This window comes from Macadamia integrifolia, chromosome 14 (genome assembly GCF_013358625.1).
Source record: "Macadamia integrifolia cultivar HAES 741 chromosome 14, SCU_Mint_v3, whole genome shotgun sequence".
NCBI classification, from domain to species: Eukaryota; Viridiplantae; Streptophyta; class Magnoliopsida; order Proteales; family Proteaceae; genus Macadamia; species Macadamia integrifolia.
In genome coordinates this window covers 15,507,557-15,579,645 of record NC_056570.1, presented here as the reverse complement: position 1 = coordinate 15,579,645, position 72,089 = coordinate 15,507,557, and the positions used below count along the sequence as shown (strand labels likewise).

General features: G+C 42.5%; 1 protein-coding gene and 1 pseudogene across 2 annotated transcripts; both read left to right on the top strand.

Moving 5' to 3' along the window:
- Positions 1–50,088: 50,088 nt before the first annotated feature.
- LOC122061974 (probable glucan endo-1,3-beta-glucosidase BG4) lies at positions 50,089–53,322 on the top strand. 2 transcript variants are annotated; one of them, XM_042625574.1, is made up of 3 exons: positions 50,090–50,307; positions 51,567–51,664; positions 52,252–53,322. In XM_042625574.1, the coding sequence occupies exons 2-3, from the start codon at positions 51,595–51,597 to the stop codon at positions 53,202–53,204; spliced, it is 1,023 nt and encodes a 340-aa protein (XP_042481508.1). In that variant the 5' UTR covers positions 50,090–50,307; positions 51,567–51,594; the 3' UTR covers positions 53,205–53,322. The 2 variants fall into 2 exon arrangements, with proteins under 2 accessions (XP_042481510.1, XP_042481508.1); XM_042625576.1 differs by lacking the exon at positions 51,567–51,664 and having other exon boundaries at positions 50,089–50,307.
- A 6,624-nt stretch (positions 53,323–59,946) lies between these two features.
- On the top strand, positions 59,947–60,398 carry LOC122060899 (annotated as a pseudogene).
- Positions 60,399–72,089: the final 11,691 nt, after the last annotated feature.

Sequence of the window (72,089 nt, the reverse complement as noted above, 5' to 3'; positions counted from 1 at the left end):
CTTCATTATTGAAGCATTAGAAACACAAGTCATCAATAGAGATGAGAGATATAGAATCCTTGAAGAGATAGTCACCGTGTTGAGAGCACAATTGTCAGAGCTTGATGCTTCTTGTATCTCACAGATGATGGAGTCCAGAAATGACCCTCAAGTTATAAAATCTCTTGAAGATCAACTGGGAAAGCAAAGTGAGGTGTGTACTACGCTTGAGTCAGAGAGACCTTAGCCTTGAGAGAGAAAATAGATGTGTAATCTCGAGTGATTAAAAGAGGTAATGAAATTTCAAATGATATTAAGAAGTTAAATAAAGAATTAGAAGCAGAGATCATTTCACTACAAAACACAGTTGGCTGAGTTGCAGAGGAGACATTCACCCACTCTGCCTATGGTTGCAGAGATGGATAGACATCTAGCTCAGTCTGCAGAATGTCAAAGACTACCCATCATCAGCTCTGGTTCTATAATAGAGCAGGGTGAGTCATCAGGGAAAGCTATAGAGACAATTGAGATTAGACCACAGAGACAGACTATAGGAAAAACATAGAAGAGAGCTCAAAGGTGACAGAGGAAGAGAGAGAAGAGACACAATAGTGAGATGAGATCTCCTACACATCAGGCACAATGTGGAGGCAGTCCACAAGATACAAAGAGTAGAGGTAAAGGTGAATAAACAATCCAAACAGGGAACACAATCAGATTTGGTGGTTATGACAGAGTTTACCAGCAGAGACCAGTTGAGCATGGCAAGTTCAACAAGTTCAATTATCAGAGGCCTATGCAGATGATTCCTAGGGAGAGTTAGATGGCTCCCACCAACAGACATAATGCTTCACCCAGCTTGCATAGGCAGTTACCAATGATACATTCATATTTTCATGGGTATTACCACAGGTGCAGTGGGTATTGGCATAGGAGAGCAGAGTGTATATCTAGATTAGATTCTAGCTATGGAGGGAGGATTCCCATAGCTTCATTGGATAGACAACTAGTAGAATGTCTTAAATGCCACCATCATGGACATTAGGCCAAACGTTACAAGGTAGTGCTCTCCCCTCAGCTTGTACAAGAGGAGGGAGACTATCAGATCTCTAGAACCAGAAAGTTAAAAAGTAGTTGTAGAAGGCAAGTCAATGAAAGGCAGTCTAAGAAGCATCAGTCATAATCTAGTGGTGAGTCTCAGGTGGCTTTGTATAGTGTATGGAAAGTGAAAGATATACAAAAGGCCAAGACAACAGTAAATAGAATCTAGAAAATAAATGGAGATGTCAGTTCTATAGTCGTACAGTTGTGAGTTTCAATTGGAAAGGTAATAGAGAGATCTACAATTGAGTTGGTTGGACAGAGGCAGCGACTGAAGAAGATAGTAAGTGAGCAGAAAGGAAAACAGAGTAGTAGGAAAGTTTTTGGTGAAAAGTAAATGCATAGGACCAAGGCAAGTGGTCATTTAGTTTGGAGAGAGAAGCACATAGAGTTGTGTGCAGTCACAGTCACCACCCTCACACCACCTAGACAAGGTATAGGAGTAGGCACACCTCCCAGGCACTAAGTGTACTTAGGTACACAAGAATGGGGGAGCTCACTAGATGGATATTAGTGCCCCCAGTAGGACTCAGATTATGACAGTAAAGTTCCTGCAATAGTGCTTGGATTAGAGACATCAGTTGAAACTTAGTGTAGTTCTCTTGAGTATTTACATCTTGATGGAGCAATCACCAGATGAGCAGTTCAGTGTCAGTCAGAGGGAAAAATAGTTGAGGTTGTCAGTGATGGTCAGAGGTATGCAGTTGTGACTATGGCAGCCAACGATTCGCTTTTGTATGCATCAATATGGGTCAGAGATTTAGTTGGTATCAATATCAGTGGTAGTTGTCAGAGTGCAATTTTGTGTGATCATGGTGATTGTTTGACTTTGACAAAGTTAAATATTTCAGCATTAGTGACAGAGAGAATGATATGTTGACTGGATGCAGAGATTTATGACAGGAAGCTCAGGAAGCTAGTGAGTTGAGCGGTTGTGTACTGTAATTTGTAGTTCATGATGTATATCCAGTCGAGGCAACACTTATCTGATGAGCAGTGTTGAAGCAGATATGAGGTCAGTTGAGTAATTGAGATTTCAACTCATAGGATAGGGAAGATGCACATATAGGCACTCCTATGTAGTTTAAACTCTCACATCTGTAGGATTGGAAAGATGCATATGGGCACTCCTATAGATACTTGTATCCAACACTGGGAGAGATTGCTTTAGAGAGAGATGTTATAGTTCTTTGATACTGAAGTCAAAGAGGGAGAGTGCTCAAGTGGAAGGCATTGATTTTGAGAAAATTTTTGCTCCAGTGACAAGACTTGAGGCTATCAGATTGTTCTTGGCTTTGTTAGTGTACAAGGGGTTCAAGGTCTATTAGATGGATGTCAAATCAGCTTTTCTAAATGGAAACTTGAAAGAGGAGGTTTATATAGAGAAGTCTATCTATGAATAAGACAACTGACCTCATATGCAAAAATGAATAAGACAAGTAAAAATGAATAATAATGAAAGGAGAAGGAAAAGACTTACCCATTGGCCCCACACCGCATTACATATGTGGTCTCGGGTCCTAAGGAGTGTTCGCCCAATGTACCAATCTGCGGGATTATCTTCCCCCTGGGAAGATGTGCTACATCTCTTTCCACCGGCCAGTCGGATCTCTCCTGGAGTCCTTCTCTTTCTCCTTTCGGCCATATTTATCCAAAATTGCAAAGAACTCTAAGAAGTTTCATGATTTGCAAAGAACCCCAAGAAGTTTCACAATTTGCAAAGAACCCCAAGAAGCCTCACAAATTACAAAAAGCCTAGAGAGACTTCAAATTCTCCAAATGGCATACTCCTCAAGAACTATGAAGATCTTCAAGGAGAAGATAAAGAACTTCAAGAAAAACTCGAAGATCTTCGAAGAAATTCAAGAAAACCCGAAGAAATGCGAAAAACTTTGAATCTTCAAATAAACTCAAAAACCCTCGCTCACTTGCTCATGAATCGTTCCGAACTCAAGGAAATCGGATTGGTGAGTGAACAGGAAGGGGGGGACCATTTTATGGTTAGAAAATTCGTTCTCCCAAAAAAAATCATATGGGAAGTGAAATCTACTTGGTAGATAAAATCACATGCAAATGGGAAAGTGAAATCTACTTGGTAGATAAAAACACATGAAAGTGGAAGGTAAAATTGGTAGAAGGTGAAATCTAAGTCAAAATTTGTGAGATAGATGGAAATTATCACACAAAGTTCAAAGATTCTGAATGAAAAGCCAAAAATCAAAAGTCAAGTTTCAAACCAAAAGTCAAAATTCAAAGATTCCAAATCAAAAACCAAAATTCAAAGTTCAAGATCCCAAATCAAGAATCAAAAGTTTAAGAGCTAAAAAGAAAAGAATCAAGATTCCAAATCAAAAGTCAAAATTCAAAGTTCAAATCAAGAATCAAAGATCAAGATCAATATCAAAAGCTAAATTTTTTAAGAACCAAGGGCTTAAATCCAGGGGCCCAATTTCATTGACCAGGCCCCAGGTGGCCCAATCTCATTGACTTGGCTCTAGGTGGCCCAATCTTATTAACCCAGCCCTAGGTGGCCCAATCCCATTGAATCGACCCCAGGAGGCCCAGTCTCCTTGAATCGGCTCAGAGTGACCCGATCACATAGACCAAATTCCCTAAATTGGCACATGAAAAGCCCAGCTAAGGAAAATCCAAGACTCAAATATTTTTATCTATTGTAAGATTGGAAGAGCAGTGAATTTCTCTCTTGTAACCAATGGTCCCAGATAGTCCAAATTGATTCGAAAGGCCCAGCCTGGAGACCAAGTTCCCTAAACTAGCACATGTAAAGCCCAGCTAAGGAAAATACAAGAATCAAATGTTTTTATCTATTGCAAGATTGGAAGAGCAGCGAATTTCTCTTTTATAACCAATGGTCCCAGATAGTCCAGATTGGTCTGAAAGACCCAGCCTGGAGACCAAGTTCCCTAAACTGGCACATGTAAAGCCCAGCTAAGGAAAATCCAAGAATCAAATGTTTTTTCCTGCTGTAAGATTGGAAGAGCAAAGAATTTCTCTTTTGTAACCAGTGGTCCCAGATAGTCCAGACTGGTTCGAAAGATCCAGCCTGGAGACCAAACTTCCTAAACTAGCACATGGAAAGCCCAGCTAAGGAAAATCTAAGAATCAAATGTTTTTTCCTGTTGTAAGATTGGAAGAGCAACGAATTTCTTTCTTGTAACTGATGGTCCCAGATAGTCCAGATCAGATCGAAAGACCCAGCCTAGAGAAAAAATTTCCTAAACCAGCACGTGTAAAGCCCGACCAAGGAAAATACAAAGACCAAAGTACTAACATCCTTTGCAGAATTGGAAAAGAAGCAAATTTCTTTCCTACAATCGATGGCCTAGGTAAGTCCTAAACTTCAAAGTAGTTAAGAGATATTACCTATTGCATTTTTAACTCCATCATTGATGAGCAAGATGACGGCATACATGCTCCGGGTGACAAAATGTGGTAGTTCTTTTCTTTGCCCTTTGACTGTTGGCACAGGCCTCAGCCAAAGAGGGCCATTCTGTAGACACCCAATCTTATCACCCTCCCTCGGCTATGATGACTTATAGATCTTGGACGTGACCTCTCACTTCCGATCGATAGAGATGACAATCGATAGATATGACAATCGATAGAGGTAACCCAACTCAGCAGCATCGTATACTTACCCAAAATTCCCAGAAAACCTGTGTGAGAGAAAAGAAGGGTCCAATTATGACATTTCATATACAAAAGAATCCGGTCAAAGTGACTGCACAGATGTATAGTACTTGGAATTATGATTCCAACGATATATGGTACGTCAAAATTGGACCATCGGATCTTCCGCAATCACTCCCAGAAATTATCCCTTCAGTGCCCAAACCCCGCCCATGCGAGCCCCGTGCGCACTGGGCCAAGCGCCATGTGCACCCAACCAAGCCCCACGTGCACACGGCCAAGCCTCGTGTGTGCCCAACCAAGCCCTGCGTGCACCCCACCAAGCCCACGTACACTCAGTCAAACCCCGTATGTACCCAACCAAGCCCCACGAATACCCGACCAAGCCCCGTGCATACTCGATCGAGTCCTGGCACCCATATCAAAGTCCTAGCACCCATGTCGGAGTACTGGCACCCATGTCAAAGTTCTGGCACCCATCTCAAAGTCCCAGTACCTATATCGAAACCTAGCACCCGTGCAAGAGTTCCAGCACCACTGTTGGAGCTCCGGTGCCCCTACTGGAGCTCCAATGCCCCTGTTGGATCTCCAGCATCCCTGCTGGACCTCCAATAGCCCTACTGGACCTCCAACAGACTTGTTGGACCTCCAGCACCTCTGTTGGACCTCTTGCACCCTTGCCAAAACCTCTGACACTCCCGTCGATGATCAAAATCCCTCTTCCGGTGACCGAATCAGAGAAGGAATTCCCTCTTTACTAGTCTGTGTACCCTACATCGCGACCTCCCATTGGTCCAAAAATGAATCTTTTCACATGATTGGTCCAAAAAAAATTATCTTTCACCCCATTGGCTATAGAAAATTACCCTCCACCCCATTGGTCCAAAATTTCTTACTTTCACCCCACTAGTTTAGAAAAATTATTTTTTACTACCACTAGTTAAGGAATTTTCTCTCTCTTCCCTATTGGTCCAAAAATTCTATAAATACCCCTCCTTTGATTTTTCACACCAAAATACCCCACAACAACCCATAGTGGAGAAGCTCTACCCTCTCTCCTCCCCTCCCCCTTTGAGGTTTTCCAACTTTTCGTAGAGATCTTCATAAGATCCGAAGTGTTCTTTGGATCTTTGAAGTGTTCTTTGGATCTTTAGAGTGTTCTTCGGGCCTTCAAGACTCTTCAATCCATTGCTTTCTTTGATTGAGATTATTAGGAAAAGTTTCCTCCTAGCCCTCCCATAGCCTATCCCTAGCGGAAGCTCTGTCTGAGTGCCACCTCAACCTAGCCCTCCCATAGCCTATCCCCAGTGGATGCTTTTGTCCGAGTGCCACCTCAGCCAAACTTGGAAGTAGCCCATCCCCAGCGGAAGCTCTGTCCAAGTGCCACCTTAGCCTAGCCCTCCCATAGCCTATCCCAAGTGGAAGCTCTGTCCGAGTGCCACCTCAGCCAAAACCCGAGAGTTGCCCATCCCCAGTGGAAGCTCTGTTCGAGTGCCACCTCAGCCAAAACCCAGATGTAGCTCATCCCTAGCAGAAGCTCTATCTGAATACCACATCACTCTAAGTCCAGAAATAGCCTTCCCTAGCCAAAGTTCTGTCCAAATTTAAAACTGAAAGTAACCATTCCTACCCAAAACTCTACCTGAATATTATCACAGTCAGTATCTCTCGAGACAGGAAGTTAAAGGTTAAGACCATCTTCCCTTGAGCCGGGAGAATCCACAGGGAAGTTCGTACTAGAATCAACCAGGGGTTCCACCCCTCCTGACCCGAAACAGGGGTCAAGCTCAAATATAATTTCTTAACAAAATTAGCACAATGTAGACTTTATATAGACTTTGTTTTACTGTACATAGTTTTTTAAATTCAGTTAATGTATATATGTGTGATAACTTAGCCATGCATACGGAATAGGAATAATTGTGGAAAATGTTCGTTCTTAAGCATCTAGAAGGAAGACCGGTTGAACTGGGTAGATTGGGTGTCAACACCTTCCCAATTCTACAATCTAACACTTACCCTAAATCTCTGGATCAAACCAACTTTGGGCTCTTTTCTCAGGAATCGGGTCCACCACGGGTCCTAGGCCCATACTCCTAATTGGTGACTCCAAACCCTTTTGCATGATCCTAATCCGGATCCCTATATTGGACCATCATTAAATCTCCATCTCGAATGATGAACTTTGCACTCCTACGAAATAGGCCTCGACGTATCTCTGAGCGGTGATACGGTAGTGCGGGGACCGTGGACAAGCACACATGACACACCCCTCCCTCATGAAAGAGACAGAGAGGAGAGAGGAAAGAATTAATGCAAGTCTTTCCCCCCAAGGGGGAAGAGAGGTCTCTCATCATTTTTCCGGCCACTACCCTGACATAAATCTAGCTTGCATATTAACAGTTGAGTATGGACTATGCAACACCGGCATGTCCATCCACCATGAATAGTATCTATTTCCAAATGTAGTCCCGGAGTACACGATACCGGTAGCACATCAGCTATAAAGTGTAATCCATGACTACAACTAACTCTAATGCACAGAATCAATGCATGAATGCAACAGGCATACGGCAATCATGGTACCGGTACCACCTGGGCCACACCAGATTCCATCTCATACATACAACAAACACACGATGATCACGGTACCGGTACCACCTCGGCCACACCGGATCCCACCATACATATCCATAAACATTTCATATCATATTCATAAAATGTAACATATGATAGAACATCGTCATCATGTGAACAATATAATTAAATATGTAAATCTTCACATATGAGTAAATTCTAAATAAATAAACATTCCCAAAATAAAAGCAACCATCCCTCACCTTGATTAAGCTCGTGTGTACTAGGGTTCGAGTATGGCCACCGATCGTCGGGTTCAATTTTGGCCTTGGGGTACGTGCGTATCACTACCCTAGGCACAAAGGTAACCGAAAGTCAATATGTGTCGGGAACATCTGAAGGGGCCCATATGGGTCACCCCCAAAGGGGATAAGCAAAGTCCCACAGTGACAGTAATGTCACTGGAAACACCCACCAGAAACAGACACTGTCCACCAGAAATATCAGTGTTGTTTTCGATGGACATCACAAAGAGCACCTAAGGCTCAGGTGGTCACCGAAAACAGCCCACCGAAAGTAGACCCAGTGTTTCCGGTGGCTTAATTCTGGTGGGAGTATAGAACTACCCAGGTGAATTGGGGCTTTTCCGCTCAAGCCCGATCATCGGGATTTGTTCCATGGAGTTTGTGGGGGATGCTCCTAGCATCACTATGAGGTAATAAAATCCTGATTCCACTAAGCCATTTGGGAGATATGTCGATTGAACTATCAAAACCCTAGGTGGTCATATGGTCAATCTTGTTGCCGGAGCTCACCTGACTCGATTTGAACTTGGCAATGGCACTAGGGAGGTGAAACAAGCAATCCCCAAGCTCAACATGGTTTGTGGTCCAAGATTACTCTTATACCTAGCTTGCCCTTAGTCAAAAGGAAGAGAGAGAGTAGTAGAAGAGGTTGCACTAACCTCCGGCAGGGATTCCGATAACTAAGCAGGCAGCCGACACCAAGGTGAGTCCTTCCCTTCCTCTTCTTCCTCTTCTTCCTCTTCTTTTCTCCTCTCCCACATTTTTGCATGAGAAATGAGGAAATGAATCCTCATTTCCACTTATATGGTAAAATAGGCCTTAGAATGTTTGGTCCATAGAATGTTTATGTCAAGAGGAATGTATGGGGGAGGATTTGGGATCATTCGGGGCTGTCTATGATGCGGGTGGTGGGACCCATAGGCATCAAAACCCAACCAGCAACCTAATTGGTTACCAAGAATAGTCATCGGATTCAGGCCCAGGCTGTTTCCGGTGGCATATTTCTGGTGGTCAAGACAGTCTGCTATCTTGACTACTTGCTATCCACTAGCTGGTTTTGCACGAGTAGTTACCCTCGGCCGTGCTCATGGTCTTTCGATAATTTTGATACGTGCTGGGATTTAGGTGTAAGGTGTCAGATCACTTACCATCTGGGGTTAGAAGGTACGAATCCCCACTATTTGGACTGGTAAGCAATGCACGAATATGTGGAGTCATCCCTTCCCCTTTAGCAATGGGAGGTCACGACCCAAAACCCAACTATACTTCTTAACTCTAGTCCGAGACCTATCATAACAGTTCAAATTAGATCAGGTCAGGGAACGGGTGTAACATTCCCCCCACCTTATAAGAATTTTGTCCTCGAAATTGAACATATCTGGTAGATCAAACAATCCAAGATACTACTTCATCATCTCATCTTCCCGCTCCCAGGATGCTTCCTGTTCTATGTGGTTCATCCATTTCACTTTGACGAAGGAAACAGTTCGGTTGTGGAGAACATGGTCTGTTCAGTCAATAATTTTCTCTGGATAATCCACATAGGCAAGGTCCTCATCCAACTCGCGGGGTATTTAAGTCAAGATGTGAGTGGGTCTGGAATGTACTTCCTCAACTTGGATACATGGAAGACATCATGTGTACCCTCCAACTCTGGTGGTAGATCTATCCTATAAGCTACAAGTCCAATCCTTTCTAGCACATCATACGGTCCCATAAACCTCGGACTAAGCTTTTCCTCCAACTCCAAATTCCAGATGCCTTCTCCTGACATCTACATAGCTCTTCTGCCTAGACTGAGCTGCCTTAATCCTCTCTCTGATCACATTCACCTTCTCACTAGTAGTCTGTATTAAGTCTGGACCTAGAATTTGCCGCTCACCAATCTCATCCCAATAGAGTGGAGTTTGGCACTTTCTGCCATACTGTGTTTTAAATGGGGACATTTCGATGGTGCCTGGTAACTGTTGTTGTAAGAAAACTCAATAAGGGAAATGTGCTCATCCCAAATGTAACTTATATCCAAGGCACATGCTCGAAGTAGGTCCTCCAATGTCTAGATAGTCTTTTTCGACTGACCATTGGTCTATGGGTGAAATGCATTGCTAAAGTTCAGTTGTGTGCCCATAGCCTTCTGCACATATGTTCAGAACTTGGAAGTGAATCTTGGAGAAATGATGCTAACTGGTACACCATACAACCAGATGATGTTGTCAATATACAACTTGGCTAACTTGTCCATAGAAAATGTGACCTTGATTAGGATAAAGTGAGTTACGTTGGTTAAGCAGTCCACAACTACCCAAATGGCATCGATACCCTTCTATGTGCGGGGGAGGCCTATGACAAAGTCCATGACAATATTTTTCCATTTCTACACTGGAATAGGTAGTGACTGCAATAAACCATGGGGCCTTTGTCTTTCAGCCTTGACTTGCTGGCATTTGAGGAATCTAGACACCTGTGTGGCCACATCATTCTTCATTCCCTTCCACCAGTAGGAACCCTTGAGGTCCTTATACATTTTGGTACTGCTGAGGTGAATGGAGTACGAAGAGTTGTGTGCCTCTCTCAAAACTGTCTCTCAAATCACCATCACTAGGCACCCATAACCTCCCTTTGAACTTGAGAATCCCGCCTTCAATTACTGAGAAATACAGGTCCTTCTGGGTTCCTTCCTTGCATTTTATTATCATTTTCTGCAGCTCTGCATTAGTACCCTGAGCTGTAGTGATCCTATCCCCCAGACTAGGTTGTACCACCAATGTCGATAGTAACAAGGTGACACCTTCCATTAGTAGCTCCAAATCCAGCTTCTTGGCCTCCTCTATAAGATGCTCATTGGTGGTTAGTCATGCAAGGGTCAGTGATTGGGACTTTCGACTAAGTGCATCAGCTACCACATTGGCCTTTCCTAGGTGACAGTGGATAGTATAGTCATAGTCCTTCATCAACTCCAACCAATTCCTCTGTCTCATGTTAAGCTCCCTTTGGGTGAAGAAGTACTTGAGGCTCTTATGGTCACGGTAAATCTCACTCTCCTCACCATACAAGTAGTGTCTCCAAATTTTTAGTGCAAAAATCACTGTTGCCAACTCCAAATCATGGGTGGGGTCTTCTCATAATCCTTCAACTGGGATGAATAAGTAATGAATTTCTCATGCTGCATCAATACACAACCCAATCCCAGCTTGGAGGCTTCACTATACACAACCATACCACTTGTACCAATCGAAATAGTTAAAACTAGAGCTAATACCAAATCTTTGCCTTAGCTCCTTGAAGCTCTTTTCACAAGCATCAGACCACTCAAATTTCAGACCCTTCCATGTGAGTCGGGTCGTTAGGGTACCAATACGGGAGAAGTTTTCAATAAACCTCCTATAGTATCCGACCAATCCCAGAAAAATAAATATGTCTGGCACACTCTTAGAAATCTTCCATTCTAGGACTATCTTCACCTTGCCTAGGTCAACCTCTATGCCCTTGTCTGAAATAATGTGGCCTAGGAATGCCACCTATGACAACCAGAACTCGCATTTGCTAAACTTAGCATAGAGTTGCTTCTCTCTCAAACGTTCAGTAGTAACCTCAGTTGAACATCATGTTCCTCTGCACTCTTAGAGTAAATCAAGATGTCATCAATTAATACAATCAAAAACTTGTCTAAGACATCCTAGAATACCCGGTTCATCAAATCCATAAATGCAGCTGATGCATTGGTCAACCCAAATGACATCACCAAGAACTCCTAATGTCCATATCTCGATCTAAAGGCCATCTTGCTGACATCATTATCCTTGATCCTGAGCTGGTGGTAGCCCGATCTAAGGTCAATCTTGGAGAATACCTCGGCACCTTGCAACTGATCAAACAAGTCATCTATTCTTGGAAAAGGATACCAGTTCTTGATAGTTAGCTTGTTAAGCTCCCGGTAATCAATGCACAGCCTCATACTTTTGTCTTTCTTCTTGACGAACAGTACCGGTGCTCCCCATAGAGACACACTAGGTCCAATGAATCCCTTCTTTAGAAGATCTTAAATTTTCACCTGTAATTCTTTCGACTCTGTGGGGGCCATACGGTAAGAGGCTTTTGACACTGGTGCCAAGCTGGGGAGCAGATCTATAGCAAACTTTGTCTCTCAGTCCGGGGTAAATCTGTCAAGTCATCCAGAAATATATTGGAAAATTCTCTCACCATATCTAGCTCAGTTAATGGCCTAATCTCTATCTCAGTATCCATCACAGATGCTAAATAGCCTTAACATCCTTTATCTAGTAGTTTCTTCATCTAGAGTGCTGATATGATAACCTTCTTGGATTTCTTGGGCTTATCCCCTCAGAAGACAAACTCATCCTCATCACGAGGTCTGAAAATGATCACCTTTTTGGCACATAGCACACTGGCTCTGTATGTGGACAACCAATCTATCACTAGAATCATGTCAAAGTTGATCATATCCAACTTGATCAAGTGAGCATTCAACTCATGTCCACCTATGGTCACTGAACAAGGCTCATGTACATAGTTCAGACCTATTATAATTCTTGTAGGGGTACTCACTGCCAAATACTGAGTCAATCTTTTCGGTGGAATCTCCATTTTCTTTGCAAATACCAGTGACACAAATGAATGCGAGGCTCCTGAGTCAAATAACACATGTGCAAGCAATAATGATAGCAATAAAGTACCTGTCACTATACCAGGTGCAGCCTTTGCATCTTTAGCGGTCATGGCAAACACACTTCCCTATGGTCTTTGGCCCTATGGGGGCTATACTGGTCTGGTGGCTGTGTAGATCTGTTGGTGCCTAGGTGGAAAAGTGTAGGGTGCATCACCCGGCCTCCTGTGGGGGCAAGTCCTTGCTAGGTGGCCTGGCTGATCACAATGGAGACACATCGGGCTCGACCCTACAGACTGAGAGATGGCACTTGAATGGGAGGACTGAGAAGTCTAGCTAGCCTCAGGCTTCCTGAACTATATTGGAGTTGGGTTGATATAAGCCACTCGAAAGGGTTTGTTATCTCCCCTGGAGTCAGTAGAGCCTATAGGCCTCTTTCTCGTTCCCTGCTGGGTCGAGAAGTTATCTCTATGCCGATCTTCAATAGATTTGGCTACTTGGATCACCTCGGCATAAGTCTGTAGTTTCAACCCAACTATGGTTGACCCAATACCTGGCCTCAACCCTTTCTCAAACTTCTTGGCCTTAGCCCCATCACCTCAGAGATGCTCATGAGCAAAATGGAATAGCTTCTCAAAGAGTTGCTGATACTCAAGCATAGACTGGGACCTTTGCACCAATTGGGAGAAATCACTCTCTCCTATCCCAGAAGCTTTTTGGAAAATAGTTCTCAAGGAATGCCCTTTTGAAGTCTACACAAGTGGGGTTTTGGTTATTGGCCCTCAGAATGGGTTCAGTGGTACTCCACCAATCATCAACGTCATTTTACAGTTGGTAACCCGCACATAGAATCTTCTGCTCATCGATGCAGCCCATTAGCCTAAACACCATTTCCATGCCACCAATCCATCTTGATGGATACAATGGATCTTGGCCCACCTTGGAGAAATATGGGGGCCTAAGCCTCTAAAATTTCCCCATCATCTTTGTTAGGTCCGTCCAACCCTCTACGTGTGCCTAAGCTTGTTCTGGTGCCTGGTCTTGTACATGCCCATGTACATTCTGTTGCCCTTGCCCATGCACTTGCCCTTGTGCCCCACCGAATGTTTGAAGAGTGGCCAAGCCAGTGGGTACTGGGATGGGTGCCGATAGAGTAGGGGGTGCGGGCGGTGCATTACACTCTTCCATTACCTTTTAGTTCCGATTATCGATCCCAACCATGAATTGGTTTTGTCTTTCCTCAACTTCCTACATCATATTATTCATGATCGAGGAAAAATCATAAGCGGTAAGCACCGACAGAGCCAAGGTGCATTTCGAGGTCTACCCAGATTCCGCATTGGGGAAGTGGGAGGTGATGCACGTAACTGAGATCGGGCCGGGTGTTCCGACATGACATGACTCCTGTGGAGGAATTTGATTAGTTCACATGCATAGACAAGGTTGCATATAATAGGAACACATGCATACATTGTGGGTCCCACATATATACACAAAAGCAAATTTAGGGTTAAAGCATGCATAAGTTGGATCCACCAAATATCGGGATCCGATCGCACGTATATCAAGAAGAGTTCCTTAAATCCGAAACAATTAAATAATAAAGACCTGGAAATAAGAAGAAAAAAAATTATTCCCAAAAATGTGTTCACTAGAAACAGGGGTGTTTTCCACTGGAAATAGGGCCGTTCCACCAGAAATATCAGTGTTGTTTCTGATAGGACTGGAAGAGGCTGATTTTGGGATTTTTAGCTCACCAGAAACAATCATTGGATCCAGGTCCCGTGTTTGCAGTGGGTTGTTTCTGGTGGACCTAACATCTCTATTTAAGACTCGGGTTTGGGGTTTCTTTTGCAAAACCCTATTCCAACTTGTGGAGAAGAAGAGGAAATAGCAAAAGAAGGTTCCCCAACCCATTCTCCACCTTTCACTTGCGATCTCACGACCGATTTGCACTGCCTATGCATCTAAGATGTGATTTTCTCCTTCTCTGACCTAGATTTAGAGATTCTTCTCTGTGGAACTTGCTTTTCCTCTCTAACTTAGGCTTTGCTCTCTTAATCCTTAGGAATACTATTGAAACCATGACTGGTTGTCGTGTTCATACCATTTACATTATTGCACAAGAGGAACAAGTCGTTCCCAAAGAGGCACAGTACAACCCATTATTGTTTTGCTCTGTGGCCTAACAAGACCATTGGGAGAACTTTGAATACCGTAATGTGGATCCAGGAACGTACATGAGGATGAGAGACTTTCAACAGTTCTACCATCGCCAACACTTCAAGGCGATTCGATGGTATTGTATCTTGAAATCCAACAAGAGTTACTACCCACGACTAGTGAGGTTGTTCTACTCCAACCTCCATTGCGTGAACCAAGGCACTGAAGAGATGTGGATCACCTCTTATGTGAAGGGGGTCAATATTTCCTTCGACATGAGGCAACTGGCTAACATCCTAATGGTTGACAACATAGGAGAACTGGTATACTGTCCTCCTCGGACTCTAGCCTATGAGTTCCAAAATCCTGATGTTCTTCAAGAGATAAACAACATGCTTACCAAGGCTGCCTTTGGATAGGATCGCATCGCCAACTACTGAGCTACCCCAAAATTTGTTTCTAGGGTAGTTCAGCTGAACATCCACCCCACATGTGGACACTATGATGAGGTGTCTTGTAAGCCTACGTGACATACTGCAAGTACATGGTGGTGCAGGTTCACCTTCCCAACCTACTAATGTGGACCATGGTGACTCGGTCCGAGGGAGGGGCACGCAGAGCTAGGAACTTATGCTACAGAAGGATTTTAACTGATGTGTTCTTTCACATTGGGGTAGACCTAGAAGGTGAGGGATAACTGATGTGTTCTTTCACATTGGGGTAGACCTAGAAGGTGAGGGATACTTGGGAGATGACGTCATAGACTTCAACCAAGACTCCATGAGAAAGATGACCCTAGACATAAGTGAGGTATCACCTATTGAGGCTGAGGATGATTAGCCAATGGAGGTAGAGGGTCAGCTAGGTGTCGAAGCTGCAGTTATTGGAGGAGGTGCAGTGGGGGATGCTGGTGGAGTTGGTGGTGGTGTTGGTGATGTTGGTGATGTTGAAAGAGGGGTTGATGGGGTTGGTGGTGTTCCACCACTTAACCCACGGACTATGGGTTCCACAGTTGCTTCCACTTCTCATGGCACCAGAGGTGCGAGGCCTTATGGTCTCAATGATGTGATGGCCCGCCTGGTCACCTCCACAGAATTGCTAGGGAGGATGGACAACCAGCTTGAGGGCATAGACAGAAATTATTGTCTTATGGACAATAGGGTGGCCTCTCTTGAGGCACAGATGCAGGCGATGGTCTTCCACCTTGCCATATCGGTGCCACCTCCAAGAGTACATGGCCAAAACCAAAGCCAATCTCAAGGCCAAGGACAGCACCAGTAGCAGTAGGATCAGTAGGAGTAGTGGCTTGTTTTGCCACTGTAGCCTTCTGATTTCCTTCAATTTATGCTTTCTTTTGAGATTTTATGTTCTAGTTGTTTGTTGGATTTTACTTTCTGTCACTTGCTTATGTTGTTTGAATTTCCTAGGCTTAGGCTAGTTAGGATTTTCAGCTTTCTGCCTTTTATTTTTATGAAAATGGTATAAGCTCAGGTAATTAAGCTCTTTATTTAATGAAACGGTTTTAACACCTATGCTTGTCCCCTAGTTGTGTAAATTCTATTATTGTTGCCTTTAATATTTTTATTTAAATCTTAATTTCCCCAAGTCATGGTTTGGTTGAGATTGTGAGTTAAGGCAGAGCATTGTGCTCTGATACTAAGCTGTCACACCCCACTTCCAATAGACCCAACTTACCGTATAGGACTACTAGTGGTGTGAGTTAGACACGTACCTGTCTTACGAACACACCAAGATCTCTGATCATAGTACCTTAACATTTCACAATCTCACATCACAAACCAACCAAAAGCAGCGGAGTTAAAGTATAATAACGGAGTCATCAATAAAATGGGGAAAAAATCTAATGGTAATATAATATCCATAACCAAGTTAGTTTGTTACAATTTATCCAAGACTTATAAACATTAATTCCAAAATATACCATCCACAGTCTATGTCAAAAAGATCAAAAGTATGTTGCACATCTCACGGTGCAACATAAGCACGGTCCTGATCATGCTCCTTTGCTTCTGGTGTCCACCAGTTTCTCACAACGTACTCCAACCTGGAGGATAATGGGTCGCACGCCATCGGCACAATGGTACCTACATCATCATCTAAAAAGGAGTGTATACGTGGGGTGAGCTTTCCAACTTGCTCAGTGAGGGGTGTGGTTCATGTACATCCAAGCATTGCAATCACATAAGTAATTTATGATGCATGATTACAGAAATTAAACACATAGTCCATGATACTCGGGATGAAATTCATTTATTTTATTATTCTCCTAACAATACAAACTAAGTCTGGTAAATGCTACTACGGCACAGTAGGTTGTATCCCTCGTCTCAAAACTACCATCAACTATGCAGGGGCATAAACCTAAGCCATGATTAGAAGCCTTTCGGTCCCCGTATGTCACGGCATCGGTACCAATCATCGGCCATACCAGATAAGTTCTCGCCTCCGATAACAATCACATCATACCGTGGGTGTGGCATTCCAGAAAGGCACATCAAACATACCACAAATGGGTTATCCAACACCCCCTGTTGGCAAGGGTTCAAAGCATCGGGAGTGATACCTAACCATAAATAATGTACCTACCTTCATACTGATGCAGTTAGTATGAATTACACGATATCGGGAATATATCGGCCACAAAGTGTAATCCACCTCCAAGTATAGTCCCGGGGTACACGATACCGATAACACCTCGGCCACAAAGTGTAACCCGTGACTGTTTATCTAATCTGGCATGCATAATAACAGTTGAGTATGGACTATGCAACATCGGTATGTCCATCGACCACGAAGCGTATCATTTCCAAATGTAGTTCTGGAGTACACAATAACAGTAAACATCGGCCACAAAGTGTAATCCATGACTATAACTAATTCTAATGCACATAATCAATGCATGAATGCAATAGGCATATGGAAATTATGGTTCCGGTACCACCTCGGCCACATCGGATCCCGCCATACATATCTATAAACATTTCATATCATATTCATAAAAAGTAACATATGATAGAACATCGTCATCATGTGAACAATATAATTAAACATGTAAATCTAAACATGGGAGAAAATTCTAAATAAATAAGCATTCCCAAAATAAAAGCAACTATCCCTCACCTTGATTAGGCTCGTGCAGACTAGGGTTCAAGCATAGCATGGCCATCGATCGCCCGATTTAATTTTGGCCTTGGGGTATATGCGCATCACTGCCCTAGGCACAAAGGTAACCAAACATCAATACATGTTGGTAATATCAAGAGGGGCCCATATGGGTCACCCCAAAAGGGTATAGGCAAAGTCCCACAGTGACAGTAACGTTACCGGAAACACCCACCGAAAACAGACACTGTCCACCAAAAATATCAATGCTATTTTCGGTGGACATCACAGAGAGCACCGAAGGCTTGGGTGGTTACTAGAAGCAGCCCACTAGAAGCAAACCCAGTGTTTTTGATGGCTTATTTTCGTTAGCAGTACAAAACTATCCAAGTGAATTACGGCTTTCTGGCTCAGGCCCGATCATCAGGATTTGTTCCGTGGAGTTTGTAGGGGATGCACCTAGCATCACTATGAGCTGATAAAATCCTAATTCCACTGAGCCATTTTGGAGACACATTGATTGAACAATTGACACCCTAGGTGGTCATATAGTCAATCTTGTTGCCAAAGCTCATCGAACTTGTTTTGAGCTCGGCAATGGCACCGGGGAGGTGAAACACACAATCCATGAGCTCAACATGGTTTGTGGCCCAATATTACTCCTATACCTAGCTTTACTTAGGTCAAAATGAAGAGAGAGAGTAGTAGAAGAGGATGCACTAACCTCCGGTAGAGATTCCAAAAACTAGGCAGGCAGCCGGCACCAAGGTGAGTCCTTCCCTTCCTCTTCTTCTACTTCTTCCTCATCCTTCCTCTTCTTTTCTCCTCTCCCACATTTTTGCACAAGTGAGAAATAATGAAATGAATCCTCATTTCCACTTATAAGGTAAAACATGCCTTAGGGTCTATTTTCGTTTGGCTCTAATCGAGTCCGAATGGGTTAATCCAACTTTGGGGATTGTGGACCCGACTACTTCGGTCCATAGATTGTTCATGTTAAGAGGAAGGTATGGGGGAGGATTTGGGATCATTCAGGGCTATCCACAATGTAGGTGGTGGGACCCATGGGCTTTGAAACCCAACCAGTAGCCTGATTGGTCACTGAAAATAGTCATCGGATTCAGGCCTTGGCTGTTTCTGTTGGCATTTTTCCTGTGGTCAAGACAGTCTGCTATCTTGATTGCTTGCTATCTACCAACTGGTTTCACACGGATACTTACCCTTGGTCATGCTCATTGTCTTTTGGAAATTTGGATGCGTTATAGGATTTAGATGTAGGGTGTCGGGTCACTTACTGTCTGGGGTCGGAAGGTAAGAATTCCCTCCCGTTGGACTGGCAAGCGATGCATGAAAATGTGTGGTCATCCCTTCCCCTTTGGCAATGGGTGGCCATGAACCAAAACCTGACTGTACTTCTAATCTCTAGTCTGAGACCTATCACAATAGTTCAAATTAGATTGGGTCAGGGCAAGGGTGTAACATTTCCCTCAACTTACAATAATTTCTTCCTCGAAGTTGAACATAACTGGTAGATCAAACAATCTAGGATACTGCTTCATCATCTCATCTTCCCGCTCCCAAGATGCTTCCTATTCTGGGTGGTTTTTCCATTTCACTTTGACGAAGAAAATGGTGAGGTTGCGGAGAACATGGTCCTTTTGATCAATAATTTTCTTTGGATACTCAACATAGGCAAGGTCCTTATCCAACTCACGGGGTATCTAAGTCAAGACGTGAGTGGGGTTGGGAATATACTTCCTCAACATGGATACATGGAAGAAATCATGTGTACCCTCCAACTCTGATGGTAGAACTATCCTGTAAGCTACCAGTCCAATCCTTTTCAGCACAGCTTATGGTCCCATAAACCTTGGACTAAGCTTTCCCTTCTTATCGAACCGCATTACCCCTTTAACTGAGGAGATTCGCAAGAAGACTTTGTCTCCAACTCCAAATTCCAGATGCTTTCTCCTGACATCTGCATAACTCTTTTTCCTGGACTGAGTTGCCTTAATCCTCTCTCTGATCACATTCACCTTCTCACTGGTAGCCTATCAAATCTAGACCCAAAATATACCGCTCACCAATCTCATCCCAATAGAGTGAAGTCCGGCACTTTTTTCCATATTATGCTTCAAATGGGGACATTTCTATCATGTCCTGGTATGTGTTCTTATAGGAAAACTCAATAATGGAAATATGCTCATCCCAATTGTAACTCTTATCCAAGGCACACACTCAAAGTAGGTCCTCCAATGTCTGGATAGTCCTTTTCGACTGATCATCGGTCTGTGGGTGAAATACTGTGCTAAAGTTCAGTTGTGTACCCATAGCCTTCTGCACACATGTTCAAAACTTGGAAGTGAATCTGGGGTCTTGATCAGAAATTATGCTGACCAGTATACCATGCAATTGGATGATATTGTCAATATACAACTTGGCTAACTTGTCCATAGAAAATGTGGCTTTGATTGGGATAAAGTGAGCTACCTCGGTCAAGCGGTCCACAACTACCCAAATGCCATCCATACCCTTCTGAGTGCGGGGTAGGCCTGTGACGAAGTCCATGGTAATATTTTCCCATTTCCACTTTAGAATAGGTAGTGACTGCAATAAACCATGGGGCATTTATTTTTTTGCCTTAACTTTCTAGCATGTGAGGAATCTAAACACATGTGTGGCCACACCATTCTTCATTCCCTTCCACCAGTAGGACCTTTTGAGGTCCTTATACATTTTGGTGTTGCCGAGGTGAATGGAGTACGGAGAGCTGTGTGCCTCTCTCAAAACTATGTCTCTCAAATCACCATCACTAGGCACACATAACCTCCCTTTGAACTTGAGAATCCCACCTTCAGTTACCAAAAAATCTGGGTCCTTCTAGGTTCCTTCCTTGCATTCAATTATCAGCTTCTGCAGCTCTAAATCAATACCCTGAGCTATAGTGATCCTATCCACTGGACTAGGTTGTACCACCAATGCTGATAGTGACAAGGTGACACCTTCCACTAGTAGCTCCAAATCTAGCTTCCTGGGCTCCCCTATGAGATGCTCATTGGTGGTCAGTGATGCAAGAGTTAGTGACTGGGACTTGCGACTAAGTGCATCAGCTACCACATTGGCCTTTCCTGGGTGATAGTGGATAGTACAATTGTAGTCCTTCATCAACTCCAACCAACACCTTTATCTTATGTTGAGCTCCTTTTGGGTGAAAAAGTACTTGAGGCTCTTATGGTCACTGTAAATCTTCTCACCATGCAAGTAGTGTCTCAAAATTTTTAGTACAAAAATCACTACTCCCAACTCTAAATCATGGGTGGGGTAGTTCTTCTCTTAATCCTTTAACTGGTGGGATGCATAAGCAAAGACTTTCCTATGCTACATCAATACACAACCCAATTCCAACTTAGAGGCATCGCTATACACAACCAAACCACCTGTACTGATCGGAACAGTTAATACTGGAGCTGATACCAATCTTTGCCTTAGCTCCTTAAAGCTCTTTTCACGAACATCAAACCACTCAAATTTCACACCCTTCCTTGTGAGTCGGGTCATTGGGGTTGCAATGCGGAAGATGTTCTCAATAAACCTCCTGTAGTATCCAGGCAATCCCAGAAAACTACGTATGTCTGCCACACTCTTGGGAATCTCCCTTGCTATGACTGCCTTTGTCATGCCCCATTCACATAGAATCGGACCGGTGACAGGGTTCCCTCCGGGTTACCCAAAACCACCAGGATCATCTAATATAGTAACCACAGCATAGCAAGCCACAAGTAGTCATGAAAATATAATATAATAGCTTAGCGAAAGTGTTGTCATAAATGATTATCAGTAATTTTTGATATATTCTTGATATCCAAATTGTTATACATAAAGTATTTACATGTGGGCCCATAGGTATGATATTTACACAAGAAATAATAATTTAACTATCGAGAGCATAAAAGGAGAATATACCAAAAGAATTAAAAAGAGTACAGTAAATAGAATCTATTGCTATTGCCCTGTAACACAACCCACACAGGGGCAGTCATCACCGTGTTCAAATTCTTCGAGGACCTACCAATCTCCCACTGGGGTTTCGTCAGTGGAACCCAGTATAGGTTCCTCCATAGAGTATCATGTAATATCATCTAAAAAGGTGTATACACGAGGGGTGTACTCAGTTGCTCAGTAAATGGAAAGAAAGATGCAAACAAGCAAATGCATTTCAAACGATACTATATGTATGAGATTCATTTTAATCCTATTCCACCTAACAATCATTCCAGTTCATAGGTAACGTGCTACTCATAACCACAGTGCGCATATGCCCCGGGTCCGAGACACTTTCTTCATCCCTTGATATGCCCATAGGTTTGTCGAAGAAGGCCTGACGTGAGCACTCAAAAAAGTAAATTGTGGCTGACCCATAGTAGAAATGTAAATCGTGGCCGAACCACAGTAGAAAAGTAAATCGTGGCCGAACCACAGCAGAAATTAAAACCAATATGATTGGCCCTTCGAATATATCACCAAGGTTTCCAACTGTCCTAATGATCAGCGAGGCTTAATTCTAACCATCACGGTGGTACGCGATCGACGCTTCCCCCCAGTGATAACCCAATACGTAAACCTCTGTTGGGAAGGGTCATAGTACGAGGGAATATGAAATCCTAACCACATGCTCCTATATGAGATAGTACAACTGCATAGTACTTCCATGTCCCATTCCACGGTGTACTAATGCATTTGTTTTCAAGCCGACTACGGCATCTAATCTAGAAATCCCACACATGATCGAAAAACATCGTCATCATCATCCATCATATGATAAATCCATGCTCAAGGTTTCAAGCAAGTAATCATAGATATAAAATTTAAGATACAACATATTTAGTTCTAAATGCATCATTCATTCATCAATCATATGCATGGGAATGGCAATCGGAATGTCACTATTCTATGAATGCATAGGATGCAAAAAACACTCCAAAAATTAAAATCAAAGTCCTCTCCCTACTTACCTATTTTCATAGAAGAATCTGCACTCACAGTATAGGTAAGATCCAGAGTGAGAAGATGAGTTTCTCGAAACCTAGCATAGATAAAGAGTTTAAAAATACATCCTAGACTATAAATGATGTAGGATATGGTCACGATGCATATAATAGTGTGAAGAAGGTTATCGATGAGTTTGAGTTCCATCGAAGCTCATTTGGGCTACAGGTGGGTCATACAGGTGGGTAGAAGAACCCACCTGTGTAATCTGCCTAGACTAGCGGGTCATACTGGTAGGTCTGGCACCCGTCGATCCTACCCGTCGGTAAAACCAGAAGCACTGGCGAGACTGGTAGGTCACATTGGCAGGTCAGGCACCTGTCGATTAACCCAAAGAGGACAGGCGAGACTAGTAGGTCACACTGATGGGTCAAGCACCCGCCGGTCTTACCTACCGATTTTCCTTGGGTTTTGTTGTTTTCCTCTTCTACATTCCACCCCTAGGAAACTCAATAGGGTGATCCCCACTTCATTTTCCACACTTCCTAAGTCTCATCTACCTAATTGTTCCACAGATCTAAGCCATTAAAAAGATTTAGGGAAGAAATCATACCTTAACTTGAAAAACCCAAATCTTGGGATCCTCTTCCCAAACTCAAATGCTATTTCAATAACTCCCAAATCTTTGTTTTCCTTCTTAAATCCTTCAAGAAAATCACCCAATGGTTTCATTATTCCCTAGATTCAACCATACACACAAGGGTTTCATCATATCTCAATGGTTTATGGTGTTACTTACCTTAATATGTAGATCTCATGACACCTAACACTATTTCGGCGACAGAAAGGTAAGATGCGGCTCCAGAATCCTGGGGGAAGCCTCTTCCCAAGTCTTCTTCTTTTTCTTTTTCTTTTCTCCCTCCTCTTTACTCCTCTCACCAACTTGCTGAAGTCATAAATGAGGGAGAGAGAGATATAAAGGCTATTTATACACTAGCCAACAAATATCTCCTAATGTCCTTTTGGTTTTGTCCATTTATGGACCCAAACCCATTAAATCGTATTTTTGGGTGATGTAGCCAACATCATCGGGCATACAAGACCTCATTACGATGAGGAGGTCAAAATACATGTGCTCATCCAAGCCGGGCATGCTGGGGTCCACGTTACCCCAACAAGTGGGTCATACTGGTGGGTCTTGCACCTACCAGTGACACCCACCAGTTGGCCAAACAAGCCAACCTTGCTGTAATTTAGAGGAAAACAGAGTCTTAATATGTACCTTACTCTAGCCACATGTTATGGACCAAGTTCTTATCATTCAAATACGCTAATGTACATTTCCTATTCATACATGGCCTTGTGAAATGTGCAAGTTCACAGCTTAGGCGGGTCATCTCTGGTACTTGCTCAATCTTATCTGGCCACCCTGCATTTGATGTCACCCTTGTTGTCATGTACCACAAGGCACTGGCCTCAACCAGCTTTGGTTCGGACCCTACAAGACCAAACCAAACCGACCGATCAATAAGCCGGGTTTAAAGAGCAAGGCTCTTCATCTACCCCCCCCTCTTTAAAAATGTCATCTTCAAAATTGAGGTTACCTAGTTGTCCAAATAGATGAGGATATTTAGCCTGGATGTCATCTTCTTTCTCCCAGGATGCTTCCTCTAGTGAATGGTTGGCCCATTGCACATTTACAAAAGCAATGGATCGGTTGTGAAGAGTCTTTATCTTCCGGTCTAGGATTTCAGTAGGCTACTCTTCATAAGTCATATCAGCCTCTAAGTACTTTGGTTCCATAGTTAGCTCATGTGATGGGTCATGTACATACTACTTCAACATCCAAACATGGAATACATTGTGTACATTGCTGAAAGATGTCAGAAGGGCCAGCATATATGCTACTGAGCCAACCCATTTCAAGATCTCAAACAGACCAACATATCTTGAACTCAACTTGCCCTTCCTGTGGAATTTGTGTAAGCCCTTGGTAGGAGAGATTTTCAGAAGTACATTCTCCCCTTCTTGGAGTTCAATATCTTTTCTGCAGTTGTCCACATAGCTCTTTGACGGGATTGGGACGCCTTGATTTTCTCGCGAATAACATCAAATTTATCGCAAGTCATCTGTATCTTCTCCGGTCCAAGCATTCGTCATTCTCCTACATCATCCCAATATTAGGGAGTTTTGCACCTTCTACCATACAATGCCTCATATGGAGCCATTCCAATCGTGGCTTGATAACTATTATTATAAGTAAACTCCATAAGAGGTATGTTTTCTTCCCAACTGCCACTCATTTCCATTACACAGGCTCTGAGCATATCTTCTAGCATTTGTATGGTCCGTTTAGATTGCCCATCAATCTGTGGATGGAAAGCAGTGCTTAGGTTTAAATGTGTTCCCATAGCATGTTGGAGGTTCTTCCAGATTTTGGATGTGAACCTTGGGTCTTAGTCTGACAAAATACTTACTGGTACACCATGCATGCGAACTATATTCTCCATGTAAAGTTGTGCTAGCTTGTCCATGGAGTAGGTAGTCTTGATTGGAATGAAATTGGTAGTCTTAGTGAGTCTGTCAACTATCATCCATATTGCATCCATTTCCTTGGGTAAACGAGGTAGCCCAATGATAAAATCCATAGTAACCATGTCCCATTTTCACTCCGGTACTGGGAGTGGTTGAAGAGTGGCATATGGTCGATGTCATTTTGCCTTGACCTTCTGACACATAAGGCACTGTGCAACATATAGGGCTAATGTGATCTTTATCCTGGCCACCGATAACTCTGCTTAAAATCTTTATACATCTTGGTGCTTCCGAGGTGAAGTGTGTTCTCAGAACTATATGCTTCTTTAATTATTTTATCTTGGATCCCCATGTCATTGGGTACTCACAATCTTCCCTGAAATAATAGTGCTCCGTCATCAGCTATTGTGAAGTCAGGCTCATCCATCCTTTGCTCTTGAATTTTAACTTTGATTTTCTACAACTCAGGATCCATGGGTTGTTTTATGATTGTTTCACAACTGATAGATGGTTTTACTTGTAAGGCCGCTAGAGATATGGTTAATTGGTTAATATCCTCAGGCTACTAATCAAGTTCTAAGATAGATCCTTCATTCAAAATGATTTCATCCATCAACATAGCTTCTTGCTTAAGCCGTGGGCTGGTGGCCAAATAAGCAAGTGATACAATTTGAGCTTTCCGACTCAATGCATCAGCCACCACATTAGCCTTACCTAGATGGTACTATATATCACAGTCATAATCTTTCATGAGTTCTAGCCATCTCCTCTGTCTCATGTTCAGATCCCTCTGGGTGAAGAAGTACTTGAAACTTTTGTGATCACTGAATATCTCGCATTTTTCCCAATACAAGTAATTGCGCCAGATCTTCAAGGCAAAGATAATTGTCACCAACTCTAAATCATGAGTGGGATAGTTCTTCTCATACTCATTTAACTGTCTAGATGCATATGGCACTACCTTGCCATGTTGCATAAGAACATAACCTATCCCAACTCTAGAGGCATCCGTGTAGACTGTTATTCCTCTAGTACCTTCTGGTATCATCAGTACTGGGGCTAACACCAATCGTTTCTTTAGCTCCTGAAAACTATTGTCACACTCTTTTTACCATTCAAATTTCACACCCTTTCCAGTCAAATTTGTCATTGGAGTAGCGATTCGGGAAAAATTCTCAATGAACCACCGATAGAGTTGCTTCTCTCTCAAACGTTACAATACTAACCTCAGATGAACAGCATGTTCCTCTGCACTCTTGGAGTAAACTAAGATGTTATCAATGAATACATTCACAAACTTATTTAAGACATCCTGGGATACCCAGTTTATCAAATCCATAAATGCAGCTGGTGCATTGGTCAACCCAAATGATATCATCAAGAACTCATAATGTCCATACCTCAATCTGAAAGCCAACTTGCTGACATCACTATTTTTTATCTTGAGCTGGTGGTAGCCCAATCTAAGGTCAATCTTGGAGAATACCTTGGCACCTTACAACTGATCAAACAAGTCATCTATTATTGGCAAAGGATACCGGTTCTTGATGGTTAGCATGATAAGCTCCCAGTAATCAATGCACAGCCTCATACTTCTGTCCTTCTTCCTGACGAACAGTACCGGTGCTCCCCATGGAGACACACTAACTCTAATGAATCCCTTCTTCAGAAGATCTTGAAGTTGCACCTATAATTCTTTCAACTCTATGAGGGCCATGCGGTAAGGGGCTTTTGACACTGGTGCCGAGCCAGGGAGCAGATCTATAGCAAACTCTATCCCTCAGTCAGGGGGCATATCTATCAAGTCATCCGAAAATACATTGAGAAATTCCCTCACCACATCTAACTCGGTCAACAGCCTAATCTCTATCTTAGTATCCATCACAAATACTAAGTAGCCTTGACATCCTTTATCTAGCAGTTTCTTCATCTGAAGTGCTGATATGATAACCTTCTTAGGCTTCTTGGGCATATCCCCTTGGAAGACAAACTCATCCTCGTCACGAGGTCTGAAAATGATCACCTTTTTGGCATATAGCACATTGGCTCTATATACGGACAACCAGTCCATCCCTAGAATCACGTCAAAGTTGATCATATCCAACTCGATCAAGTGAGCATTCAACTCATGTCCACCTATGCTCACTGGACAAGGCTCATATACATAGTTTAGACCTACTGCACTTCCTATAGGGGTACTCACTGCCAAACACTGCATCAATCCTTCTGGTGGAATCCCCATTTTCTTTGTGAATACCAGTGACACAAATGAATGTGAGGCTCCTGAGTAAAATAACACGTGCAGGCAATAATGATAGTAATAAAGTACCTGTCACTACACCGGATGCAGCCTCTGCATCTTTAGCGGTCATGGCAAACACTCTTCACTATGGTCTCTGGCCTTGTGGGGGCTATACTGGTCTGGTGGCTACATAGGTCTAGTGATTCCTAGGTGGCAAAGGGTAGGGTGCATCACCCGACCTCCTGTGGGGGTAAGTCCTTGCTAGGTGGCTCGACTGATCACAATGGAAACACCTCGGGCTCAATCCCACAGACTAAGACATGGCACTTGAATGGGAGGACTAAGAAATCTGGCTAGCCTCAGGCTTCCTGAACTGTACTAGAGTTGGGTTGATATAAAGCATTCGGAAGGGTTTGCTACCTCCCTGGAGTCAGTGGACCCCATAGGCCTCTTTCTCGTTCCCTGTTGGGCCGAGAAGTTATCTCTATGTCGGTCTTTAATAGATTTGGCTACTTGGATCAGCTCAGCATAATTCTACAGTTTCAACCCAACTATAGTTGACCCAATACCTGGCTTCAATCCTTTCTCAAACTTCTTGGCCTTAGCCCTATCACCTCGGAGATGCTCACGAGAAAAATGGAATAGTTTCTCAAAGCGTTGTTGATACTTAAGCATAGACCGGGACCCTTGCTCCAACTGGGAGAACTCACTCTCTCACCTATCCCGAAAGCTTTTCAAAAAATAGTTCTCAAAGAATGACCTTTTAAAGTCTGGCTAGGTAGGGTTTTGGTTATTGGCCCTCAGAATGGGTTCAGTGGCACTCCACCAATCATCAACCTCATTTTGCAGTTTGTAACCCGCACATAGAATCTCTTGCTCATCGGTGCAACCCATTAACCTAAACACCTTTTCCATGCCACCAATCCATCTTGATGGATACAAAAGATCTTGGCCCACCTTAGAGAAACATGGGGCCCTAAGCCTCTAAAATTTCTCCATAATCTTTGTTAGGTCTGTCCAACCCTCTACGTGTGCCCTAGCTTGTTCTGGTGCCGGGTCTTATACATGCCCATGTACATTTTGTTGCCCTTGCCCATGCACTTACCTTTGTGCCCCACCAGATGTTTGAAGAGTGACCGAGCTAGCGGGTACCGGGATGGGTACCGGTGGAGTAATGGGTGTGGGTGGTGCATTATGGGCTTCCATTGCCATTTGGATCTGGTTATCGATCATGGCCATGAATTGGTTCTATCATTCCTTAAATCCCCACATCATATTCTTCATGATGGAATCCAATTGTTCACATGCATATACAAGGTTGCATGTCATTGGAACATATGCATACATAGTGGTCCCACACATGTACACAAAAGCAAATTTAGGGTTAGAACATGAGTAAGTGGGGTCCACTAAATATCAGGATTGGATCACACGCATATCAAGAAGATTTCGTTACAAAAGGAAACAATTAAATAATAAAGACTTGGAAATAAGAAAAAAAATTATTCCCAAAAATGGGTTCAGGGGTGTTTTTCACCAAAAATAGGGCCATTCCACCGGAAATATCAGTGTTGTTTCTGGTAGGACTGGCAAAGGCTGATTTGGGGATTTTTATCTCACTGGAAATAGCCACCGGATACAGGTCCAGTGTTTCCAGCGGGTTGTTTTTAGTGGACCTAAAATTGTTATTTAGGGCTCAGGTTTGGGGTTTCTTTTGCAAAACCCTATTCCAACTTGTGGAGAAGAAGAGGAAACGGCCAAAGAAGGTTCCCCAACCCATTCTCCACCTTTCCCTTGCGATTTTGTAACCAATTTGCTCCGCCTATGTGTCTAAGGTATGTTTTCCTCCTTCTCTGACCTAGATTTAGAGATTCTTCTCTGTGGAACTTACTTCACCTCTCTAACTTTGGCTTTGCTCTCTGAATCCTTAGGGATACTATCAAAACCACGTCTGGTCATCATGTTCATACCCGTTTGCACTGTTGCATAAGAGGAACAAGTTGTTCTCGAAGAGGCACAGTACAATCCATTATTTTTTTGCTCTGTGGCTGAACAAGACCATTGGGAGAACTTTGAATACCAAAATGTGAATCCAGGAAAATATATGAGGACTAGAGATTTTTGGCAGTTTTGCCTTCGCCAACGCTTCAAGGCAGTTAAGTGGTACCGTATCTTGAAACCCAACAAGAGGTACTACCCATGGCTAGTGAGGTTGTTTTGCTCTAACCTCCAGTGCTAGAACCGAGGCACTGAAGAGATGCGGATCACCTCCTATGTGAAGGGGGTCAAGATTTCCTTCGACATGAGGCAACTGGCCAACATCCTGATGGTTGACAACACAGGAGAACTGGTATACTGCCCTCCTCGAATTCCAGCCTATTTGTTCTAAAATCTTGATGTTCTTCATGGGATGAACAACATGCTCACCAAGGCTGCCTTTGGATGGGATCGCACTGCCAACTACCGAGCTAGCCCAAAATTTGTTTGCAGGGCAATTCAACTGAATGTCCTCCCCACCTGTGGACACTATGATGAGTGTCTATCATTTATGCCTACATGACATACTACGTGTACATGGGGGTGCAGGTTCACCTTCCCTACCTACTGATGTTCACCATGGTGACTTGGTCCAAGGGAGGGGCACGTAGAGCTGGGAACTTATGGTATGGAAGGATCTTGACCGATGTGTTCCTTCGCTTTGGGGTAGACCTAGAAGGTGAGGGATACCATATAGATGACGTCATAGACTTCAACCAAGACTCCCTAAGGAAGATGACCCTAGACATGAGTGAGGTATCACCTGATGAGGCTGAGGATGATCAGCCAATGGAGGTAGAGAGTTAGTTGCGTGTCGATGCTGGAGTTATTGGCGGAGGTGCCGAGGGGGATGTTGGTGGAGTTGGTGCTAGTGTTGGTGAAGTTGGTGGTGTTGGAAGAGGGGCTAGTGGGGTTAGTGGTGTTTCACCACTTAACCCACGGACTATGGGTTCCACAGTTCCTTCCACTTCTCGTGGCATCAGAGGTGCGAGGCCTTGTGGTCTCAATAATGTGATGGCCCTCCTGGACACCACTATAGAATTGATGAGGAGGATGGACAACTGGATAGAGGGTATAAACATAAATTATTATCTAATGGACAACAGGGTGGCCTCTCTTGAGGAACATATGCAGGCGATGGTCTTTCACCTTGCCATACCGGTGCCACCACCAGAAGTGCATTGTCAGAAATAGAGCCAGGCTCAAGGTCAAGGATAGCACCAGCAGCAGCAGGATCAGCAGGAGTAGTGGCTTGTTTTGCCACTATAGTCTTACGATTTCCCTTCAGGATACTACTTCATTTTTTCATCTTCCCACTCCCAGGATGCTTCCTATTTTGGGTGGTTCATCTATTTCACTTTGATGAAGGAAATGATGCGGATGCAGAGAGCATGGTCCTTCTAGTCAACAATAATCTCTGGATACTCCACATAGGTAAGGTCCTTGTCCAACTCACGGGGTATGTAAGTCAAGATGTGAATGGGGTCGGGAACGTACTTCCTCAAAATGGATACATGGGAGACATCATGTGTACCCTCTAACTTTGGTGGTAGATCTATCCTGTAAACTACCAATTCGATCCTTTCTAGCACATCGTATGGTCCCATAAATCTCGGACTAAGCTTTCCCTTCTTGCCGAACTGCATTACCCTCTTAACTAGGGAGATTCGTAAGAAGACTTTGTCTTCAACTCCAAATTCCATATGCTTCCTCCTGACATCTACATAGCTCTTCTGCCTTGACTGAGCTACCTTAATCCTCTCTCTAATCACATTCACCTTCTCATTAATAACCTATATCAAGTCTGGACACAGAATATGCCACTCACCAACCCCCAATAGAGTGGACTCTGGCACTTTCTGCCATATTGTGCTTCAAATGGGACATTTCGATGGTGGCCTGGAAATTTTTGTTGTAGGAAAACTTAATAAGGGAATTTTCTCATCCCAACTGTAACTCATATCCAAGGCACACGCTCAAAGTAGGTCCTCCAATGTCTGGATAGTCCTTTCCAGCTGACCATCGGTCTGTGGGTGAAATGTAGTGCTAAAGTTTAGTTGTGTGCCTATAGCCTTTTGCACACATGTCCATAACTTGGAAGTGAATGTGGGGTCTCGATCAGAAATGATGCTAACTGGTACACCATGCAACCGGATGATGTTGTCAATATACAACTTGGCCAACTTGTCCATAGAAAATGTGACCTTGATTGGGATAAAGTGAGCTACCTTGGTCAAACGGTCTACAATTACCCAAATGGCATCCATACCCCTCTAAGTGCGAGGTAGGCCTGTGATGAAATCCATGGTAATATTTTCCCATTTTCACTCCAAAATAGGTAGGAACTGCAATAAACCATGTGGCCTTTTCTGCCTTGACTTTCTAGCAAGTGAGGCATCTAGACACATGTGTGGCCACATCATTCTTCATTCCCTTCCAACAGTAGGAACCCTTGAGGTCCTTATACATTTTGTTGTTACTGAGGTGAATGGAGTATGGAAAGCTATGTGCCTCTCTCAAAACTGTCTCTCAAATCACCATCACTAGGCACGCATAACCTCCCTTTGAACTTGAGAATCCCACCTTCAGTTACCGAGAAATCTCAGTCTTTCTAGGTTCCTTCCTTGCATTTTATTATCAGCTTCTGTAGCTTTACATCAATACCCTGAGCTATAGTGATCCTATCCACCAGACTAGGTTGTACCACCAATGTCGATAGTGACAAGGTGACACCTTCCACTAGTAGTTCCAAATCTAGCTTCCTGGCCTCCTCTATGAGTTGCTCATTGGTGGTCAATGATGCAAGAGTCAGTGATTGAGACTTTTGACTAAGTGCATCAGCTACCACATTGGCCTTTCCTAGGTGATAGTGGATAGTACAGTCATAGTCCTTCATCAACTCCAACAAATGCCTCTGTCTCGTGTTGAGCTCCTTTTCGGTGATGAAGTACTTAAGGCTCTTATGGTCACTGTAAATCCCACTCTTCTCACCATACAGGTAATCTCTCCAGATTTTCAGTTCAAAAATCACGGTTGCCAACTCCAAATCATGGGTGGGATAGTTCTTCTCATAATCCTTCATTTGGTGGGATGCATAAGTAATGACCTTCCCTTGCTGCATCAATACACAACCTAATCCCAGCTTGGAGGCATCACTATACACAACCATACCACTTATACCGGTCAGAATAGTTAAAATTAGAGCTGATACCAATCTTTGCCTTAGTTCCTTGAAGCTCTTTTCACGAGCATCAGACCACTCAAATTTCACACCCTTCCATGTGAGTCGGATTATTAGGGTAGCAATGCTGGAGAAGTTCTCGATAAACCTGCTGTAGTATCCTGCCAATCCCAAAAAATTATGTATGTCTGTCACACTCTTGGAAGTCTCCCATTCTAGGACTACCTTCACCTTGCCTGGGTCAACCTCTATACCCTTGTCTAAAACCATGTGGCCTAGGAATGCCACCTGTGATAACCAGAACTCACATGTACTGAACTTGGCATAGAGTTGCTTCTCTCTCAGATGTTACAGTACTAACCTCAGATGAACAGCATGTTCCTTTGCACTCTTGGAGTAAACCAAGATGTCATTAATGAATACAATCACAAACTTGTCTAAGACATCCTGGAATACCCTGTTCATTAAATCCATAAATGCAACCGGTGCATTGGTCAACCCAAATGACATCACCAAGAACTCATAATGTCCATACCTCGATCTAAAGGTTATTTTGCTGACATCACTATCCTTGATCCTGAGCTGGTGGTAGCCTGATCTATGGTCAATCTTAGAGAATACCTTGGCACTATGCAACTAATCAAACAAGTCATCTATTCTTGGTAAAGGATATTAGTTCTTGATGATTAGCTTGTTAAGTTTCTGGTAATCAATGCATAACTTATACTTCCATCCTTCTTCTTGACAAACAGTATCGGTGCTCCCCATGGAGACACACTAGGTCTAATGAATCCCTTCTTCAGAAGATTCTGAAGTTGCACTTGCAATTCTTTCAATTATGTGGGGGCCATGCGGTAAGGGGCTTTTGACACTGGTGTCGAGCCGAGGAGCAGATCTATAGCAAACTCTATCTCTTGATCCGGGGGAAAATCTATCACTGGTGCCTGGATTTAGGTGTAGGGTGTTGAGTCACTTACTGTCTGGGGTCGGAAGATACTAATCCCCTCCAGTTGGACTGGCAAGCGATGCACGAACATATGGGTCATCCCTTCCCCTTTGGCAATTGGCGGTCGTAAGCCCAAACCCAAGTGTCCTTCTTATCACTAGTCCGAGACCTACCACAATAGTTCAAATTAAACTGGGTCAAGGCATGGGTGTAACACAGAGTCTCCAGCCCGGTAGGCTTCCAGAGACCATTTTGCTCCCAATATTTAACTAAGATCTGTTGAACTAAAAAGGGACCTGTAGGGCATATAGGGGAGATAATAGATGACCCTATTAGGGATGAATGAATTCAAATTTATTTAATATATGTATATATTAATTTCTGATTTTAGGGTTTCCAAATAGTTGTGTGGGAGCCTATTCAATACCAGGAGGGGAGTTGAATATTTCAGATTTTCAGGGTGAGTGGGTGCCTATAACCTTCTTTCTTTTAGTGTGTTCCTTACTGTTATTCAAGCATTTATTAATTGTGGATGTGCATATACTTTTGTTTTGATGATTTCTATATTGATGAAGTTGATGATTGTGAAATGTGAAAGGTAAGACAAGTTAGATGGGACACGTGCAGGTGCCCATGATTGTATGTGTGAATTGGGTGATTGGTTGTGCATCATATAGTATGCTGGGCTAGGTATCACAACCCTAAGTGCTACACCCTTTGTCTATAGGGGTTAGGTATGGACTAATCCCGACATATGTGGCTGCTTGATCAGTAGCGCACTTTTGTGGAGAGATGTATTATATTAGATATGGGTGTGGACAGGATATGACATATTGTATGCCTGATGGATATATATAACACGGGGTTACTATTTAGGCATTAGCCTAGGGCGAAGGCTCTGACTGAAACTAGTTGGCGCCTTTCTGCAACGAGCTTGTATTCCTGAGGCCCAACGTACAAGGTAGGGAATTTCACATACGTTGTGTAATACCCTACATTTTAAACCCGGTCTGATTTCACGGTTGACCCGGTTTAACCATGTAGGAACCGAACCAGAGGGAGTTAGAGCGGGTTCCTTATGGGCTATGATGGCAAGGGTGACCTTAAACAACGACTGGCCCGACAAGTCCGAGCCAGTGCCAGAAGAGATGGGAGTGCCCAAGCCGTGTACATGCACCTACCATAAGGCCATGTACGGATAAAGCAGGTATTATATCCGTATTTTAAGGTATATACGTATGCTACATCGTATGCCAAGGGTGGGGTTCGTGCCGAGGCCTGGACTCTGTCAAAATCCCAAGTTTTGGCCCTCAGGTGGGCGGACAGGTGGGTGCACCCACCCACCTGAGTGACCCATCCATGTGCACTGTTCACATAATGAGGAATTATATATATAGCTTTATGACTTTTTTTTCTTTTCATTTATGACCCCCGTACGTTGGTGAGAAGAGTAAAGAGGAGAGAGAAAAGAAAGGGAGGAAGAAAGGAAGAGAAGGAAGAGGAAGAAAAGAGGGATTTCAGCGGCGCCGAAGCTTGATCTTTCCATTCCAGTGCCGGGAGAGTGATCTTCAACTCTAGATCTACAGTTAGAGGTAAGCAAAGTTGGATTCTTTGAAACATTCACCATACCCAAGCTTAAACCCTTGATTCGAGTAGGGTTTGTTGAGATCTTGTAAATCCCCTTTGAAATGATGAATCTAAGGTTTAATAGATGATTTATGTGTTGATCTTGAAGGATTTGAAGAGGTATTGACAAGGTGGAAGAAGCATTGTGGGTTTGAAGTGATTTGGAGGGTTTGAGGTTGTTCTTGAGCAAAGAAGGTAAGATGGTTTCCCATCCCTTGAATCTAACCTAGATCTAGGTTAGAACCATCCTATAAGACCTTGAAGGTGTGAGGAATGGGTTGGGAAAAGCCCCATTTGAATCCCCAAAGAATGGAGGAAGTTGGGAAGAAACAGTGTCTTTTCCGCCAAGACCGGTGGGTGGCACTGGTGGGCCCCTACCTGCCTGTGGCACCCACCTGAGAGGGCAGGGGCCTTCTGGCTCAATCGGCGGGTGGAACCGATGGGCCCAACCGGTGGGCCCGTACCCATCGGTCCAAACCGGTGGGTAGGACCGGTGGGCCAGATAGCCCACCTGTCTGACCCACCCGTGTGGCCCCGAAGGTGATTCTTACGTCCGATTGGACCCAAATCGGACGTGTGACCTTCTTTTAACATTCTAAACATGATTTTATCATCGGATCGTGTTAATTTTGATTCTGAAATGGTGAAGTACTAACCCCGCTCAATTATGTTAGGTTCACCAAATCCTACCCGATTCGCACCGGATCTCACCCGTACCGAACGGGAATCCTTGTACGCTACAAGTAAGTGGGGAGAGGACATTTGGCCTTGTTTAAAGGCATTTTTTGGCATTCATTTAATTTTATCTAGTCTAGTCATGCCATCATGAATATGCTATGTAGTTTAGTCATTCCTCACATTGTTATGCATATGTGCTATGTTTACTTTCTAAATGCCAATTGAATGAGATGTTTATATGTTGAATCTGGACATCATTGTGCATGATGCATTGATAGACTAGATGCCGTAGTCAGCTTGGAAATGAGTGCATTGGTGGCCCGTGGAATGGGACACGGAGGCACTATGCAATCGTACTATTGTCATATAGGAGCATGCAGTATTAGGATTTTCACCATCCCGTGCTACGACCCTTCCCAACAGGGGTTAAGGTGTTGGGTTATCATTTGGGAGGAAGCAGTGGTTGCGGGTGTTGGGTCACTGTGGTGGTTAGACATAACGCCCGACGAGTCATGTAGGACAGTCGGCAACCCCGGTGGTACATTCAAAAGGGCCAATCGTACTGCTTTTAAATTGCTGGAGTCAGCACCTTTATTTTTAGTCATTTACATTTCTGTTGAGAGCAGGTGGATGGCATTGTCTTTACTTTTCCGAGTACTCACGGTGGGCCTTCTCCGACAGCCCTATGGGCGTATCGCGGGAGGGAGTTCGCGGCTTGTACCTGGAGTATACACGCACTATGGTTGTAGTAGCACTAAAACCAAGGACTTGGTAATGTTGCTTAGGTGGATGTGATTTAAAATGTATAGCATGGCATGTAGTGCATATGATGTGTTGTGATGTGTGGACTGCTGTGTGGTCCATCTTTCTACTTACTGAGCTAGTGAGCTCATCCCACGTGTACACCCCTTTTTAGATGATTTTGCAGGTCTTACTCTGAGGAGCATGGGGTGGGTCCCACAGTCGAGTTTTCTGAAGAGGACTGGTGGACCCCTGAGGAGTTAGAGCACGGCACTGACTGCTCATGCAAGAGTTGTGCTACGGGACAGCAGTTCTGATGCCAAGCTGAGCTCCACTCTTGGGGCCGTGCTAAGCTCCACTTCTGAGGCCGAGCTGAGCTCTTCTATGTGATGCCGAGCTGGGCTCAACCCTTGATGCCGAGCTGAGCTCTAACCTTGATACCGAGCCGATCTGTGTACTTTGATTGTTTTGGTGGATTTCCTTATGTACTTGATATTTGAATTTTATTTTTATTGTGTAAATATCATGCCTTCGGGCCCACATGTATATTATTATTGTATCACAATCCGGGTATCAAGTATTATGGGATTATTCACAGGTAAAACTTAGTCTTCCGCTGATCTGATGAGTTTATATTAGTCGTGTGTATGTTGTGGTCAAATACAGTATCTGATGATCCTGGCAGGTTGGGGTTAACCGGTGTTAACCCGGTCACTGGCCCGGTTCTGTGAGAACGGGGTGTGACAAACGGTGGTATCAAAGCGTGATGCTCTGCTCCACTCACAGCATACCATTAGAATCCCGTAGACTCTATAATAGGGAAATGGGGTTGGGTTAATATAAAAGCTTTAAAGAGTAAAAGCCAAAGAATGGAGTATAAAAAAGGGTTGCATTATATGTTGCATTCATGGCATGCGTGAGTATAGATAAAAGGTAATTAGGTTGGTGATATAACCTATAAAGTTCTAGTTTGACGAAATTTCGACAGCATAACGGCGTAAAATGGGATTTCCAAGAAATTTTACACAAACACCTAATAAACAACAGATAACATGATATAACAAAGATCACAAATAGCAAAATACACCACAACCAAACCACACAAGTACTCCACCTATGAATTCACCACAAAAACCACTATCAAAAGATATTATTCCTTAAATGAGCCCAGTTATAGTACAAATACAAGGAATGAGAATAAATGAAATATACAATGTCTACAAAAAGGGAAAACAGATAAACAGCTGGTGTAGGCGAGCCAAGCCCTCACTGTTCATCGTCGTCATCATCGATGATCACCACGTTCGTCGGAGGCCTAGAGTTGACGTTGAGGCGGAGATCGTAATAGTCAAACCTCGCGTTCACCAGCCGTACCTCCCTCCGAAGCTGGCCAAAATCTGTTGAGATAGCATTGGCCGTGGTGTCCAAGTCCTGACCCAGCCTAAGGAAGGAATCCTCCAAGGTGGCCTGCCTCTCCAGGATGCGTTCCTCCCTGGAGGCACTCTCGTCCAGCCGTCTCAGTAGCTGAACCTGGCCATCCTGCAAGGCCCGCATGGAGGACATCATGCCCTCGAAGTCGTAGGCACCACTCCCAGGTGGTGGGGCTCTATGTGGTGAGGCTGCAGCTCTGGAAGAACTGGGACCAGGACCTCTCGACTCCTGAGGCGCCTCCTCAGGGATGCCATCACCCATCAGATCCTCCTCCTCGTCCTGAGGAACGTAGTCCTCATCCTCCTCGCTGGACTCCTCCTCCATGGGGACATCCTCCATAGGGGCAGCCCTCCTACCCCTACCACTCTGAGCTCCTACTCTCGGAGGTGAATCCATGAGGGTGTGGAGACCCATCCTCAGGAGGTTACTCCGGTCAAACCTATCAGCCGGAGTCTTCCCCTCCTCGCCACTCAAGTCCACCCTGAAGAACTCGAAGATCCTAGTGAGGATCCTACTATAGGGGAATCCTCCATCCTCAGGGTGGGAAGTGTGGTGCTCCATCGTCCTGAGAATGATGTAGGGGAGGCACAAGTGCTCGACACCTCCCTCTGCAGCCGTGTAAATACAGAACGCAATGAAAGCCGCCATGAAACCCACCTGGTTCCGATGACCTCCTCTGGGGAGCAGGTTGAACTGGACCAACGGGCAAATAGACGAACCTCGGGGTAGAAAGACGTCTCGGACTCCGGACGGGTACTGCTGTCGCAGATGGTCTCGTAGATGAGGTCCGGCATCGCCAGGCTCATGAACGGTCCCAGAGGCTTACTCCTGGGAGGACTGTAGTAACGGTGTCCAGCCGCCGATATACCCAGGATGCTGGCCAAGGTACCCACCGTCAGCTGGATGTCTACCCCCTTCACCAAGCTGCTAATGGTGAACTCCCCGTATGGATAAGACACCTCCAAGTTGTAGTAGAACCGGCGGACTAGCTGCTCGTAGTATGGTCGGTCTACATGAAGGATAGAATCCCAGCCCAATGCTGAGAACCTCTCCTGAAGCCGAGCCTTGTGGAAGTCATCGACTACGACGGTCTTCTCCATCCTCACTGACCTCTTCAGGAAGATAGGCCAGTTGGCTACTGCCTCTGCACTAAGGAAGTGCTCCTCATCATAGTCGGTAGGGTCAGACCGGGCAGGTCCGGGTCTCCCTGTGTGAGGGGCTGAAGAGCTGGTCTCTGCACTCTTCCGCTTAGTAGCGGTGGTCTTACGTCGAACGCCAGAGGATGATGGTCCCTTGCCGGTGCGAGATGACATCCTGGCAAGAATGAAAAGAAGATAGGGTGAGTACAGAAAGGAAAATGACAGCAGCATTAAAAAGGGGAAATCCAAAACCCAAATACTCACAAAATGGAGAAGGCGATAAGCAGAGAACCTATGGACATGATGCACGGTAGGTGACAACGCAGAGAAACAGGCGAAAATAGTAAAATGACAGCAAAAGCAAAGAGCATAAATAACATGAGGGGATTCAATTCCAATGCGCAAATTCGAACATAATGGAGAACAAACGGAAACCATAGGATTAAGAAGAAATGTCATAGTAGCGGGATCATGAAAGTGCAAGAACATACCCAAATAGACTATAGAGTTCCATGAATACAAGTATAGGATGAAAATCAAGGAAACCAATACATAAAGAGGGATTTTCATGGAAATACATGGGGATTCCAAGCATAATGGATAATTCATGAAATCTAAAGCATATCTAGCACACATCAAATGAAATGCATCACAAAGGAGTTATCAATTGGAGAAAAAGATCAAAAATCGAAGAAATCCCCAAATTTGAAAACCTAGGGCACGATTTGGGTTTTTCTCCCAATGAGGAGATAAATCCTAACTACAAATGACCACAGTAAAAGCATCACAATCACATGGCAATACTATTCTATGGAGAAAAATATGGAAAGACAACCTAAAGTGAAGCCTACACATGCGTTTTACCCAAAAAGGGAAATTCTGAGAAAAGAGAAGAAGAACTTACTTGAGGAAAAGGGAGAGTTAAACCTTCTCAAAAGCGTTGAGTTGATGAGTAGACTCACAAGTAGAAGCGCTGAGGAGACCTCCAAGATCGCCCAAGGAAGAGAGGAAGAAAGAGAAAGGAGTTAGGGAAAGAGACAAGACAGAACAGGGTCTATAGGGCCCTGTTCGTGTTTTTACACGGGCAGGACCGGCGGGTATGACCGGCAGGCCCCTACCCACCGGTGCCACCCGTCGATTTGAGGCACTAGGACCGGCGGGCTCGATCGGCGGGCCCCTACCCGTCGGTGCAGCCCACCGGTTGTGAAAATTTGGAAATTTTGAAAATTTTTTTTCCCTTCTCTCCTCCTAGCATGATTACATTGATTCTCATTATTGATTATTATTCCTATGATTAATGTGCTATGGTCAAGTGGGACCATTGACATATCTGTTGGGGCCTTTGCCCTGTATCTTGGAATTAAGCTGCGGTTATTTACAGGCTATCATACACTACAACACCTTATGTGATGGCATATGATTGTGTGCTGAAATCAATTCTACGGTGTTTAACCCATATGGTGTGTGATATGTTCCAGGTACAGGGATACGATGGTACGTATTAGATCCGGTAGTAATGCCCGAGGTACCTCGCGGGGTCCTCGTCCGGTCGGTCGACCACAAAATCCCAGGAGGTCCCGCTCTGTGGGGCAAACCTCACCTCCACCACCTCCAGAGACCCTTGGTCAAGGTAGGGCACATGGGGACCCACCTATGACTACACTCCCGGACCCTCCACCGGTTATCACACCGGGAGATGTTGCTACTATAATTCAGCAGTCACAACAGGCTTTTCAGCAACAAATGCTTCAGCAACAGCAAGCATTTATGACTACTATTCAGTAGCAGTTGGATTTTTCTCAACCGGGTCAACCTCCCCGGGTACTCACTCCACGGGACCTGCCTGTAGGGTCGGGAACGAGACCACAAGTGGGAGGTACACCTCCAATCCCACCATTCGGTGTTCCTCAGTATGGGATGCCTCCTCCATACTCCTACTATACTGCCTATGCTCCTAACTTTCCGGCGACGAGTAATACGTCAAGGGTAGTGGAGTCATTCAAGAGGAACTTACCACCTGTATTCTCTAAGGTGGGGAGTGATCCTCTGGAACCGGATCAGTGGATCCAAGAATTAGAGAAGATATTTGAGGTGCTTGAGTGCACGGATGCACAGAAACTCATTTGTGCTGGTTTGCAACTCAAGAAAGAGGCAAATTCTTGGTGGCAAGCCTCCAAGCCTATATTGTTGGCTGCTCATCCAGAACCCACTTGGGAGCAGTTCAAGGAGTTGTTCTTGGACAACCATTATCCACGCAGTTTCAGAGACCGAAAGGAGACTGATTTCATGGCCTTAGCTCAAGGAGGTAAGACTGTCCTTGAGTACCAACAACAATTCGAGAGTTTGTTCCATTTTGCCCCAAGGCACATGAGGACAGCTGAAGAGAAGGCAGCAAGGTTCCTAAAAGGCCTAAAGGCATCTATTGGGTCTGTACTTGAGGTACTGGATTTGACCGAATATGGCCAGATTATGTAGAAGGCCAAGACCATGGAAGATAAGCAAAAGGGTGAACAGTCCCTCACCCCTGGACTGTGGAAGAGAACAAATCCATTCCCAGATATGGGAAATTCCTCCAAGGCATACCGCGGATCATACAGTTCTGGGCCTATGTATAGGCAGCCCTATAGGCCATCTGGCTACCCTCCTAGACCAGTTGGTGGTTCGGGTTCCCCCTCTATTCTCCCGAACACAAGTGTGGCACCTACAACTCCAAGGCCACCTCGACCTCCATCTGCAACGGGTCAAGTGCAGAGGGGCCCCGCTCCAGTTCCGTATCTCAGATTCGTTGCTTCAACTGCCATTCATATGGGCATTATGCGAAAGACTGTTGGGCCAGACCAGCCTTGCCCTCCAGTCAGCCCTCTGCGTACCGACCTCCCTTACCTCGAGGGAATCAACCGCAGCGAAGGATGTATGCTCTATCAGTCGAGGAAGCTGAGGCCAGTACAGAAGTAGTAGCAAGTACATTTTAAATTAAGAAATTTATTATGATTAATATTGATGACCTGCTGAAATTTTATGCATTGTTATACTAGGTATCCTACCCATATCAGGCATACCAACCTATGTTTTATTCGATTCAGGAGCTACTCATTCATTCGCATCTAAGAGATTTGTAGAGAAACTTGGGATGTCATCCAGGATCCTAGACCATGGAATGATTGTTAGTATGCCTACTGGTAAAGTTGCACAGTTGAAGGAAGTGTATGGGCCGTGCCCAGTGGAAATTAGTGGGAAGAATCTTGATGCGCAACTCATTAAGTTTAATATGCAGAATTTTGATGTTATATTGGGTATGGATTGGTCGTCGGCTCATCGAGCTAATGTGATCTGTGCTGAAAAGCTGATAAGGGTGACAGATGACGAAGGGAAAGAATTGGTATACCGAGCAGATCCCATGAAAAGAGTGAAGAAGGTCCTTGTCTCTGCTCTTCAAGCGGTAAAATTTCTAGAAAGTGGATGTCATGGTTACTTGGCATCGGTACTTGATGTTGATGCAAGGATTACACCTCTAGAAGAGGTAAAGGTGGTTAAAGAGTTTCCCGATGTTTTCCCAGATGATCTGATGCATTTACCACCTGATAGAGAGTTGGAGTTTGCCATAGATTTGACTCCTGGAGCAGCTCCAGTATCTAAGGCTCCATACAGGATGGCACCAGCTGAATTGAAGGAATTACAGATGCAGTTGCAGGAACTATTGGAAAAGGGGTTTATTCGCCCAAGTGTTTCACCTTGGGGTGCCCCAGTGTTGTTTGTCAAGAAGAAAGATGACAGTTTGCGTATGTGCATCGATTACCGGGAGTTGAATAAGTTAACCATTAAGAACCGGTATCCATTGCCACGCATTGATGATTTATTTGATCAGTTGCAGGGAGCCAGAGTATTTTTAAAGATAGACCTTCGGTCCGGCTTTTATCAGCTCAAGATAAAGAGCAGTGATATACCCAAAACAGCATTTAGGACTCGATACGGTCACTATGAGTTCCTAGTGTTATCCTTCGGGTTAACCAATGCACCGGCAGCATTCATGGATCTAATGAATCGAGTATTTCAGGATGTCCTTGACAAATGGGTTATTGTTTTTATTGACGATATCTTGATCTACTCCAAGACCGAAGAGGATCACACTCAACACTTGAGAATGGTGTTACAGAGGTTGAGAGATCAACAGTTGTTTGCCAAGTACAGCAAGTGTGAATTCTGGCTTGAACAAGTTGGATTCCTGGGGTACGTAGTGTCTAAAGCCGGAATCGAAGTAGATCCTGCTAAGGTGAAAGTAGTAGTGGAATGGGAAAGCCCCAAGAATGTTACTGAAATTAGAAGCTTCTTGGGTTTGGCTGGATATTACCGGCGCTTCATCGAGAATTTTGCTCGGATCTCAGCATCAATGACCAAGTTGACTAAAAAGGGTGTGAAATTCGACTGGGCAGAAGAATGTGAGAAGAGCTTCCAGGAATTGAAAGAAAAGTTGGTGACTGCCTCTGTGCTGACTATTCCTGAAGGCACAGGTGGAATGACAGTCTATACCGATGCTTCCAAAGTCGGTTTGGGTTGTGTTCTCATGCAATGCGGTAAGGTAATAGCGTATGCATCCCGACAATTAAAGGAGTATGAGAAGAATTACCCCACTCATGACTTGGAACTAGCTGCAGTCATTTTCGGCCTTAAGATCTGGCGACATTATTTGTATGGGGAGAAGTGCGAGATATACAGTGATCACAAAAGCCTGAAGTACTTCTTCACCCAGAAGGATTTGAACATGAGACAGAGGAGATGGCTTGAACTCATGAAGGATTATGACTGCGACATTCAGTATCATCCCGACAAGGCCAATGTAGTGGCAGATGCATTGAGTCGGAAGACACAGACTGTGTCGCTCTCATACTTAGCAGTCAGTCCACCACTCGCGCAAGAGGCGATGCTAATGGACGAAACCCTCTTGTATGAAGGGGTAACCTTAGAGCTTGAACCTCAACCGGAAAACCTTAAATGGTTGACTGTATCCTTGACGGCTCTACAGGTGAATCTGGCAATTAGGCAAGAGGTGATAATGAAGCAACCTGTGGATCCTGAATTGCAGCGGATCAGAGTTAAGGTTTAAGACCAAACAATGAACGACCCCGATTTTACTTTAGCCAGTGATGGGGCATTAATGTTTCGAGACAGATTATGTGTACCCGATGATTTGGATATACAAGACAAGATAGTGAAAGAAGCACACAGCTCCGATTACTCACTCCACCCAGGAAGTACCAAGATGTACAAAGACCTCAAACAAAGTTACTGGTGGCCAAACATGAAAGTCACCATAGCTTTGTATGTGGCGACTTGTCTTACCTGCCAGAAAGTAAAAGCCGAGAGGCATCGACCTTATGGTACTCTTCAGCCACTCCCAGTACCAGAATGGAAGTGGGAAAAGATTACAATGGACTTCGTCACCGGACTACCAAGTACACCTAAGGGAATGGACGCGATATGGGTGATCGTGGATCGGCTTACCAAGACTGCTCATTTCATTCCCATCAAGATCAAGTTCTCTATGGCCAAATTAGCACAACTATACATGGACAACATAGTGTGCTTACATGGAGTGCCAGTGAGCATTGTTTCAGATAGGGACCCAAGGTTCACTTCCAGATTTTGGAAAAGCTTACAGCGCGCCTTAGGATCGCAATTGAATTTGAGTATGGCTTTTCACCCACAGACGGATGGTCAGTCGGAGCGAACCATACAGATATTAGAAGACATGCTCAGGGCATGTACAATGGAGATGAGTGGCAGTTGGGAAGAATATATACCTCTTATGGAGTTTGCATATAACAACAGTTACCAAGCTACAATTGGGATGGCTCCATATGAGGCGTTATATGGTAGAAAGTGCAGAACTCCTTTGTATTGCGATGAGGTAGGTGAACGTCGAATGTTAGGACCTGAAATGATACAAATGACTTGTGACAAAGTCGACGTTATTAGAGAACGGATTAAAGCAGCTCAGTCCCGTCAAAAGAGCTATGCGGACACCCGCAGAAAAGATATTGAATTTCAGCCAGGAGAAAAGGTATTTCTCAAGATCTCTCCTACTAAAGGGTTGCAAAGGTTTCACAGAAAGGGGAAGTTGAGCCCAAGATACATTGGACCATTTGAGATCTTATCCCGGGTTGGCTCAGTAGCCTACATGCTTGCTCTGCCACCTTCACTTGGGGATGTTCACAATGTATTCCATGTATCCATGCTGAAGAGATACGTGCATGATCCATCTCATGTACTACCCGTGGAACCAGAGTACCTAGAAGCTGATATGACCTATATAGAACAGCCAGCTGAAATTTTGGACCGGAAGGTGAAAACCCTTCGCAACCGCTCCATTTCCTATGTAAAGGTGCGGTGGACTGGTCACTCACTTGAAGAAGCATCTTGGGAGGTAGAGGATGAAATGCAAGCCAAGTACCCTCATCTTTTTGATCAACCAGGTACGCAATTTTGAGGACGAAATTTTTCACAAGGGGGGGTAATGTAATACCCTGCTTCTTAAACCCGGTCTGATTTCACGGTTGAACCGGTTTAACCATGCAGGAACCGAGCCAGAGGGAATTAGAGCGGGTTCCTTATGGGCTATGATGGCTAGGGTGACCTTAAACACCGGCTGGCCAGACAAGTCTGAGCCAGTGCCAGAAGAGACGGGAGTGCCCAAGCCGTGTACATGCACCTGCCATAAGGCCGTGTACGGATAAAGCAGGTATTATATCCGTATTTTAAGGTATATACGTATGCTACATCGTATGCCAGGGGTGGGGTTCGTGCCCCTGTCAAAATCCCAAGTTTTGGCCCTCAGGTGGGCGGACAGGTGGGTGCACCCACCCACCTGAGTGACCCATCCATGTGCACTATTCACTTATTTAGGAATTATATATATAGCTTTATGATTTTCTTTTCTTTCCATTTATGACGCCCGTACGTTGGTGAGGATAGTAAAGAGGAGAGAGAAAAGAAAGGGAAGAAGAAAGGAAGAGAAGGAAGAGGAAGAAAAGAGGGATTTCAGCGGCGCCGTAGCTCGATCTTCCCATTCCGACGCCGGAAGAGTGATCTTCAACTCTAGATCTACAGTTAGAGGTAAGCAAAGTTGGATTTTGTGAACATTCACCATACCCAAGCTTTAAACCCTTGATTCAAGTATGGTTTCTTGAGATCTTATAAATTCCCTTTGAAATGATGAATCTAAGGTTTAATAGATGATTTATGTGTTGATCTTGAAGGATTTGAAGAGGTATTGACAAGGTGGAAGAAGCATTGTGGGTTTGAAGTGATTTGGAGGGTTTGAGGTTGTTCTTGAGCAAAGAAGGTAAGATGGTTTCCCATCCCTTGAATCTAACCTAGATCTAGGTTAGAACCATCCTATAAGACCTTGAAGGTGTGAGGAATGGGTTGGGAAAAGCCCCATTTGAATCCCCAAAGAATGGAGGAAGTTGGGAAGAAACAGTGTCTTTTCCGCCAAGACCCGTGGGTGGCACCGGTGGGTGGCACCGGTGGGCCCCTACCCACCTGTGGCACCTAGCTGAGAGGGCAGGGGCCTTCTAGCTCAACCAGCGGGTGGAACCGGTGGGTAGGACTGGTGGGCCAGACAGCCCACCTGTCTGACCCACCCGTGTGGCCCCGAAGGTGATCTTTATGTCCGATTGAACCCAAATCGGACGTGTGACCTTTTTTTGACGTTCTAAACATGATTTTGTCATCGGATTTCATTAATTTTGATCCTAAAATGGTGAAGTACTAACCCCGCTCAATTATGTTAGGTTCACCAAATCCTACCCGATTCGCACCGGATCTCACCCGTACCGAACGGGAATCCTTGTACACTACAAGTAAGTGGGGAGAGGACGTTTGGCCTTGTTTCAAGGCATTATTTGGCATTCATTTAATTATATCTAGTCTAGTCATGCCATCATGAATATGCTATGTAAATTAGTCATTCCTCACATTGTTATGCATATGTGCTATGTTTACTTTCTAAATGCCAATTGAATGAGATGTTTATATGTTGAATGTGGACATCATGGTGCATGATGCATTGATAGACTAGATGCCGTAGTCGGCTTGGAAACGAGTGCATTGGTGGCCCGTGGAATGGGACACGGAGGCACTATGCAATCGTACTATTGTCATATAGGAGTATGCGGTATTAGGATTTTCACCATCCCGTGCTACGACCCTTCCCAACAGGGGTTAAGGTATTGGGTTATCATTTGGGGGGAAGCAGTGGTCGCAGGTGTTGGGTCACTGTGGCAGTTAGATATAACGCCCGACGGGTCATATAGGACAGTCGGCAACCCCGATAGTACATTCAAGAGGGCCAATCGTACTGCTTTTAAATTGCTGGAGTCAGCACCTTTATTTTCAGTCATTTACATTTCTGTTGAGAGCCGGTGGACGGCATTGTCTTTACTTTTCCGAGTACTCACGGTGGGCCTTCTCCGACAGCCCTATGGGCGTATCGCGGGAGGGAGTTCGCGGCTCGTACCTGGAGTATACGCGCACTGTGGTTGTAGTAGCACTAAAACCAAGGACTTAGTAATGTTGCTTAGGTGGATGTGATTTAAAATTTATAGCATGGCATGTAGTGCATATGATGTGTGTTGATGTGTGGACTGCTGTGTGGTCCATCTTTCTACTTACTGAGCTAGTGAGCTCATCCCACGTGTACACCCCTTTTTAGATGATTTTGCAGGTCATACATCTGAGGAGCATGGGGTGGGTCCCACAGTCGAGTTTCCTGATGAGGACTGGTAGACCCCTGAGGAGTTAGAGCACGACACTGACTGCTAGTACGAGAGTTGTGCTACGGGAGAACAGTTCTGAGGCCGAGTTGAGCTCCACCTTTGAGGCCATGCTGAGCTCCACTTCTGAGGCCGAGCTGAGCTCTACTACGTGATGCCGAGCTGGGCTCAACCCTTGATGCCGAGCTGAGCTCTAGCCTTGATACCGAGCTGAGCTGTGTACTCTGATTGTTTTGGTGGATTTCCTTATGTACTTGATATTTGAATTTTATTCTTTTTGTGTAAATATCATGCCTTCGGGCCCACGTGTATATAATTATTGTATCACAATCCGGGTATCAAGTATTATGGGATTATTCACAGGTAAAACTTAGTCTTACGCTGATCTGATGAGTTTATATTAGTTGTGTGTATGCTGTGGTAGAATACAGTATCTGATGATCCTGACAGGTTTGGGTTAACCGGTGTTAGCCCGGTCACTGGCCTGGTTCTGTGAGAACGGGGTGTGACAGCGGAGGATTACTATCTCCGCGCACCGAATATCCGACCGAACGCTGGTACCTCACGAAACCTTCCCGATCATCGTTCCCCCTTTCTCATCCAATTTCCGTCAAGGGAGGGAGCCCTCCTGAAGGTTCCTCCTCCCCCATGTTCATGTTCGATGCTGCTCTCGTCTTCTTACGATTGTAGGTTCTCCCCACCATTACTGTCGTTCCCACGGACGGTGCCAATCTGTTTCTGCCGAAAATCCGTATGAGCTGATCCTGCACAAGCACAGACGGCAGAGGCCCGGAGCTTTGTCCGAGGTTAGTCCTCCGACGCTCAAGTTAGAGATCGGCCACACAGTTTTTTTACAGGAGTAATGGTGTGGGTTTTGATGCTTACCTTCTTCCTTCCTCTCGGGCCCTCTTATATAGCTCTTAGGGTTTAAGGTTTCCCCTTTCCTTGGAGGAGTCCTCCTCGGGTCCATCTCCTTTCCTTTTAGAGTCTTACTCGAATACGTCCTATCCCCTTCGTGGGGAATATTCTCTTCACGCAGTTGACGTGGTAGAGTCCTTGCAGCCTCTATCAAGAAGGTGACAAGTGTCCAGGTGGGCGACGCGTGTCCTTATCCTACTGGGCAATCAATTTGGCCGTATCAAAGGAGAACCTGTTCAATGAAGGACCATTCAAGCTTATCATGTGCTTTTTTAATATCTAACTTGAGAGCCACAAACCTCTTTTTTTTCCTTCTTCTTTTCTCGAATGTAGCGATACATTTTATGTGTAAGGAAGAAATTGTTAGATATTAATCACTCAGGAATAAAGGCAGACTGTTGTGGGTCAACAATGTAAGGGAGAAATTCCTTGAACCGAGTAGCCATGATTTTGGATATCACTTTAGAGGAGACCCCACACAAACTGATAGGCCTATAATTCTCTACCACAGCTGGATTGCCTTTTATTATTGTTATTATTATTATTATTTTTTTCAGATTCAAGCAAATAAGGTTCTTATTGAATTGTGGAGGGAGAGTTTTAGTTTGAAAAATCTTAAAGACAAACTTGAACAGATCAATATGAGTAAGAGTCCAAAAATGTTGAACAATGGTGAGAGGCCATCAAAACCAGGGCACTTAGTAGGCTTCATTGCTCTTTTGATTTCTTCCAAATATGGGCATCTATATAGAGCAAGGTGCATTTCCTTAGTCACTTTAGGGGAGATACATGCACTAAAGGGCTGCTAACGATGTAGCCGACACCCTTGCTAGGAGAGGCGTGTCCATCCGGACTAGGACGTTGTGGCCTCATTCCACTCCTTGGTTACTCCATCTCTGGGATATGGAAACCTCGGCTTGTAACCGAAACCTTTCTCAATAAATACTTGTGTCACCAAAAAAAAAAAAGTGGGGGACACATGCAAGCTCATGCATGAATTTAAGGAGACATAAAATAGGGGCAAATTGGGTATTTCAGCCATATGGTGTGAGTTGTAATTTCATTTAGTATAGGGAGTTAAGTATCAATACAAGAACTATAAAGGGTACCTCAATAGAAATTTGTACTATGGTTAAAAATTTAAATAACAAGGATATAATGGGTAGAAAATTAAAAAAAGGGTATACTGGGTATTTTATATACATGGGTTTAAACATAATATCATTTGCAGATGTGAGGGTTGATGGATATTATACAAAGTTTGAAGGATGATTGAGAATTTCATAAACCTATTTAAGTCATTTTGGAGATTAACTTTATTTTTCTTGTTCTTATACCAAGTTTAAATAAAGAGAGATAGTGAGAGTGAGATTGTAGAGGAGGAGGAAATCGAAAGGGATTTCTTGCTACAAGAAGGATTTAGAAGCTTTGTGGGTGCATGGATGGGATTATCTAAAAGAATTTTGAATCTCTGAGTTGATCTTCAAGGTCTTGGGCGAGGAATTGAAGGGAAAGGAAGAGATTTAACAAAGATTGGACGATTCAGAGTGTAGGTAAGTAAATTCTGCTTACTAATGATGTGTTAAATGTTCACTTTTATGGTTTGATTTCATGGGCTTGAGAGTGAACTGTGGGTTTGGTAAGAAACCCATCACAAGTTTGGTAAAATGGGGTTAGGAGTTAGGAATTTAACTAAAAACATGGTGCATGTTGGTATAGATGTATTGGATGACTGTGGTTGAGTCACTTCAGCTAAATTTAGTGATAAGGGATCATGCATAGTGTTTTGTGTTCGAATTTTGAGCGGATCATGCATGGTGTTTTTGGTTCGAATTTGGAGCATAGAAACCCAGAATTGAACTCAAAACCAGCCTCAAGGCATGATCCGGCTAGCCGCTTGGGAATCGATTGGCACCGGTGGTCCCTGGAACCAAATCCTTCACTTGTTTGAATATCTTTCATGTGACAAACGTTTGCCTTACAATGATCGTCATCGTTTGTGTTTCCTTTCTATGACTGCTGTCTCTTTGTATTATTTTTGGATGTTTTGGAACACGTGTGTTTAATAATCTAAAATTCCCTATTCTTCTGGTCATTAAAACTGCTAATACGTGTATCACCGATTTCCAATGTGTAGCCGTGCCCTTGTTGTTGAAGGTCCTATTCTCTTTGTAAGGAGGGGGGGGGGGGGTGTTGATGCTTTAATTGATTACCTAAACATTCCGGAAAACATTTCACTGCTGCCAACCTTATGGTAATAGCCAAGGGAATGGAATCCCAGGGGACCTTCCCCTGGCTGGTACCAATTGCAGCCAAGTTTCATTCAAACATTCCATATGGGGGGATCAGTTAAATATGACTTCCAACTAGGGAGGACGTATGTCCATATCTGAAATTAATCCTCGTTCATCTTCTTTTTCATTTAATTATTAGTAATATACTGTGAATAATTGATATGGACAGTTTTTTTTTTTTTTTTTTATAATAGAATGTAAATGAATCAGATAATATCCATTCTTAAATAAATTGAGATATCCATATCTTCATTTATTTGCATTTTGTTAGTTTTCGGATGATTTTCCAAAATCATAATATGAATAAGATACGGATTTGAATACCTCCTATTGAAATCAAGAACTGCAGCTTAATGCAACTAAGGTTTTTTATTATTTTTTATTTTTATGGAAATGCATTTCAGAATTGTTATTATTATATATTGTTGAATTTTCTTGTAATTGCTTGGTCAAATTTTTTTATTTTGTTTTAAACTCCTCCCCTGTACTGAATTGAACTATAAAATGGCATAGCGCAGGTAAAGAGTAGGCTCGAATTTTGTTAAGATGAACCGAAGGATTGCATCGTTCATTTTTTTCACCCTTATAGCAACAACTTGCCAAGCTGCTCCTACACGTAAGAATATACTTTTTTTTTTGGGAAATTACTTGATTACCCACTTTTGGGTTTTCCTTTACAAAATTACGCATAAAAAGTTTGGTTAACAAAAATACCAAAAATTGGGTTTGGGTTTACAAAACTACCCACCCAAAGTTTCAGTTAACAAAAATACCCAAAATCAGGTTTGGGTTTACAAAACTACCCAAAATAGTGAGTCTTCATCTTCCACAGATAATCATGTATTTTTTTTATTACTGAAACTTTGTGTGGGTAGTTTTGTAAACCCAAACTCAATTTTGGGTATTTTTGTTAACTTAAACTTTAAGTGGGTAATTTTGTAGAGGAAAACCTAATTTTGGATATTTTTGTTAACTGAAACTTTTGGTGGGTAATTTTGTAAAGGGAAACCCATAAGTGGGTAATCAAGTAATTTTCCTTCTTTTTTTTGGGTGGTGGGTGGTGGGTGGTGGGTGGTGGGTGGGGGGTGGGGGTGGGGGTTTAGAATTTCACTATGACACTAAAAGGATGGAATTTTTGTCCTCCCATCGTTTATTTACTTGGGTTAATTTCAGAAATAACTTGATCTGTTTGTCATGAAACAGGAAACGGGATGAACATAGGGGTATGCTATGGGTTGCTAGGGAATGATCTTCCACCTGCACCCCAAGTGGTGAGCCTTTATAAGAGATGTGGAATCCAAAAGATGAGACTATACAACCCAAATCATGAAGCCCTGGAAGCATTGAGAGGTTCTCAAATACAAGTCACCTTAGGTGTACCAAATGAAGAAATTCCCAACCTTGCCAACAGCCAAGAAGCTGCTCAATCCTGGTTCACAACAAACGTTGAACCCTACATTCAAGACATTGAATTTTCTTGTATTACTGTTGGCAATGAGGCTTTCCCAGGCCAGTTTGGCCCTTCCATAGGTCCAGCCATGCACAACCTCAAAAATGTTCTAAATGAACATAACTTACATGGCATTCAGGTCACCACCGTCATCTACACTGCCGTACTCGCCAACTCGTACCCACCCTCAGCCGCTGTCTTCACCGCTGAAGCGGCCTCCAGCATGCCCAACATTCTACAATTCCTATCTGACAATGGTGCACCCATCATGCTCAATGTGTACCCTTACTTCGCCTATGCAGGTGACCCAACAAATGTCCGCTTAGATTATGCATTGTTCAGTGCTACGGGTCCCGTGGTCCAAGATGGAGCTTTGAGTTATTCCAATATATTTGATGCCATGGTGGATGCTTTCATTTGGGCTATGGAGAAAATGGGATTCCCGAACGTCGCCGTCGCTATTTCTGAGAGTGGTTGGCCATCGGCAGGGAACGGGGACTTTACGACACCGGATCTGGCTGGAACTTACAATAGGAATTTCATGAATCATATCATCAAGTCGAGTGGAACACCAAAGAGGCCTAACACACATATGGATGCACATATATATGCAATGTTCAATGAGAACCAAAAACCGAATGGTACAGAGCAACATTTTGGCCTTTTCTATCCCAACATGCAGCCGGTCTATCTCATTTTTCCGTAGTGTTACTAGTGGTAGTACTAGTACTCCTAGGCCATTACTTAATAATGATAAAAATAATAGTAATAATAATAAATGTATTTTTATTGGATGATATATAGTACAATGTTTTATTCCTTCACCTGAGTTGCATTGGATGGAATGTTCAGCTTAGTTGGGCCAGAAAATGATACAATCCCAACTCAATTGAAACTGAAACCAAGTTACGATGAGACCAGGATCTTATCTACACTCCCCTTCCACTCCCGGTCCAACCCCCAAGACACACACATAGAGCACCTACTAGGGGTGCACATGTGGCCCTGACGACCTTGAGCCCGAACAGGACTTAGGCTAAGATTTCTAACCTTGAGGGTGGGTTAGGGTTGAAAAGCACTGACCCTGGCTCAGGGTTGGATTGGGCACAGGTTGAGGCTTAGGCTTGGACCAGCCCAGCCCAACCCAACCCAACCCAACCCAACCCAACCCTAAATTGAACCCTGATTATTTTCTATGTTTTATAATGTGTGTGTAAATATAAATATATATATATATATATGCTTCCCACCATATTGTATATTAGATTAAAGTAAGTTTTGTTAGGATTAAAATAGATTTTGTTGGTCGTATCTGGCATAGATGTAAGAACCCGACCCAACCCTACTTGCCCTGGGGTGGGTTAGGGTTTTTTTCTTTTTTTTCTTTAGGTCCTAGTAGGACTGGGCTGGGCCAGGCCCAATTAAGGGAATGCAGAGTTACGTTAGGGTTTTCAATAACCCAGCCCAACGCTGCCCATGTGCACCTCTAGCACCCACCAACTCACTCACATGGCACGCCCCCATCCAAAAAATGTGTTGGAGGTTGGGGCAGGTCTTGGGCTGATAACTCTACGGGATCTCTTAGGGCGTGTTTGATTCATTGAGTCTTTGGAGAGAGTATATTTTAAGAATGTCACTCCACAAAATATGATTCCCTGGAGTTGCATTCTTGAAAAAATAACTATTTGGTTACTTCGGATTCTGTCTGCTGATTCTCTAAGAATAACTGTTTGGATACCATGATTCCGTTTGTGGGAAACACCCAGAATCACCCTGAATAATTGTTTGGTTGCCCTTCAAATGTAATTCTTATCATACTTTTATACACAACTATGCAATGTTATTGTTTTGTGTCGATACACTAATTTTTAACACTTTCTATAGTATTATGTTATGAATTAATTTTGCTAACCCTTGGAGGAAAAAATATTTATATTTTTTTCTTATTATTAAATGAAAATAAAAATACCACATAGCTAAATTACCCAACACCATCTGTGTTGAAAGAAAAAAATCCATATTACTTCTTCTTTACACATACATATGTAGCTTAAAGACAAGAAGTCCATAATACGTAATTAAAAAACTTAGCTTAAAGTACGTCTTCCAATGTACTACGTTACAAGAAAATTTTATTTATGAATGCGAAGATTTTTTACTGCATCAAGTACGTCTTCCAATGCCCTCATAACTATCATACTTTGTTCTTCGGATGCCTCAATTCTCCCTCTTATATATCCTTGCAGATAATCTGTGGATGTAGGAGGTGTCATTGTAGCTTGACACACGTCCGTAGCTCCCCCTGAATGGTTCGATGAAGAATATTTTTCATCCTCAATCAACTCAAACTTTCCACATCCTTGATTTTTAAACTAAAATTCAATTGATCACAATACAAACATTAGAGATTTAAATCTATTTAATATCTAAGCAAAAGTAATTTAATTAATCTATATGACAATCATATCGAGGTGGAAAGTGGGCAACACCAGAAGTCTCTTCCTTTATTTGGTCCATTAGTGCATTTTCGAACTTTGCACTACCCAGCTCCACATTCACACATCTTGTAGTGGTCCAACCACATAAAAAAAGATGTGAGGGAGCAACATTTGTAGAATTTTCTCCCCGGATGATGAACAGTATGTGATGTAAGAGTAATGCATACAGCACCACAAACATCACGTGTAGCAATATTTTCCATCTAAAAATAAACAAATTGATCTTTAAATAGTATGCTATAATTCATTTTATACAACAGTTCATAAACCTGTGTAATCAATTTGTTCCATAATTATATGTAGTTATTAAAAACAAAAAAGATAACAACACATCCACATGAACCTGCTATCAATCTTCATGTCAACTTGTGTATTCAATTCGTTCCAGAACTATATGTAGTTATTTAAAAAAAAAAAAAAAACAAAAATCAAAAAATAAAAAAAGAGAGCGATACATCCACATGAATCTACTATCAATCATCATGTCAACCTATGTATTCAATTCGTTCCAGAACTATATGTAGTTATTGAAAAAAAAATACAAAAACCATAGAATAAAAAAAGAGAACAATACATCCACATGAACCCACCATATATGAACCTGCTATCAATCATCATGTCAACCTATATAGTATTTAGTCAATAGATACGTAATTGAAATGAAACCTAATATCACATGTAATCCAACCCATTTATAACATAAACCATTTAAAGATCATAGTCTAAGAGGATAAAAAAGTGCAGTCTTAAAGTCCCAATTCACAACAGGTACTGGGTAAAGAAAAAGATAAGACAGAAAAAGAAAAGACAATTCAGCTTTCAAAGAGCATCAGTTTTAAGTCAAACAGTTAAACGAACATCCAAATTTCATTCTATAAACATACATCAGACATCAGTGGCCTTCTCATCCTCCATCAGCAACTCCAACACTTGTGACTTATCTTCATCCTTCACTTTCAAGAACAGATTACATAGTTCTAGATCTTTCACGAAGAATTTTTTGGCATGCCATTTCTTACTAAAATCAATAGTTGGAAGCACATCAATTGCATCAGAAAGTCTATCCGTGAGGTCATCACTAGACTCAGTGGTGACTAGCCAGCCAAGGTGAGTCAAAGGGCTTGATATCTTATTTGCCGCACCTTTCTTTCTCTTCTCTCTGTCATTGCCACTGCCACTAGGACAAGATGATGTAGGTTGGCCTCGAACAGGAGTAGAACATTCTGTACGTACTAAAGGAACACTTTCTTCAGTCTGAAACTCTCTATCACTAGCAAAAGAAAGGTTCTCCTGATCAACCATATACCCACTTGAATTTGTATTGGTAGAACTACATGTTCTTTCCAATACCTTTGCTTTTTCTTCTGCAAAATTTTTAAAGACGATTACATCAATAGACTTGACTGAGGAAAATGAATACAAATGGATGGTTAGGTATAAGGTATTTATAAAAGTGAAAAATTACCTTAAACTCATTCCAAACATGCTGAGGGGCATCAAAACACATCTCTATTGAATTCCAGCCCATGCCACTATTCTTCTGGAGGTCACTCAATGATCTTAACATTTGCTTCCATATTCAATAATGATTACGGACTTGTTCCGAGTCCGTAATCATAGGTCATATCAAATCTATCTTGTATGCATTCGACAATAGATTGCCACTGGTCTTTCCTAAGGCCATTGTCACCAGTCTTTCCCTTTTGATGGTAATCCAATGAACATTGAAGCAGAAATTATGATACCTCATTTGACCATGAACAGTTTTATTCTCTCTTTGACTGGGATTGGTTTTTCGATGCCCTGTCCTCTATTTATTATCGAAAGGAAATATCAACAATAGAAATTACACACACAATAACTAATTTGGTAATACAAAATGTTATAACATAAACATAAACACATCACATGTTAATACTAAGTAAAGATAATGACACATCACATGTTAATACCAAGTAAAGATAATGACATATCAATAGGTATGTAAACATTACCAAATAAACACAACACCTGGCACTCACAAATACATCATATAAATTTAGGATTGGACAAACCCCAACCTCAATACACATAGTTGAACGATAACCTCAAGCATACCAAGATGAACAATAGTCTAATACAAAACATAGCAAAATATATTAAAAATCATATAGTTCATCATCTAAATCTCCTTCAATCCAATCATCCCACATTCTGTCCGCTATATATTCTTGAAACTATTCCCAATCAACATTCACAGGATCATGCACTAATTCATCTGCACCACTTATCAGTATCCTTCATTCTACATTTCATGCTAAAAAAATTGTTGCTAAGATCAGGATCAGAACTATAAATTGAAATGAAGAGAGGAGGATTGTTGAGTTAACCTTGTAATCAATGTAGAACAAGAAGAGAAGAGAAGAGAAGAGTAGGGAAATAGGATAAATAAATCCCAGTCAAATTAGGAAATGAACTATACCCTATGATATTAATTTAAGCATAAACAGAATAATGATACTCATAAATCGAATTGCCTTTTAGAGTTTAGTAACCCAAAATCCAGTCGTACTTGTAGTAAGATTATAACAACCAAGCAACAGAACCAGATTTTGAAAACAAAATATGAACTTTGTGTGTGTGTGTGTGTGTGTGTGTGTGTGAGAGAGAGAGAGAGAGAGAGAGAGAGAGAGAGAGAGAGACATTGCAATTTATTATTATTATTATCATTTAATTTCAGCATTGCAATTTACTTTCAACATTGCAACTTCAATGAAGTCGATTAAGAAAGCTAAATTTGACAAAGAAAAGGGTGAAACCGATACCCAATATTAAGGTATAAAGTCTTGACAACGGATAAAGTTTGGTTAATGGTGTTAACCACACAAAGTGAGTTGTTGATTTGCTGCCACATATATATAAGCATCAATAGATCATTGAACCTAATCCGTCGAACAAAAATATTAAACAGAACTGTACCCAATTCTTTTTAGTTTTTATTACCTCTACTAAGATTGCTTCTGAAATTAACTCACCAACCCCACTTCCATTTTTCTTTGATTTTTATGAGCTGGTTCACACCAAAGTTTGTCAAAAAGTTAATCAAGCCCATTTGCCCTTTTCACCTGATCATAGACCTAACTCCATTCTTTACATCTTCTTTTTGTGTAACAGACATGAATTCTACCCAATAAAGGAAACATTCTTTTGATGATCATCATGGGTGTGTTGATGATGTGAAGAATGACGTGGGTTTTGGTTTCCCCCCATCTTCTGAACTTATGAAGGATTCTGATTCTCAATTCAACTACAGCCTTCTTCCTCCAAAAATGTGTAGTTTTGCTAGCTATACAATTTGAACTTTGAAGAAGAGAGCAGAAAAGAAAAGAAAAAAATGGGGAATTTTTAATTTTAACCTATCAGTTCTAGTTCTAGAATATGATAAGAATTGAGTATAAGTCAATATAAAATAAACAGAATCAAACCATAAAATCAAATACCCAACATATAACTTTGCCAAATCCAATGTCCAACACAACTTATAGAATCAAAATAATTGGGGTCAGTTTGGTTACCTGTAGGAGAGGGTCAGAAAATGATGAGAAGGAACACAGTGAGGCCAAGTTGGGGACCCTAGATTCCTCTCCACTTGATCTTTCAATTTCTTCAAGTCAGAAACAAGACAATGAAGCAGAGGAATTCTGGAAAACGGTTGAAAATAGATTTTTACTTGAATTTAAGTTCTAGGGTTGTGGATGAGATCTGGGAAATGTGAAACAAAAATTCTACTAAACACAAGAAAGAAGAAAGATGAAGAAGAATTATCTCACAAATTCTAAAAGATAAAAAAAAAAAAACCCTAGAATCATGAATTGACTAACATCAAGCAGAATACAAAGATAAGAATAGGAGGAAGAAGAGTTGAGAGAGTGCATACATTTGAGTAAGCAAATCGCGACCTTCGTTGAGGGAGAAGCAGGGACGAGGCAGAGCAGATGTGGTTGAGGGGCTCGGATAGTCTTCGAAGATTACAAATCTCAAAGAAAAAAAACACCCTAGAATCATGAATCGGCTAACATCAAGCAGAACACAGAGATAAGAAGTAGAGGAAGAATAGTTGAGAGAGGGTGAGAGAGTGCATACCTTTGAGATAAGAAAATCGTGACCTATGTTGAGGGAGAAGCTGGGACGAGGAGGAGCAGATGCAGTTCAGTGGCTGGAATGGTCGTCGAAGGTCATAAATCTGAAAGAAAAAAAAAACCCTATAATCATGCATTGGCTAACATCTACTAGAATACAGAGAGAAGAAGGGTAGGAAGAAGATTTGAGAGAGGGTGAGAGAGTGCATACCTTTGAGACTAAGAAAATCGTGACATTCGTTGAGGGAGAAGTAGGGACAAGTCAGAGCAGATGCAGAGGAGGGGTTGGAATGGTCGTCGGAGGTCACAAATCTCAAAGAAAAAAAACACCCCAATAATCATGCATTGGCTAAAATCTAGCAAAATACAGAGACAAGAAGAAGAGGGAGAAGATTTGAGAGAGGGTGAGAAAGTGCATACCTTTGAGAGGAGAAGTTGTGACCTTCGTTGAGGGAGAAGCACGGATGCGACGGAGCCTGCGGATGAGTTTGTCAAATGGTCGTCGGAGGTCATACATTTTTCACAGATTCTATGTGGTGATTCTATTATTGTATATGAAGGTAAGAATTGGGTGATTCTTTCTTGAGATCACCTCAATAGGTGATCCCACAAAAGAATCACTTTATGTGTAAAATACACTGTCAGAAGAATCACTTGATTTTTTTAAGAATTACATTCATTAGCAACCAAACACCCATAAAAGTCAAGAATCATGATTCTTTCGAATTACATTCCAAAGACTCAAGGAATCAAACACGCCCTTAGGTGTTGTCTGATATCAAATGATTATATGAGCAAAATCAACTGGCATAGTACAATATAGTCAGACTCGCGCCGTTTTTATTTCTAGGGTTTCTGCTCTCTAAAATCTCCAACCGCGAAGAAAAGGAGGAGGGTATTTTACACTTCTGCGACAATGGCGATGAGGATGATGAAACCTGTGAAGCCTGGTCCGGAAGAATCGCAGGAGCAGCTGCATCGGATTAGGATTACACTTTCATCCAAGAACGTAAAAAATCTTGAGAAAGTCTGTGTTGTCTTGTGAATGGTGCAAAGAACAAAAGGCTGAAAGTCAAAGGTCCAGTATGGATGCCAACAAAAGTTTTGCACATCACCACGAGAAAATCTCCTTGCGGGGAAGGGACAAACAGTTGGGATAGTTTTGAGCTCCACGTCCACAAGAGAGTCATCGATCTTGTGAGCTCATCTAAGGTTGTGAAGCAGATCACCTCAATCACAGTAGAACCTGGTGTTGAGGTTGAGGTGACAATTGCAGATCCCTGAGCCATACTATGACTAGGATACTTATTTCAATTTTGTAGGCCGAAGAAGGATTTAATTTTAGAGTTAACTTATAATTTTTCTCTCACCTGAATCATTATTTTTGGTAACAATATAACCAGTAAGAGCTTGCTTTTATATTAAGCTGTCCATATCTGTTTCAGACTAGTATGTTTGTGGTTCATTGATATAAATGTGCGACACCGACTGGTACAGAAAAATAAATTACCCCTAATGAAAAAATAGTACAATATAGTCAGTCATTTAGTAATTAATATTCAATAAGGTAAGTCCCTACTTTATATCGGGAAAATAGAAAAATAAAATGGGAGGGGATATCTCATTTTCGAAAAGAAAGTAGATCATTTTCTTAAAGTATTAGAAAAAAAAAATCATCTCATTATTGGGGGTTTTGATACAAAAATTACCCTCTTTCTGTCCTCCCCAAATTGAATTTTCATGAGACTTTTGACTCTATTCCATGGGATTATATTTGCTTTGTTTTGGAGAGAATGATCGACATCCCTATGTGTAAGGTTTGAAGATTACCCATTTTTCTTTTGTTGACCATTTTATGATCTTTGCATTTTTTTTTTTTTTGGGTAGAATCTTATGATTTTTGCGAACGCAAATTTTCCTTTTGTCTTTTCCATTTCTGAAGTCCTATCTTCTTTTTCAGCCATGTCTAGTCTTTACATTAACGCTCAAAAGTCTCTTTTTTTTTCCGGTTCTTATGCCTCTTAAAGCTCAATTATGTGGTATTTTTGTTTCCTTGAATGACACCTTTTATTATCTATTTGGGTTTGCCGTTAGTTTACTTGAAGTTTTTTGTCCATTGTTGTATTCCTATTCTTGATAGACTTCGAAACAAAGTAACAAACTAAGCCTTATCCCAACTCACTGAGGTTGGCTCTATGAATCCAAACATATTAATAGTGGAACATGACAAAAGAAAATGAAAAATGCAACATGAAAAGTGATGTGAAAGATGAGAGATGAAAGGAAAAAATTAAGAGAAAAGATGACACATCCCAGCAAGACAGGAGTATCTCAGCTAAATAGGGTCGATCACTTATATCCTTGCTCTACAATAGGCTCTATCTGAGGTCATACTTGGCACAAGGCCTAAATTGCATGTCATTCCTCACAACTTCTCCTATGATCATTAGGCCTGCCCCTAGCTCTTGTAGCCCCCTCAATCTGAATCACATCACTCCTCTTTACTGGGGCATCACTAGGCCTCCGTTGAATATGACCATACATTTGCGAGTCGTCTAGGACTCATTCAATTTATCATGCAAAGCTCTTACATTTAATAGTAAAAAGTTTTTGGTCTTCCAACTTTTGTACCTTCTAAGATTGATTCTCTTATATCTTTTTTCCTTTGGTAAGGAAGTGACAATCCTAATTTTATATATTTGTTGAGCTAGCCATGATCTGTCTTCCTAAACAGGAGGGAGGTCTAAGTCATCATAGAGTCAATGATGTCAATATTGTTGGAATTGTTTTGCATATTAGGAAAATTGCTTCTGTTAAAAAGGAGGGAGCTAGCCACGGTTCCTTCGTGGGTCGCACACTTGGGGTAATCATAGACCCACTAGAATTAGGTACCCTAATTGGAAAATTCTTTATAAATAATAGGGTTTTGTCCACAAAGCTAATTAGGGTTTTTAACCTAATCTCAAGAGCTCTCTCTCTCTCTCTCTCTCTCTCTCTCTCTCTCTCTCTCTCTCTCTCTCTCTCCATATTCTAATCTGTCTCTCCCACTGAGAGTGTGTCTCTAAGGATCTCTATTGCAATCCTTGGATTTGAAGGGTGGAATATTGTCTAGCAATATCGCCGCAACCTTTTGTTAGTCGTTGTTTGTGCAGATCGATAAATGGTGCATCGCGATCCATTTTGCTGCGTGGAAAACTACATGGAGGTAATTCTTGATCCCTTATTTGCTTTTCGTTCTACATTGGCATCAGAGCCAGTGTTCTTCTTTGCGCTATGCGTTGCTGCACATGGTTGCGGAATCATTGTCGCATCTGTACTATATTATGGCAATTTAAAATAATAATAATAATAATTCGACTGCAACCTGCTTATGACCAGTAATGCAAACTATGTTAGGCATCTTGCGCCAACTATGTGCTGAGCAACAAGAACCGCTAAACCCACCGAAATTAACCCAAACTCCCATGGCCGAAGTCGCTTCGAGCAGCTTGTGGGGTGTAGCTCGACTGGGCTGGGTTGCTGCTATAGCCATATGTAATATATGTATAGCATCTTTTGTTTGTTAATAAAAGAAATAATAATCAGAAGTTGTCCCAAATGTGAAAGACAATTTCTGATGAGTATTATCTAAAAAAAAAAAATTGAAAATTAAAATTATAAAGACAATTCTTTGTTTTATTCAATGACAGAGGTCATTTTTTGAGAACAAGAATCGGCTTGGTTAAGGCTAAGTCCGATCGATCCTTTTTTAAAAAAGAAAAAAAAGAGGGGAAAGACAAATCCATACCGTTGGTCAAAGAATTCAATCCGATCGGATTTGATTGGATCACATTCATTGGATAACGGTTTGGCATTGAACACTTCTTTTTTTTTTTTTGTTTTTTTGGGTCTATGTTATCCTATCCCAAAATTATATTTTTTTTATTTTCATTAATGACCTAAACATATTTGGTGGAAGATTTTATCATTATGGCATATGTTATAGATGGCTATAGTGATATATTTTTTTTTTCTTTTATGATAATGATCTATCATATGAACCATGTTTTATGTTACACCTGTGCCCTGACCCTGTCTAATTTGAACTATTGTGATAGGTCTCAGATCGGAGATCGAAAGTACAGCTGGATTTTGGCTCGTGGCCTCCCATTGCCTAAGGGGAAGAAATGACCCCACATGTTCGTGCATTGCTTGCCAGTCCAACTGGAGGGGATTCGTACCTTCCGATTATAGACAATAAGTGACCCGACTCCCCACACATGAATCCTGGCACGTAGCAAAATTGGCTGAAGGCCATGAGCATGGCCAAGGGAAACTACCCGCGAGACCAATTGGAGGATAGAAACTTGACCACTAGAATAAGCCATCGGAAATAGCCTGGGCCTGAATTCGGTGGGTTGTTTCCAATGACCAATCAGGTTGCTGGTTGGGTTTCGATGCCCGTAGGTCCCGCCACCCATATCGTGGACAGCCCCAAATGTCCCAAATCATCCACCACACCTTTCTCGTGACATGAGCACTTTACGAACCTAAGTAGTTGGGTCCTCGTGTTTTAGAAGTCGGATTAATCTGATCATACCGAATAAGGTACGGCCAAACAGATCCTAAGGTCTATTTTACCATATAAGTGGAAATGAGGATTCATTTCCTCATTTCTCACTTGTGTTCAACGTAGGAGAGGAGAGAAAGAGGAGAGGAAGGAAGAAGAAGAAGAGGGAGAAGAGGGGGAAGGGCTTACCTTGGTGCCGACTGTCGCCTAATTGTCGGAATCTCTGCCGGAGTAAGTACAATCTCTTCTACTACTCTCTCTCTTCATTTTTACCTAGGTGAAGCTAGGTTTAGGATTGATCTTGGGCCTCAAACCATGTTGAGCTCAGGGAATGTGTATTTCATGTCCCTGGTGCCATTGTCGAGCTCAAACCGAGTCCGGTGAGCTTCGACAACGAGATTGGAAAAATGACCAACTAGGGTTTCGATCATTTGATCGACGTATCTTCCAAACAGCTTGATAGAATCGAGATTTTATTAGCTTAGATGATGCTAGAAACATCCCCCACAAACTCCATGGAACAAATCCCAGTGATCGGACCCGAGTCGAAAAGCTCTAATTTATCTGGGCAGTTACTATACTGCAACCGGAAACAAGCCATCGAAAACACTGGGCCTGCTTCTGGTGCTTTGTTTTCGGTGAATATTCGAGCCCTATGAGCCCTCTACCAGTTCCACCAAAAATAGGACTGATATTTTCGGTGGATATCCCCTGTTTCCGGTGGGTGTTTTCGGTGACATTACTGTCACTGGTGGACTTTGTCTGTGCCCTTTTGGGGGTAACCCATTTGGACCCCGTCCGATGTTCCTAACACGTATTGATGTTCAGTTCTCTTTATGTCTAGGGCAGTGACGCACACGAATCCCGAAGTCAGAATTGAATCAGGCGATCGGTGGTCATACTTGAACCCTAATTCATACGAGCATAATCAAGGTGAGGGATGGATTGCTTTATTTTTTGGAATGTTTATTATTCTAGAATTGCTCACATGTGTAGATTTGTATATGTTTATTATATTGTTCACATGATCATGATGATCTATCACATGTTACATTTTTATTAAATTGATATGAAATGTTTATGGATATGTATAGCAGGATCCGGTGTGGACAAGGTGATACCGGTATCGTGATCACTGCATGTTTGTTGTATGTATAAGACAAAAATCTGATGTGGCTGAGGTGGTACCGATGCCATGATTGGCATATGTATGTTGCATTCATACATTGATTATGTGCATTAGAGTTAGTTGTGACCGTGGATTACACTTTATGGCCAATGTGTTACCGGTATCGTATACTTCGGGACTACATTTAGAAATGGATATGCTTCATGGCTGATGATTGGTACCGGTGTTGTGTAGTCCATACTCAACTGTTATATGCATGATAGATTAGGTAAACGGTCACGGGTTACAATCTGTGGCTGAGATGTTACCGGTATCGTGTACCCCGGGACTGTACTTGGAGATGGATTACACTTTTTGGCCGATTTGTTACCGGTATCGTGTAATTCATACTAACTGTATCGTTATGAAGACATGTAGCATATATGTGGTTAGATATCACTCACTGTGCTACGAACCCTTGCCAACAGGGGGTAAGGTGTTGGATAACCCATTGTGGTATGTTTGATGTGCCTTTTCGGAATGCCACACTCATTGTACGATATGATTGTTACCGGAGGTAGGAACTTGTCCGACTTGGCTGATGTGTTATCGGTGCCATGACAGTTAGGAGGGGGTTATCAGGGATTTTCTGGGTGACCCATGGATGCATACAGGGACCGACAGGCTTCTATTCATGGCTAGGGTTTGTATCCCTACATAGTCGATGATGGTTCCTAGACGAGGGATATAGCTTAATGTGGCGTAGTAGCATTTACTAGACTTAGTTGTATTGTTAGGTGGATAATAAAATAAATGAATTGCATCACGAGCATCATGGGCTACATGTTTAATTTTTGTAATCATGCATTATAAATTATTACTGTTATTGTTGTGTTTGGATGTGCTTGAACCCCACCCCTCACTGAGAGAGTTGGAAAGCTCACCCCATGTATACACCCTTTTTTAGATGATGATGCAGGTATGGTCGTACCCATAGCTAGTGACTCTCTTTCCTCCGGACTCGAGTACGGAGTGAGCGACTAGAGGATGCCGGAAGCGGAGGAGTATGGTCAAAACTGTGCTTGTGAGCTCTGTGTTTATACGGCACCATGAGGTGTTCAGCATATTTTTGTTATTTTGATATAGGTCTGTGGTTAGTATATTTTTAAATTTGATATGTATAAGTCTCGAATATTTGTGAATAGAATAACTCGGTTATGGATATTATTTTATCATTAGATATTTTCCCATTTTATTGATGATTCCGCTATTATGCTCTAATTCCGCTGCTTTTGGTTGGTTTGTGATGTGAAATTGTGAAATGTTAAGGTACTGCAATCAGAGATCCTGGTAGATTTGTAAGACAGGTACTTACTCACACCACCGGTATTTCTAATGGTAAGTTGAGTCTACTGGAAGTGGGGTGTGACATTTTATGTTACTTGTTTTAAGATATTTGGATAAAAAAGTATTGGTTCTGATTAAGGATTTATTTTTATGTCATTTAGGGTTTGGGTTGGTGTAACTCTACCTAAAATTACATTTTTTTCCCTTAATGACTTAAGTTAATTGGGAGGGTACTTTATACGATTTACTTGCAGTTCTTGATATGATGATGTATATTTATGTTATTTACTTTACATTATTAGGATTATTGGCATGAGTCGAACCTGTGACCTTTGCTTTAATATTGCCTTGAAATGTGTTTTAGCATATATATATGTATATATATGTATTGGCAAATCATCATACCCTCCCATGGCGGTTATGACTTGTGACTCACTCCACTTATTGGGTTGCGTGGTCGATCTCCGCCCATTAACCATGGTTGCTTATCCTTCTTTTGACTTAGAGATCATGATTGGTACTTTATAAGTAGGCATGTATATGTATGTACGTCAGAGGTAGTCTTCGTGTATGATGTAAAGTGTGGAGCTCCCTACTCAGTAGATTGATGTAGTAGGATTTTTAAAGGAGGTAATTATTTTTGGGACAATGTAATTAATTTTTTGAGAAGCCTTGTAAAGGTAAGTGCCTTGCATTGCATATTATATGCTTACATGTGGGACGCATGCACACCCGTTTGTATAGCGCAGTTTTATGGATTAGAGATACCTAATTATCCTCATATTTGTTCGAAATCAATTAAAACTATATGTCCTTAACCCAACCATATGAGATTTGACTATGAGGATAGCAAAAATTTTGGTCTCCCTGTGTGTAGAAAGGATCGGTTAATTTTAGTTAGGATTTCAGGAATAAATTCTTAATGTGTACCTAATGTTTACCTTGCACATTCTTGTGTGTAGTGATATGGCCACGAATCATGTTGTTACGGACCTCAGCAAGGGTGAAAAATTGACTGGACCCAACTATGACATGTGGCATAACTATCTTGAGTATTTAACTACTGTTATGGACAAATCCATTAAGGGTACTACCGCTCAGCACTGTCGTGATATGGAAGCCTATAATTAGTAGGTGAATACAGATCGTAGTACGCGATTTATTATATTAAGCACTATGCATGATTAGTTGATTGGTGATTATCAGAAATACCCACAATTAAGTCTATGTGAGATCAGCTGAAAATTGACTTTGGAGGTACATCTACTACAAGGTTAAGGGGTATGACCTTGAAGTTTGAGATGTATAAGATGGACCCTAAGCACACTGTGCCTGAACACCTTAGGGTGGTGAAGGACATGAGTCAGAAGCTGAAAGATGTTAGGACCACCCTTACTGATGAGCAACATGTTCAAATTGTCATTAGGACACTACTTGATTTTTGTGATAGCATTAGAAATTTTACTGACATTGCACAACATGTGGGACTTGAGTCGGAGCACCAAGAGGTGAACCGTGTAATTGCCCTAGTCGCTTAAGGAGGCAAGCGTAAGTTCAAACGCAAAAGACAGGGCAACCCAAGAAATCAGGGTATGACTCACAACCAGGCACTAAAAGAAGGCAAGCCCGTCAAGTGCAAACGAGGCAAGCGTGGAAAGAAAGATTTATCCAAGTTTAAATGCTACAACTGCCAGAAAATGGGGTACTTCGCTCGTGATTGTACTAAGCCAAAGAAGGTACCATTTCTATCTGACTCCCCTTGTACATTTGTTTGTACCTATGTTTTGGTTACTCATACATAGTCTGATTGGATTGTGGATACAGGAGCAACAAAACATATAGCATGAGATCGAGGGGATTTTGTAGATTATCATAGAATTTTGGCTGGATCCCAGAACGTGTTCATGGGGAACGGTACTAGTGAAGCAGCTCAAGGAGTTAGTACTTATTAGCTCAAGATGCATATTGGACGTACCTTGTTTCTTCACGATGTGCTTTATGCGCCGGATATTCAGCATAATCTACTTTCAGTTTTTGTATTATTACCTTTAGGATATTCATTCCATATTTACGATTACACCTTAGAGTTTTATTTACGTGGTACTATGTTGGACTTGGATCCTTAATTGATGGATTTTTTAAATTAAATTTAATTGATTCTGCTTCATCTTTTTCTTATGTAGTTAATACATTTGATAATTCTGAATCTATTACATGGCATGCTAGATTGGAACACATAGGACAAGATAATATGGCTAGGTTAGCTAGAGAAGACCTTTTAGGCTCACTCGCTAAAGTCAACCTCCCTATATGCGAGCCTTGTTTAACAGGTAAGGCTCATCGAAAGCCTTTCAGAAAGGAAGTCTGAGCTACCCAGCCTCTAGAACTTGTCCACTCAGATATTTGTGGACCTATAAATATAAAGACACATTATAGCGCCTCTTATTTTTTCACATTTATTGATGATTATTCGTGATACGGTTATATGTATCTGATCACTCACCGCTATGAGGCATAGATTGCTTCAAATGCTTCGTGGCAAAGGTTGAGAATCAATCATGTTAGAGCTTAAAAACTCTGCGCACTGACTGGGGACTTGAGTATTTATCTGACTAGTTTAAAGAACTGTGTGAGGAGAAGGGGATTTGCAAGCAGTTGACCATTTCTTATACTCTGTATCTTTCTGGGGGGATGTTATTTAGGCTACTACCTACATCCTTAACCAAGTGCCTTCACAGTCAGTTCTTTCGACTCCCTATGAGTTATGGAAAGGTGCAAAGCCAAATTTAAGGCATATACGACTATAGGGATCACCAAGTTATGTTTATAGCAGCCCCCATAAGTTTAGGAAGTTTGGCTCTAGAGCTAGGAAACACATCTTTATAATATATTCCGACAGCTCAAAAGGTTACGTTATGTGCAGTGAACACCTTGATGGAAGATAGACTAAGATAGAATCACATGATGTAGACTTTATTGAGACAAATTTTCTAGCATTGGTGATGCCAATAGGGATCTCGATCTCTTTGAGGACGAGAAAAGCATCTCACCTACTCTTGGCGAGGGTGGAGAATTAACTCATTCTGTAATTGCCAGAGAAAGTAAGATTGATCATTAGCCCAGTGAGAGTGTACTAACCAGTGGAAGTGTACTACTAGACGATCATCAGGATTCCCTCACGTGTAGGAGCACTCGTGGACATATTCTCCGTCGTTGTTTTGAGATTGAAGGGGAAGCTCTCATTTGTGTTCCAAAGGATGAGGATGAGCCCGCTTCTTTGCGAGAGGCACTCTCCTCACCTGTTAAGGATAAGTGTTACACCCCGTTCATACAGAACCAGACCGGTGACCGGGTTAATTCCGATTAACCCAAACCTACCAGGATCATCTGATATAGTACCCCACCACATCATACCCACATCTAAGATAAGTGTTTAAAAGTTCAGCGGAAGACTTAAATTACTTGTAAATATCCCCAATATACTTGATACCCAAATTGTAGTGTATAGCTAAGTACATGTGGGCTCGTAGGCATGATATTTACAAAAAATGAATAATAATTTATGTATCAAGTACACAAAAAGGGGGGTCATCAAAAGAATTAAAAAGAAAAATCTTGTACGGTGTCATTACTGCGGTCCCGCAGCATAGCCCTCGCACATGCAATCAGCATCGTGCTTATACTCTTCGGGGACCCACCAATCCTCGATGGGAAACTCGACAGTGGGGCCCGATTCCTGATCTTCAGGTGGGTGACCTGCAAAATCATCTAAAAGAGGTGCATACGTGGGATGAGCTCACTAGCTCAGTAAATGAAAATAAAGACCACACAACAATCACATCCATATGCACTATATGCTATACAATTCATTTTAAATCTTATCCACCTAAACAACATTACTAAGTCTTTGGTTATGTGCTACTTACAACCACAGTGCGGGTATGCCCCAGGTATGAGCCACGAACTCCATCCCGTGATACGCCCATAGGGTTGTTGAAGAAGGCCCACCGTGAGTACTCAGAAAAGTAAAGCATGCCGACTACCGGCTCTCAACATAAAAGTAAATGACAGAAAAGTAAAAGTGCTGACCCCAGTAATTTAAAAACAGTACGATTGGCCCTCTTGAATATACCACTGAGGTTACCGACTGTCCTAATGACCAGTCGGGCGTATGTCTAACCGTCACAATGACCCGATAATCGCGACCACTGCTTTCCCCCAAGTGATAACCCAACACCTCAACCCCTGTTAGGAAGGGTCGTAGCACGGCGAAATGATAATTCTAAACCGCATGCTCCTATATGACAAAGTACGATTGTATAGTACCACCGTGTCCCATACCACGGGCCACCAATGCACTCGTTTCCAAGTCGACTGCGACGTCTAGTCTAATAATACATCATGCATAGTAATCCAATCACTCATCACATAAACATATCAATCATTTAACATTGAGAATGTAAATCACCACCCACATGTCATAATTCCTTTGTTTATAATGCACAAGCAATACGTGCAAATAGCATATGAGGATGACTAATCTGCACATAATTTGCATGATGACATGGCTAGTCTAGATACAATTTAATGATGCAACAACACGCCTTAAAATAAAGTCAAATGTCCTCTCCCCACTACTTGTTGGGTACAAAAGCTCACGTTTGGTACGGGTGAGATCCGGCGTGAGAAACGTAGATTTTAGTGGAACCTATCATAAGCGAATGGGGTTAGCATTTCACCACCTTAGGGTCAAAACTAATGATGTTTGATGTTTAAATCATGTTTAAAATAGCAAAAGAGGGTTGCCCATCCGTTTTGGGCCCATTCGGACTCAAAAATCTGACTGGGGGGCCAACAGGTGGGCCAGGCAGTCCACCTATCATCGTCCACCGGTCTTCTTAGGTGGGTCGAATAGCCTGCCGGTTGAACCAGTGGGCCCCCTCAGGTGGGCGGCTTCGTCCGTCAGTCCCCGCCCACCGGTGGAGACCGAGGGGCTACCCCCCAGGTGGACGCCCTGAGGCGGGTGACTTCGCCCATCTGTCCCCGTCCACTGGTGGGGACCGAGGGGCTGCTCTCTTAGGCAGGCTCTCTCAGGCAGGCGGCTTTACCCTCAGGTCTTCGCCCACCTGTGGGGGTGAAAATTTGCTTTCTTCCTTGAAACATTCCTCAACCTTGGGGAAATCAAATGGGGCTATTCCAATCCCAATTTCTACACATCTAAGGTCTTATAAGATGATTCTAACCTAGATCTAAGTTAGATTTAAGGATTGAAAAGCCATCTTACCTTCTTTGCTCAAGAACTCTTCCAAAACCTCAAAATCACCTCTTAACTCAAGAAATCACCAATGCTTCTCAAATCTTGTAAACACTTCTTTAAACCTTCAAAATCAACACATAGACCATCTATTAAACCTTAGATTCATCATCTCAAGTGGGATTTACAAGATCTCAAGGAACTCTACCCAAATCAAGGTTTTCACTTGGGGTTTGGTGAAAGTTTAAGAAGTATAGCTTTCGCTCACCTCAAATCATAGATCTCGTGCTGGGGATCACTTTTTTGGTGTCGGAATGAAAAGATCAAACCTCGGTGTCGCTTAAAATCATTTCTTCCTCCTCTTTCTTTCTCTTTCTTCTTCTTCGTTCTATTTTCTTCCTTTCTTTTCTCTCTCCTCTTTACTCTTCTCACCAACTCTTTAATGCATTAAATGAGAAAAGGAGAAACATAATAAGTACTATTTATACTTAGAGAATATCTAGTAACCACATGGGTGGGTCACTCAGGTGGCCGAGTTCGCCCACCTATGACCGCCCACCTGTTAGTCAAAACTCAGCCAAACAATGGAGATTTTGATGGAATTCAACTCTCAGCATGTATCTCACTCTCGGCACAAGATATATAATATGTATACACTTTAGGATACGACTACATACCAGCATTACCTGTACATGGCCTTATGATACGTGCACGTAC

Bases quoted from the DNA above. Each gene is read 5' to 3' on its own strand.
- LOC122061974 (XM_042625574.1), top strand. From the start codon at position 51,595: ATGAACCGAAGGATTGCATCGTTCATTTTTTTCACCCTTATAGCAACA. The intron at 51,665-52,251 runs GTAAGAATATAC...GTCATGAAACAG, and splicing joins TTGCCAAGCTGCTCCTACAC to GAAACGGGATGAACATAGGG.